Source organism: Henckelia pumila, chromosome 2 (genome assembly GCF_033568475.1).
Source record: "Henckelia pumila isolate YLH828 chromosome 2, ASM3356847v2, whole genome shotgun sequence".
Classification (NCBI taxonomy): domain Eukaryota; kingdom Viridiplantae; phylum Streptophyta; class Magnoliopsida; order Lamiales; family Gesneriaceae; genus Henckelia; species Henckelia pumila.
In genome coordinates, this window is record NC_133121.1 from 12,267,396 (window position 1) to 12,339,484 (window position 72,089).

Consider the following 72,089-nt stretch of genomic DNA (forward strand, 5'->3'; position numbering starts at 1 on the left):
ACCGCCCCTTGTTTCAGTCAAAATGAGTCCCCGGGACCCAAGGACATTGGCTTCCGCCAACAGCGAACTATTAAGGATCATACCATGAAGGCATTAGGAAAGCTCATCTGAGCAGAAAACAATATTGATGACCAAGAAATCGTTGTGACAGTAAAAGCCCAGGGCCTGAAATAAGTGCTTTAAATGGATCGCAACATCAAAAAGAAAGTATGAATTTATATTTTTTAAAATTATTTTATTGATTACAATTATAAGCATAAATTTATATTTATTGAAATTTTATATTATCAAAAAGACATCGTACTAATTATACGAAAATATTATAAATATTAATTAATCAATACAAACACACACACACACACACACATATTTATATACTAGTGGCACCGCACACGTATTGCGTGTGTAATGTTATATACAAATATTATGTTCTATTTGTATATAATATTAATTTATTTTTTCAAGTATTTGATTTGATTTGATTTTTTTTGTAATTTGATAATTTTGTGGATTTTTTTTTTACAAAAAAAAATAAAAGTGAGCATATCAAGAGACCACTAAGGTATTTTTGCTTTATATATATTATAAATATAACAACTGATAAATTATATATTCAAAAATAATATATTACCAAAAAATATAAATGTATAATAAAATGATATTTTTCTATTTATATATGTTATAATATTATCATTTGTATTAATAAATTTGCAATTCACCAATAAATCAGAATACCCATAACTAAAATATAATTCATTACTAGTATTTAGGAGCACGCGTTACGTGCCTATGTAATGCGTTTTTTTGTTTAAATAAAACCCATAAAAAAGTAGAAAACAATTTTGAAACTTTTTTTTAAAATAAATAAATTAATTTTATACACGTGACATTTTTGTAAATAATTAGTTATCAATGAACAAAATAAAAATAACATTTTGATAATTAAATATATACTAAAAGATAAAATAGAGGAGTTAGTCGTACCAACACCTCAAGTTTAATAAAATAGAACGGAATAGAACATATACAAAAATTTGTGTTGTTAGCTCTTGACTGTGTGCGTGAAAATGGAACAAACCAAAAATTTGTCACAAAATTCAAATTTTGGTCGCGCTGTTTTTCTCCCCACAGCCCAAATCTCTCATTTTCGCCCTGAGTCCGACGCCATCTCTCGCCGCTGCCGCCCTGATTCCGACGCCATGGTAAGTTATTTCTCACGTTTGAAACCAAACTAAGATCTGAAAACATTTAACCATTTCTCATTTCTATCACCCAGATCTACGCCACCCACTCCGAGTTCCACGGCTAACGACTCCTCCTTTTCGCCCCAAACAAGGTCAAGATCCACCGGTATTTTCGTTGAACCTCCGACTCCGACTCTCGTTAAGGTCAAGATCCACCTTCATAGGCAGCATCGACTCGTGCACTTATATGAAATAAGTTACAGTTTATCTATCTGGTTCCATCATGTTTCATGAATACTAGCAACATTGGCACACGCCTTGCGTGTGTAACAAAAAATATGTCAAACACGTTTATGTGTAACTTAATATATGTTCCCAAAATAAATTTTATGCAGCCTAATAAGATAACTAAAATACTTAAAACATATATATACACATTAGGTACCTTTTAGATAGGAGTACAACTAAATAAAATTTGAATATACAATCCTAATATATACATAATACATGTTCCACGCAATGCGTGTGACTAAATAATTGAAATAGATAAATAAAAGTCATAGTTAAAAAATTATTATGAGTCTATGAGATAAAATTAATATGCATAAATATTATAGATTGAAATATTTTGAACATTCAACATATTATTTATACAACTATTATGAAAAAAATTTAATAGAAAATTTCTCTAAAACCAATAAATAAACGTATTTTGATCGAACTCAAACGAAATCTAACCAACTGGCTGCATTATAAGTTTATAACTTGAATCATACGCACTTCTTAAGAATTACATGCCTCGTTTGCTATATATAATTTGCAATGCATCATAACATCGCCTGAATTTTATCCTAATTCCTAAGTCCAATGAGCCAAATGCACAATGTACCAGTTGCACTTATGAACAATGGCATGCAAATACTCTAAAAAAAAAAAAAACAATGGCATGCAAATCCTTCCGAATTTTTTAACCTCATAGTTTATTTAAGGTGTGCTAAGGACACCAAAAAAGTATATAGTAAATACCAATTTAAGTCATACTAATTTACATTGTAGAAATGGTAAGAATATATGCACAACTACCACAATAGTTCCATGCAAAAAAAATAAAATGTTCCCCCTCACGTATTCGGAAGTTTGAAAATCGGAATGAAATTTTCAACATGGTTTTGAGAGCTCTATCACTTAATCAACCATTATATGCCTGTCATATGTAGTCAGTCAAAAAAATTGAGCAAAAATGACATCTTGTATAAATAGTATGAAATATGATTAAGATGTAAAATGAAGTGTTATTGGACGTTGAAGCAAATTTAAGATCTCAAATTTTAAGTTTAGGTGAAGAAATCAGTTACTTGATTTATGAACTAAAACCAAATAATGGATTTGAAACAATTCAAATCGTAATCAAAATACTAATAACAATAATTAAAAACAATTAATGGATTTGGAACAATTGAAATCTTAGTCAAAATACTAAAAAAAAAATGAACGCATGTATGAAACTAAAAATTTGAGGTCGATTCAACACAAATGTATGTTGATTATACGCATCGAAACCATATAATGTTACAAAATCTCGGTTAGAACCTTTGATTTCACCCTATGATTGCAGATCGAGAACTTAAAACCGTGACAAAACCAAAAAAATAGACTCCGAAAATATTGGTTTAAGGAAGACAATTTTGGCTTAAGCACAAACTGTCACTGGTCAGCCTTCAAATTTCTAAATCTGGAGAACAATTCCACAAATTTAAATTTTTAGCATGGATATTTAATAATTAAAACAAAATAAATAAATCGTTATCGTTGACCAACCTGCAGGATGCTTTGACACAATTGAAGTAGAAACATAAGCTGGGAAAGACAGAGAGGAAAAAACTTAATGCATCCAAAGAAGATGATGCGAACATCATAAAATGTATGTCCCGGGGGTGGGTGTAATCCCGGGAAGTGGATGGTTTTAGATATATGGAGTGGACTTAGAAAATTTTAGACAGTGAGTGTGTGCTAGAAAGTGATTGTCCTCTCCCCTTGACCAGGCGTAGGAGCCTGGTATTTATACGTGCTGACCTGACTCTTTTATGATTATCCAGTATGGCCTAACTGACACTTTGCGATAGGACGGTTGTCACGTGTGATTAGACACCCCGTAATACTAGGAGGAACCCATACCGTGACAGCGTGATTCATAATGATTTGATTCGCAGTAGAAGTCTGCCACACGTAAAAGAGGTATGGGCTTCATTTTATATAAAATGACCTTGGGCCCACCGAGTATTATCGGCCCCTGGTTTCCGGATACTTATCCTTTCATCTGTGGGCCCCTGAGGGAGCTTCTAGGTCCCTGGTTTACAAGTCGATCCCGGGCCCATCACCCGGGAGGGAGTCCCCTGAGGGAGCTCCTGGGTTCCCGGTTTACAAGACAACCCCGGGCCCGTCACCCGGGAGGGAGTCCCCTGAGGGAGCTCCTGGGTTCCCGGTTTACAAGACAACCCCGGGCCCGTCACCCGGGATGATGCTGGGTTCCCATCTCGCAAGATGACCCCGGACCCATCGTCTGATCATACCAGGATAACACTACACCTCCGGCAAATAGTCGGGCTAGAACTTGTTTCGCTGTCCCGAGAGATTAGTATGGCCTTTCCGCGGTGGTCCTGTGCGACACACTGAGCTCCACGTCAGCCCTAGATGCTTTGTAGTACGCGTTGTCAGAGACTTTGTCAGAGGTCGTTTTAGCTTCCCCAGCACGCTTTGCACATCTCCTCCGTTTAATTCAAAATGGACGGCTCAGATTGCCCAGACCTTTTATTAATACTCCGATACTCTTGTTTTCGCTTCACCTCCTCATTGTCTCCTCTTTCTCGCACGATTGCCTCCGATCCTCTGCCCTTCACTCCAAATTCTGTCATTCGTCTTCCGCACGCTCTCACTCGCCTCGTAACTACGTAAGTATCCTTTCTTCCTTTATGTCTACGGGTACGTCTTCTACCTCCGGGGCAAATGCCAAAGGCTCGCCCAGAGACGAAGAGCCTAGCGGTGACTCGAGCGATGCTCGTTCCGCCTCGACTCTTCCTTCCCGACCTCGCTTTTTCAGAAAAACTTCTCGCACTAAACACCCCGTGGCCTCGTCCTCCAACGTGAGAGGAAAAGGAAAAAATAAAGTGCGTAACCCCCTCCCCCTTGCCTCTATTCCGCCAACCCTAGGATGGTTCACCCATCTTCCCAGTACCTTGTCGCAGGGGGGCGGCGGAGGAATTGCGTAACTCGGGAGAAATCCCCCTATCTTATACCCTGTTCCGCCCCTTATCAGGGAGCACACCCGATACCCCCCCCCCCCCCCCCGTCGGGTTGTTATACCTTTTTTCGGGATCAAGTCCGTAGCGGTCTTCGCTTTCCTATTCCTCCTTTTTATCTGGCGGTTGCCGATTTTTTCCGAGTTCCGGTTAATCAATTCCATCCGAACTCCTTCCGCATTATGGCATCCACCTACATTCTTTTTAAAATGCACAACTTAGCCATCACCCCCCTCATTTTTCACTACTTTTTCTCCTGTCGTTTTAACGAGGGGGCCTTTTCTTTGGCCGCCCGGCAGAATGTTCGCTTTCTGTCCGATATCCCTTCTTCCCTGAAGGGCTGGAGAGAGAGATACTTTTTTATCCGCCCTCCGGTCCCCTTCTCTTTTAGGACCGGATTTTTGTCCAGCCTTCCCCCTCAACCTGAACTCCCTGAAAACTATAGGGTTGAGGAGCCTTATGTTCGCAGCCTGGCTTTAGTGGGCAGCAAAAATTTCTCTTCCCCTGTCCTTTTCACGCCTGAGAATATTATAGCTTACGGGTTGAGTACCCGGGTGGAAGATCCCCTTAACCAGGTGATCGACGCTTATGGTGCTCCGGGAGCTCAACCTGGTAAGTTATGGTTCTCTTCCTGTCGTTTGTTTTGATTTGTTTATTGCATTCTATCCTTAATATATTGCTTTCTTATGGCAGACTCGCCGGACGTGATGAGAGAGGAATTTGCCCAGCGAGCTAGAGAAAGGCAGGCTGCCAAGGAGAGAACCAAGGCCTTAGCGAAAAGGCGGAAAAAAGCCAGGGAAGAGGAAAGGAGTCGTCCTGTCCCTTCCAGCCCTCCCCGCTTGTTGGCTACTGTATCAGCGCCCCCGCCCCCGGCTTCTCTCCCCCCTGCTTCTCTCTCACTCCTCCCTGATGGAGCTTTGGTGGACACTGTACCAGCCTCCTCACATACCTCCTCTCAACCCAACCCACCTCTATCGGTTGAGGATTTGGAGGATGAAGTTCCGCTTTCCCGGCAAAAGAGGAAGGCCCTCCGGGAACCCGACATGATCATTCTGAGCGACCCGGAGGACACTACTGCTCCTGTCTCTTCTTCTCCAACTCTCCCGGCAAATCCCGACAAGTCTCCAGCCTCGAACTGGGACATCCCCTCGGCTAGCATGGAGCATATGGGGTGCGCTTGGGGGAATCGAGTAAATTCCTCTACCTGGAACTCTCGATTTCCCCTGTTCCTGTCAGGGACCACCTCTTCGAAGGCTGCAGCGGTCCAAAGCCTGCTTTCGCCCGAGGAGAGAACATCTCTGTCAGTGCGGGGTGCTACCTCCAAGTTCTCCGAAGGCTTATCCCATGCCTACACGGTGAGTACAGGTTCAATGCCTTATTTCTTTCCTTGCTTCCTTTGCCTTATCCCATTTTTGTCCCGCAGGGCCTATGCATGCTAGCCAGTGCTCTGGAGGAAACAAACTCCGTCCTCCACCGGGAAAGAGAGAAAACTCATTCTTTCGAGGAGCGCATGGCCCAGCTTCGCCTTAATGCCGCACAGCTGCAGGGGATGCATGACGCAGAGGTTGGTGCTCTGCGCTCGGCCCTGGAGAGCTCCCGGGCAGAAACTTCCCAGGCTCATGATGAATGGCAAAGAAAACTGGCTGCCGCCCAAGAGATTCATCAAAAGGCGTCCCAGGCTCTTCAAAACCAACTGAGGGAAGCCCGAGAGGAGACTAGCAAGGCTTTGGCCTTAACGGAGGCTGCCCGGTGAGAGACGGAGATGCATCGGGCTGCGATTGAAAAATGCAGGCAGGGCTGGTAGCCGCTTGGACAGAGGCGGGCTTGTCTCGCCTACTAGCCGAGGATGCCGACTCCTCTTTGAAGAAGCAGCTGATGACCGAGTCTCAGTGGAAGCAGGCTTTTCTGGCCTCAAAGGATTTCAAGAAGATGGTGATAGACCAATCCTTTGACTTCTTTGCTCAGGGTTTCGACCTATGCTCTGTGCAATACGAAGAGGCTGGGTTAAGTCAAGAAGGAGTCCCGGACATCCACCAAGCTATTGCATCCCTGCCCTCTTCTTCTGCGACCGGGGAAGAGACACCTCCTGAAGAGAAGTAGAGCTAATGCCCGAGGCGTGTCCACCCCTTCTTGTTTTTTTTTTCTTGGTTTCTTTGTAAAAAACATTGGGTTAATGAATATTATGTTCATTTGATTTTCTTTGGCTTTTTGTCCCCTTGCATATTTTGATTTCCCATTTCCCTGTTGAATAGCATATTGTGTGGATCATCTAGATTCCTATGGCTTTGTGAATTACCATGGTCCTTCAAGATGACCCCGGACCCCATCATCTGAGCATACCAGGATAACACTACACCTCCGGCAAATAGTCGGGCTAGAACTTGTTTCGCTGTCCCGCGAGGCGTAGCACTATAAGATAATCCTGAGCTACCGATGATGAGCTGCTGGTTCCATACATGGCCTATTTTGTTACTACCGGCTTTAAGTACCAAGGTAGTGGAACGCCTGGGTTTATGGTGCCAGGGTAGTGGATCACCTGGGCTTTTAAGATGCCATGGGCTTTAAGTACCAGGGTAGTGGAATGCCTGGGTTTATGGTGCCAGGGTAGTGGATCACCTGGGCTTTAAGATGCCATGGGTTTGCCATGGGCTTTAAGTACCAGGGTAGTGGAACGTCTGGGTTTATGGTGCCAGGGTAGTGGATCACCTGGGCTTTTAAGATGCCATGGGTTTTCCATGGGCTTTAAGTACCAGGGTAGTGGAACGCCTGGGTTTATGATGCCAGAGTAGTGGATCACCTGGGCTTTAAGATGTCATGGGTTTGCCATGGGCTTTAAGTACCAGGGTAGTGGAACGCCTGAGTTTATGGTGCCAGGGTAGTGGATCACCTGGGCTTTAAGATGCCATGGGTTTGCCATGGGCTTTAAGTACCAGGGTAGTGGAACGCCTGGGTTTATGGTGCCAGGGTAGTGGATCACCTGGGCTTTAAGATGTCATGGGTTTGCCATGGGCTTTAAGTACATTTAAACAAAACACACGTTTATTCACATAACAGCACGGAATACATTTTACAAGAAGTTTGCTTATTCAATAGTAATACAACTTGAGATGCAACGTGCTCCAGGGCCGCTTCAGGGTCTTACCTTGACTATCTTCCAAGTACCAAGCCCCCCTTCCCACCTTCCGAGTAATCTTGTAAGGACCTTCCCACTTTGCTTCTAACTTCTTTACATCCCCTGCAGGGTTAACCTTCTTCAATACAAGGTCTCCTATCTGGAATTCTCGAGGCTTGACTCCCTTGTTGAAAGCTTTCATCACTCTTCCCCTGTAAGCCTCCATCCTTACGGCCGCCCTTCCTCGCTTCTCCTCTATCAAGTCCAACTCCTGCGCTCGGCTACCGATTCCTTCCCCTTGGTAAGCTTGTATTCGGGGAGAAGATTGTCCAATCTCCACGGGTAACACTGCTTCGGACCCATACACCAGACCGAAATGTGTTTCTCAAGTAGTTGTTTTTGGCGTGGTACGATAAGCCCACAACACCCCCGCAATTTCCTCCACCCAATTTTTACCCATGCCATAGAGCCTGGCTTGCAAAGACCGCACTATCGTTCGATTGGTTACCTCCGTCTGTCCATTACTCTGAGGATAGGCTACCGAGGTAAAGGCCTGCTGAATCTTCATCTCTGCACACCAATCCTTCATCTTCCGTCCCTGAAACTGCCTTCCATTATCAGAAACTAATTTTCGAGGAACACCAAACCGGCACACAATATTCTTCCAAATGAAGTTTAACACAACCTCTTCTGTAATTCTTGCAAGGGGCTCTGCCTCTACCCACTTAGAGAAATAATCTACCGCCACCAAAAGGAACTTCTTCTGCCTGGACCCTGGAGGAAAAGGTCCCACAATATCCAAGCCCCACTGGTCGAATGGGCAGGATGCCCATACGGCTTGCAACTCCGCTGTCGGTTTATGAGAAAAATTTCCAAATCTTTGGCATCCTTCGCAAGCATTGACTATTTGACGGGCATCCTGCTGTAGAGTAGGCCACCAATACCCGGCTAATAGAGTACGCCGGGCTAGGCTCCATATTCCTCCGTGATCCCCACAGCATCCCTCATGTATTTCTTGGAGCACATATTTCACCTCCTTTTCCTCCAGGCATCTTAGTAGTGGGCCCTGAAAGGATCTTCGATACAGACTCCCATTCAAAAGGGTGAAACGGGGTATCTGTCTTCTGACCTTTTGGGCCACTGCCCCATCTGAGGGAAGAGTACCTGTCTGTAAATAGTTAATGAGAGGGGTCATCCAAGATTCCTCCTTTCCTTCTTGCTTCTCGTCCTCTATTGCCAATACCGACCCGACTTGTTGTATCACCTCCCGGCTGTCGCCACTGCTCCAGGAAGTGGCCATTTTGGCCAGCGCATCTGACTCAGTATTATGTTCCCGGGGAATCTGCTCTATGCTCCAACTGGAGAAAACACCTCCCTGTTTCTTGACCAGTTCCATGTACTCTCGCAACCTTTCTTCCTTAACACTGAACATTCCCTGTAATTGCTGCACTACCAGCTGGGAATCAGAGTAAATAATCACATGCTCCGCTCCTGCCTCTCGAGCCAACTTTAAACCCGTTGCGACTGCCTCGTACTCCGCCTCATTATTCGACTTGAAAGTGTGCAACCTCATGGCTATCCGGGTTTTTTCCTGCGTGGGAGAGATCAGGACCACACCCACCCCACTTCCTTTCGAGCTGCTAGCTCCGTCCACGAACACCCTCCATACCTCCTCCTGGCCGAACGTGAGAATCTCTGTCAAGAAGTCGGACAGAGCCTGTGCTTTGATGGTAACCCGGGGTTGATATTCGATGTCATACTCCCCTAGCTCTACTGCCCACTTGACCAGTCTGCCCGAAGTATCTGGGTGAGTCATCACCCGACCCAGCAAACTGTTAGTTAAGACCGTGATTGGATGGGATAGGAAGTATGGTCTAAGCTTCCGGGCTGTAAGGATGAGCGCAAGAGCCATCTTTTCTATATCACCATACCTAATTTTTGGTCCTTTCAAGGCATGACTTACATAATAGACAGGTTTCTGGTCCCTGGCTTCCTCTCTGATCAGTACGGAACTTACAGCATGCTCAGTTGTAGAGAGATATACCCACAATCTTTCTCCAGGTTTTGGTTTGACCAGAATCGGCAGATTAGCCAGATGCTCCTTCAATTCCTGAAAAGCTTTCTCGCATTCCTGAGTCCATCCGAATTTTTGGGTCTTCCTCAACACCTGGAAGAAAGGATAACTCCTATGAGCCGAACGGGCGATGAATCGGGACAGGGCGGTGATTCTTCCTGTCAACCGCTGTACCTCCCGGATAGAGGTTGGTGAGGGCATTTCTTTCAATATTTTCACCTTTTCAGGATTAACTTCTATCCCTCTCTCCGTTACCACAAAACCTAAAAACTTCCCGCTCTTGACTCCGAAAACACACTTGGCCGGGTTAAGTTTTATCCCGTACTTTCGAAGAGTGTTAAAGGTTTCTTCTAAGTCGGGAATGAAATCCCGCCCAGCTCGGGACTTTACCAGGATATCATCTACATATACCTCCACATTCCTGCCGAGCTGGCCTTGGAAGACCTTGTCCATCATCCTTTGATAGGTGGCCCCTGCATTTATTAACCCAAACGGCATAACCACATAACAAAAAGTCCCTCCGGAAGTGATAAAACTAACCTTGTCTTGATCTTCCTGTGCCAGGGGGATTTGGTGGTATCCCTGGTATGCGTCCATAAAGCTAAGCAACTCAAAGCCTGATGTAGAGTCCACCAGCTGGTCCACCCGAGGGAGAGGGTAACAATCTTTAGGGCAAGCTTCGTTCAGGTTTTGGAAATCAATGCACATCCTCCACTTCCCGGTAGTTTTGGGTACCAGTACCACGTTGGACAGCCAAGTAGGGAACTGTACCTCCCGGATATGCCCTGCCTCTTTCAACTCCCGAACCTGGTCAGCGATGACTTTGTCCTTATCCGCCCCAAAATGTCGCTTCTTCTGTTTGATAACCCGAGCTCCCGGGAGGATATTAAGCTTGTGTTCGGCCACCTGAGGTGGGATTCCAGTTAACTCCTGGGAAGACCAGGCGAATACATCTGTATTCTTGGCCAGGCATGCTTTCAATTGATTCATAAAGCCGACCTCCAAATCCCTAGCCACCTTGACAATTTTTCCTGGTTGTTCTGGGAATAATTGCACTACCTCATGCTCCTCCTTAACCTCCCCTATTGTGCACACCTCCTTTTTGCCAGGATCACCTCCTCCTTATTCACCATGAGCTTTCTTATTGTCCACTCGTACCGTATCAGCATAACATCTTCGAGAGAAGGGTTGGTCTCCTTTTACTTCCCCTATCTGGTTTCCCACCGGGAATTTAATCTTTTGATGATATGCAGAAGCCACAGCCATGAAGGCGTTCAAAGCTGGTCTCCCCAAGATTACATTATAGGAAGATGGAGCTTCTACTATTGAAAAGAGAGTCATGATAGTTCTTCTCAATTCACCGGCTCCCAGGGTAATGGGCAACCAAACCTCTCCCCGAGGCTGTACTGTGTGCCCCGCGAACCCGTAGAGAGAGGTTTTCACCAAATTGACCTCACATCCCAGCAGGTCCATTTGTTCAAAAGCTTCTTGGAAAATGACATTTACCGAGCTTCCCGAATCAACGAAAACCCGCCTTATGTCATAGTTAGCCACCCTGGCTTGGATGAGCAAGGCATCATTATGAGGGGTGACCACGTCCTTCAAATCCTCTGGCCCGAAGGAAATGACCGGGCAAGAGGTTACTTTCCGGGTCTCTAAACCCAATACTTCTCTCTTACTCCAGGATTTCCGAGCCCTATTCGAATCCCCATCAGTGGACCCCCCTGATATCATGTTGATGACTCCTCGGGAGGGTCCATCTCGTGTCCTATCCTCCAATCGCTGAGGTGGAACCCCCCGGGCTTTTTCTGAGATAGCCTCATCAGGCCTGTGCGCCGCAAATCCTGGTGCCCTATAAGGTCCTCGCTGTCTTTTATCCATCCTCCTTTCCTCTCCTGACATCGGCCTTTTTGCATCCGGGGCGCGTCTTCTGCACTCGCTGGTATCATGAGTGTTGACCTCGTGAATGGAGCAATATTTTCCCGCTCCTTTTTGGGAGGTCTGCCGAACTCCCTCCTCGCACACATGGACCCCTCGATCTCTAGTTACTTTCGGCGGGGCATGAGCCATCAACCTCCCCAGATAATCAGTTTTCCCTCCTCCCGGGTTATTCCTACTTCCTCTCTCTATGTTCCCTTCTCGCTTGTCTTTATCCCGCTTTTGCTTCTGGGCCTCCTCCATATTAATGTACTTTTCAGCCCGGGCTAAGAGGTCTTCAAAGTTTCGAGGGGTTTTCTTTACCAGCGACCGGAAGAATTCTCCCTCCCTGAGACCTTGAGTAAAGGCTGTGATCCGGGTTTTCGGTGCGCACGCTGGAATCTCTAAAGTTATTTTGTTGAACTTCTTGATATATGCTCTTAGAGATTCCTCTCCCACCTGCTTTACCTCAAAAATACTGAGAGTAGTCTTTCTGTACCGTTTACTGCTGCTGAAATGCTGCAGAAAGATTTCCCGAAACTTTTTAAAGACATCAATGCTTCCGTCCTCCAAGTTTTCAAACCACCGTTGGGCAGAATCTTCCAATGTGGTTAAGAAAACTTTACACTTGATTTGATCATTATAACAATGTAACATGGCCACATTTTCGAACCGGGCCATGTGCTCCTCTGGATCACCACTACCATCGTACCCTTTGATCTTCGCTGATTTGAATTGTAATGGCAAGGGCTCTTTAATAATCTCTGGCGAGAAAGGGCATCCCGAGCTTTTGACTCGCGAAGATTCCCGCGAGTCAGTGTTTTCCAATTTTAGAATTTTTTGTTTCAGCAGTTCCAACTCCCCCACCATGGTGACATGGGCAGACTCAGCATGTGATTCTGCCTCCTGTTCCGCCTGTATGCCCTCTCGTCCTCCTCCTCTCTTCTCCTTCTCTTTTCCTTCTTCCCGCACCTTGTCTACTGTTTTTTCCTGCTCCTTCCCTAGTTCCCCCTGGTTCCTCTCCTGCTCCTGCTCCTGCTCCTGTTGCTTCTCCGGATCGCCTTCCCCCTTCTCCTGTCGTAGAGCTAGGATCCTTTGTAATGCAGCCTCTACCATGGCATTCACTTGATCCTGCAGATTTGCCATCGCTCGCTGGGAGCTTTCGGGATCCTCAATAATCGTCATATCCACGTCTTAAATCTCAGAGTTTCCCACAGACGGCGCCAATGATGCGAACATCATAAAATGTATGCCCCGGGGGTGGGTGTAATCCCGGGAAGTGGATGGTTTTAGATATACGGAGTGGACTTAAAAAATTTTAGAGAGTGAGTGTGTGCTAGAAAGTGATTGTCCTCTCCCCTTGACCAGGCGTAGGAGCCTGGTATTTATACGTGCTGACCTGACTCTTTTATGATTATCCAGTATGGCCTAACTGACACTTTGCGATAGGACGGTTGTCACGTGTGATTAGACACCCCGTAATACTAGGAGGAACCCATACCGTGACAGCGTGATTCATAATGATTTGATTCGAAGTAGAAGTCTGCCACACGTAAAAGAGGTATGGGCTTCATTTTATATAAAATGACCTTGGGCCCACCGAGTATTATCGGCCCCTGGTTTCCGGATACTTATCCTTTCATCTGTGGGCCCCTGAGGGAGCTTCTAAGTCCCTGGTTTACAAGTCGACCCCGGGCCCATCACCCGGGAGGGAGTCCCCTGAGGGAGCTCCTGGGTTCCCGGTTTACAAGACAACCTCGGGCCCGTCACCCGGGATGATGCTGGGTTCCCATCTCGCAAGATGACCCCGGACCCATCGTCTGATCATACCAGGATAACAGACGACAAATTGGATATACCTATGAAATGTGAGAGGTGGCACATGTGAATGTGAAAATTATTAATTGAAGCAAAATGGAGGAGAAGGGCACGGAAAACTTCCCCACGATAAAGAACGTGCTCGAACTGGGATTTTTGTGTAGGTTATTTACTTTATCATGTTTTTTCTTTTTTTGTTTTTTTAATTGATAAATTTGAGAGTCAAATATGTAATTTGATTTTTATTGACATACCAACCTACCAAACAGTTTGTAAAAGGCCCTCCCCTATTTAATAGAATGGTAAAAGATGAAGAGTTGTTTGGTTGGCATGTCCTCAGTTTGATTGTTTTTGTGTGTTTTTTTTTCTGAGTTCATTTTAATTAAACTTGTTTTAAGTTGAAGTGATCGTGCCAGAAGTGATACTCATTATCGATTCATTTTCGAGTTATTTGCACCAAATACACCTGTAAAATATTAAAAATGCACGCTTTTTTCATGTGAAATTTTAATAGGCATCTTCAAATTTGACCTTTTATAAAATTAGCACACGTGCCCCTTTATATGAGCGATTGTTGCACACGCGCCCTTCATGCGATTGGACAAAAATTTTGATTTTTTTGCAACAATACCCCTGTGAAATATTAAAATTGCATATTTGATCCCTTGAGAGCGTAATTTTTAAATTTTTTCAATCCTTAAGATCCAATTATAAAATATTTATCAAACATTTATATTTTATGAATTTTTATTTTATTTTATTTTATTTTAAATTTATTATTATTAATTAATTTGTTTCTAAAAAAAATTATTACTTTATCTTGATATCATTATTTTATTAAACTTACTTCGTGCTTTCAACTTTTTCATTAAATATGCATTCATAAACAATGATTTAAATACGTAAAAGTACTAAAATATTAAACTAATTAAAATGATAAATTCAAACATATTACTTTTTCGATTTAGGACTATATAGTATTGAACCAAAATCTAAAATTTTGAAAAAATGTATTGCACAATTTGCAATAAATAATAAAAAAATAAAATTATTATATAATGATAAAATTTACTATTAATTCTATATTTAATTGAATAAATAATATTTTTAATTAAATAACTATGAAAAATATTAGTTATTTTATCTTAATATTAGTTATACAAAAAATATATTTTAATAGTAAATTTTATCATTATATAACCACTTTATTTTTTTATTATTTACTGCAAATTTTGCAATACATATTTTCGAAAAATTTAGATTTTGGTTCAAACATATATAGTCTTAAATTGAAAAAGTAATATGCATGAATTATCATGTTTGTTCAATATTTTTGTACGTTTAGGTATTTAAATCCTTCTTTATGAATGCATGTTTAATGTAGAAATTGGAAAAAATGAAGTAATTTAATAAAATAATGATATCAAGATAAAATAATAATATTTTTTTAGAAACAATTCGTTGGCCTGCAGGGAGTCGTTTCTTAACTTCAATCCGCTTGCTTAGATCCCGCTTCGATAGTGAATCACCTACTCTTTAACCGAGACTCGAAAGGTTGAAACCGTTAGGACATAACGATCCCGTCCAAGCCACAATTCTAATGGCGTGCGGCCCATCAACCTACTAGCAATGGGGGAGAATGCAAGAATGAATCTCAAAAAGGTCTGCTCCCATAGGGAAGTTTCAAATGCCGACTGGAAACTAAGTTATTCCGATCACACAAGCCATTTTTAAAGATTCCTCTCAGAAGGAAAAAAGGATAAAGGATTATTTTGATTGCATAATTAATAATAATAAATTTAAAATAAAAATAAAAATTTATAAAATGTAAATGTTTGATAAATATTTTATAATTGGATGGGTTTAATAGATTTAAAAATTATAATCTCAAAAGGTCAAATATGTAATTTTAATATTTTACTGGGGTATTTGGTGCCAAAAAAATTCAAAATATTGACCCGGTCGCATGAGGAGCGCGTGCGCAACAATCGATCATATGAAGGGGCACGTGTGCTAATTTTATAAAAGTTAAAGATTGAAGATTTTTATTAAAATTTTATCAAATAAAAGTGTAAATTTTCAATATTTTATTTCATAGTGATATTTGCTGCAATAATTCCTTTTTCGAGAAACAAATCACATTGTGACCCGACCCGTTTTACCCAACCCGGTTAGACAACGGTCTGATTCCAACATTGCGAGTAGCTAATTCAAAATCCCCCATTTCCCCTTTCACAATCCAGTTTTCGACTCCCTAAATTCCTCAATTACCCGATTGTTCGTCGCAAATGGCTCCTCATCGCCCGAAACCCCCCAAACAACCACCCAAAACTCCCCGAAAGCAATGGTCAATCGACGATTTTGAAATTGGGAAGCCCCTGGGCAAAGGCAAATTCGGCCGAGTCTACCTTGCACGTGAAATCAAGGTAGGTGATCGCATTCTTAGTTTTATGGAGTATTTTTGCGAGTTTTTTTATACTTGGGATTAATTGTTTTCTCTTTGGTGTGTTAGAGTAAGTATATAGTGGCGTTGAAGGTGATATTTAAGGTGCAAATCGAGAAGTACAGATTGTTCCATCAGCTGAGAAGAGAAATGGAGATCCAAATAAGCCTCCGCCACCCAAATGTCCTGAGACTTTACGGATGGTTCCATGATGAAGACCGGATTTTCTTGATCCTGGAGTATGCTCATGGGGGTGAGCTGTACAAAGAACTACGTAAATCACACCACCTTACCGAGAGACAAGCGGCCACTGTAATCAGAATCCCTTCTCATTTTATGTTTGTGCGTGTGCTTCTATAATTTTAATGGAGAAGATTTAAAATTCAACATTTGATTGTTCCAGGAATGTGATATAACAGGGGGAAATTTTCAAATTGATAGCACGAGTGAATGATATGGTTCTTGAAACATCTAAAACTTATTGTGCATTTAAAGTGAGAAGGAGCTATCGATTTCTAATGTTATGGAATAATTTAGTCAAAATATTATTTAAAAACTTTGAATTTGAAGTCCTTAGAAATCTTGGGAGGATTTTACTATACACGGAAACCATCTCTTAGATACGATTTGTTTTTGAAAGGTTTGAATGGCACAACTCACAACGAAATGTTTGGTTTATGCATTTATGTGTTGTGTATACTCTATTTTCCATTTACGAAGAATCTAGATTTTACTGATATCCTTTTATCTTGTGAATTTGTTGAGGTCTCTCTAAAAACGAACAACATATGTAATGAATAGCATGATACATAAGAAATTCGGATACAGCTAGCGTTTATCAAGCATTTCTGAACTTGGGTCCGTCAGTAGCTCTTTAATTTCCGGCAATGTACTATTTACCATCTACTACATGAGTTTTTTTTAACATTAAAATTGTATTCTGACACTTGATATTTTATTTGAAAATTAGTACATAGCAAGTCTCACACAAGCTTTGGCGTACTGTCATGAAAAGCATGTGATTCACAGGGATATCAAACCGGAAAATTTGTTGCTTGATCATGAGGTAATGCCCTTTGTCAACTTGTAATCTCCGAGCTTTGTTTCCCAGAGCAACTACCACCACTTAGTTGGACGAAATCTGGTGCAGTGTATAAATGCTGAAATGGGTGCAATACTAATAATTTAAATTACATAGTTTATCGACCATGTCATGAATGTCAAATTTATGAACAAGAAGCCAGTGCAAATCAGTTGTAAGGCAAAATAAAGAAGTGTCCTTGTGGGACCGTGAACTATTTTCCGAATTTCCTCCTTTAATCTTCGCCACAAAGTGTGAGAAATTTTGGAATCTTCCAATATTCGTTAACTTTGTGCGTCACTCATAGGGTCGGCTCAAGATTGCAGACTTTGGTTGGTCTGTACAATCCAGAAGCAAAAGACACACCATGTGTGGAACTCTGGACTATTTAGCACCAGAAATGGTGGAGAACAAGGCCCATGACTATTCAGTGGATAACTGGACATTAGGTGTTCTTTGCTATGAATTTTTATATGGTGTGCCTCCATTTGAGGCTGAAAGTCAGTCAGACACATTTCGAAGGTATGAAATAAGCTCTTTTTTTTATTTACCTAGTATTTTCACATTTCTTCCATTGGATCAGAAGCTTATAATGATTTCCTTGGACATATGTAGGATTATGAAAGTTGACCTTAGCTTTCCTTCCACCCCTGAAGTGTCTGAAGAAGCCAAAAATCTCATTAGCCAGGTAAATTAATGGCATTGATTTACTGTTACTTTCATGAACAGACAATATGGAAAGATTTCTCCATCCTGATTGCTATGAGGGCTTAAAAACTTGTGCAGCTTCTCGTAAAGGACTCGTCAAAACGGCTCCCTCTTCAAAAGATCATGGAACACCCTTGGATAGTTAAGAACGCTGACACCATGGGCATCTGCCCAAACTAACGCAGAACGTCCTTTTCTATCTTTAAAATCTGGAGTTTAGGAATCTAACTCATAGAATCCTAGGTTGAAAGGCATGAACTTCGCAAGAAATGCAACATTCTTTCCATACCAAATTTGCAGCATCGTGTTTGTGTAGTAGATGCAAAGATGGTTTGTGGAGGTAGATTAAATGTCATTCCATGTGATCAATTTGTAGTCACACTGTACGCATTGTAGTCTGTAGATTATTTTTGACAAATTGTGTAATCGCTAATGCTTATGTTCATTTTTCTCGTATCACTACATATTGTAGGATTATTAGAAATGCAACCAAAGTCTCATAGGAAGATCACGAGCTTATGAGTTTATAAGATGAAAAAATATCTTCATTTACAACATTGTTGATACACAAGATTTTGTAAGGTTTTTGCTTGTGGTATGCACACAACCCACACACACAACACATGAAATCATGACTACTCTTTTTAATTTTTTGTTTTGTTTTTGTTTTGTTTTATCGTTAAAATAAGTAATACGACATAAAATAAGTTTAAAAAATATAGTCCGACATCAAATGAGTAAATTTGTCAAGAAAATAATTTATATAATTCTTTATTTAATTTTTTGCAAATAAAAATGTAATTTATTTATATATTTATATTCATTTTTTCCATTTTACTAAAGATTATTACATATTAATTAATGTAATTATCTCAAAGGTTCATATTTGTCAACCCTTTTTATTGAATTCTTATCTTCAAATAAAATTAATTTGATACTTCTTTCAATATATATAAGTCAACATCTTGATTCGAGATTAATTACGATTAGGTTGCTATGTAGTAGGCGTACACACAAATATATACATATATATTATGTTTGTTTTTTGGTTGAAAATATATATATATTATCGTATTGTCTTACTTATTTTATCATGTAGATGTATTTTAATTAACCAAATTTTAATTAATTAATAATTTTGAGATAAAATTACAATTATATATTAATTTAATTCACTATTAATCTTACTTTATTATTATAGTAGAGAGCTTTTAATTAATTAAATTTGTATTTTTAAAATTTTAGATAAGATAATTGTAACTCTTAAACTTTTGAATATCTAATTAATCATATAAATTTTAAAAATAAGATGAAAATCAATTAACATAATAATTTTTTATGTATATACACGCATCGCGTGCGATATACGCTAATATTTAGTATTAAACATGAAATATATAGAAATTTTGCCAATATTTTCTTTTAAAATCAGCTTGATCAAATTATAAACTCGTGAAACAAATTTAAATAATTATATAAAAAATATAAAATGAGCTAACACACTACTTGAAAATATATTTATTTCATGTATAATTCTTTCCCATATTTTTTTTTCGAAAAAAAAAAATATTGAAATAGGAAGAGATGTATCTTTTAATCCCCTCATTTTGGAAGTATAAACAAACTCCTCACAATTTCACGACAATGGCCGCCACGGACGCCTCCGCCGTCTCCTCCTCTTCCTCCGCCGCCGCCGATAAACCAACTAAAACGCGTGCTGGCAAGCACAACAAGCAAGACGAGCTGAAACGCCACCGTTCGGTCTTCGATGTTTCGCAGGATTTCTTCGATTCCTGCCTCCTACTCAAGCGTCCTTCCTCTTCTCTACCGGATTCCGATTTCTCCCATCTCTCCCTCCGATCCTTGGAAGACGTAGAATTGGAATTAGAATCGAGAGAGAAACTTATTGGCAATGATCTTGCTGGTGTTCCTAACAGTAGTAACGTGGATAGCAGTAGTGATTTCAAATCTATGCAGAGATGGTCTTGCAATACGTGTAAGGCGGAGTTCGAGTCTCTCCAAGACCAAAGATTTCACTTTAAATCCGACCTACATCGTTTCAATGTATGTCATTGATTTTACTATTATATTCAGAAGAATTATTATCTTGGTACGCATAGTTAAACTTTTATTTACATAGTTTTACACACGATACGTGTTATGTTTCTTTTAAGAACAATGATAATAATCGAAGCACTGGTCTGTGTGTCGTTGAAGTACCGTCATCACCTCATGTAATCACTTTTTTCCCCTTTTTTAAAAAAATTTAATTTTGAGAATAAAAGCTTCATAGCATCATGTTTGAGAATTTAAAGATTGTCACCTTATACAACATCTTAGTTTGATAGTAAGAAAATAATTTTGCAGATGAATGAGGTCTCACATTAGTAGGTATTGCTATCAGTTTGCAAAGGACGGAACTTTAGTCTTCTACAATTGCATTGATCCAATTGTGATTTGGAAATTAGTTAAAGGAAATTCCAATAGGTCCTATTTTTTCTCGTGCTCTTATCGGGGAAAGAAGGCATGGAGCTGATTTCTTTAACCCTTTTACGTTTTCTTCTGTCTGGGCTTCAGAAATTCTTTATACGAAATGGAATTGACCTTGTGATTGCTACACGGGTGGACTGGATAAATTTATATGATTCGTTGGAATTGCCCACGTGATAATTTATTTATTTTGCCCTGTTCAAGTGCCTGTGAATAGTAATGTACTTATTTAACCTCATTGGTCCCCAGTATTCCATTCTAGTTTCAATCCTTGATTTACTTGTTTGCTATCTGATCTCAGATAAAGCTAAGTATTTCTGGCAAAAATAGCATCAGTGAGGAAGATTTTGATGAAACAACCTCTGATTCTCTATGCAAAGACTATGACATATCAAGTATCTCAGGATCAGAAGATGAAGATGAGAGGGAGAATGGTGTTGTCATTGATAGACAGAGTGGAAACAGTGGAGTTTTGAAGAGTAAAATATTTATGCAGTTCAAAACAGGGGAGAGAATTTCGGTTTGGAGATGTTTAGTTCTCGTTGAGTCTGAAAATATTTCATTTGAAAATGACCAAAAGCTTGACATGGATGGTGGTGGGGGAGTGTTGCATCTGTCTCATAAGCAAGTGATTGAAAAGCTGAAATACATAGTCCATGAACCTAGAGATAACACCTGTTTGCGGATTGTTTTACTTGCGAGGGGTGGACATTTTGCTGGCTGTGTTTTCGATGGCAACTTTCTCGTGGCTCATAAAACATTCCACAGGTTAGTGCCATCCCATCATATTGTTTGTTTAGAACTGGTACCATTTTCTATATCCTGTCTTGTTAAGTCAAATTATGGTCATTTTCCAACTTTGTTAACTAAGAGAACGAATGCTGTAATTTTTTTTGATGATATTACTTACACCTCATGTTATATTATGTGATTATGTCTATATTTTTGAAAGCTATTCACTTTATAATTGACTAGCAAATTTCGTACATCATTCCTGAAAAATAATTCTGTGTTTTTCATGATTAAGTTCATTTCCAGTCTTGTGTAAACTTCGGCGAACTAAGAGAAGTTGATTAAATGAAAATAGTTTCTTCTAGTTTGTTGGTTAACACATTGATATTTTTGGAGCTTTTTTTTGTTAATTTGTTGAAAATGATTTATAAATATTATTTGACCTGAATGTTTTGGAATTTGGGCTAATAGACATTGCCCACTTTTGCATATTGTAAGTTGCTTCACATCCTGCGAAGTTAATATATTTCTTTATGGTCATGAATTGTAGAATTTTCTAAATTTGTGCTTTTGTGCATGAACCTGCAGATATGTTGTCAGGGCCAAGGCTGGTAAAAAGCAGTCATCAAAAGATGCAGGTGGTCGTGGTATTCATTCTGCTGGAGCTTCACTTCGTCGGTATAATGAATTTGCTCTTAAGAAGGTATGAGGTGTTGATCGTTGACTAGAGTTGAGAAATTTTACTACTTTTAATACTATTTTATGGCATCTGCATCCCTCACATTCCAAAGTAAGAGAGAATTTTGTAAATTCATTGACTTTAGTGTGATTAATTTCTATTTGCTGTTCGTGTTCTACATCCTCGTCCATAGCTTGTTGGCAGGGGCGTAGCTAGAGACTTTGAATCTGGTGGGCAAAAAAAATGAAAATAAAAATTATGAAACGTATCACATACATCAATTAGTCTAATAAGATTTTGAAAGAAAATAAAGAAAAACTTTTTTTAAAAAAAAACTTGGGAAAGTTTCATATTCAAGAAATTAAAAAAATTGAAAAAAACTCATAAAAGAATATTTTTTACCTCTCACAAAATTGTGTACCTCATATGTATTTATATGTATTGATAAATCTCAACCCTTGAATACATCGTTGGGGTGGTGCCTGTAAAGGTAGGATGCAATTATCTCCCACAAACTCATCTTATTATAAATTTTTTTCATACCAATAAACCATTATAAGTTATTAAAAGTATAATTTAATTTAACAAAGAACTAATGTCTGAATTTTAAAGTGATTGTTAATTTAACTTAATTTGTCATTATATTCATTTAGGTAAATAAATTCATGTAATATTATTTATATCCCACTAGATTTTAGATAAAAGTGTTATGAGCACAATTTAATGACTGTTTATCCTTACTAACATTTGTTTGTGGAAAAACCTTCTAGGACGGATGAAGAATAATTGTCAAATAGTATTTAATATTTGGTTCATCTTCAAATTCAACTCTAGAAAGCAAAATTAAAATGAGAGGCTGGTTGTTTGAAATTGGGCAAAATGCCTGCCGGGCAATTGCACACCTTTGCCCATAGTTGGATGATGTTCTTTAGCTGCCCAAGTTTAGTTTAGCATCTATCAGGTGGAAACACTTACAAACTGCATTCTGGTATTTGACTTGGTGATAATTTTTTTCCACATAATTCTAGGAAGTCTTTTATCTACGCCACTTTGTTTAAAATGTTGTTAGCACTTAGCATGCTTATTTAAACTCAACTCGATTCCTCGAGAAATGGGTCTTATTGAGTTGTATTCAACCTCGTAATACTTCCTCCTGGGAGTAAATATGTATATATCTCCAACTGCATTTTGGAGCCGTTCCCATACATATACTGTTGGGATATTGCTGTAATTCTTTTTTGCTATAACCAGGATGTTCAAGAGTTGCTTACTTCGTGGAAGCCTTATTTTGCTGTTGCATCCTGTATTTTTATTCATGCTCCTTCAAATAATCGTCAACTTGTTTTCGATGGAGAAAAACCTTTATTTGTATGTCGGCATCATGCCATTAGAAGTATTCCATTGACTGTTAGGAGGCCTACCTTTAAGGAAGCTAGGCGAATATATGGCTTGCTGACGCAAATTGCTTATGAGATAAATGAAGAAACAGCTCCCAGTACACTAGAGGATCCATTATCTGGTGTAAGCATTGAAAATGATAGCTGTGTTGAATCCAGCAATACGGAGTTGAGAGAAAAATTTGAGGGTACTGATATCTCTGAGGGATTGGCTGTTTTCAAGGAAATGGATGGTTTGTCTGTATCGTTGGAAACCAAAAATGAGGATGCTAATATAGATGGTTTGTCTATGTCTCTGGAAACCAAAAATGAGAATACTGATATTGCCACATCTACTCCTTTACATGAAGCAGCGAAGTCAGGAAATTCTGAAAAAGTTTTAGAACTTTTAGAACATGGTCTGGATCCTTGCATCAGAGATGAGAGGGGTCACACACCATATACGCTTGCCAATGAGAAAGAGGTGAGGAATACTTTTAGACGGTTCATGGCATTAAACCTTGAGAAGTGGGATTGGCAGGCTGCTCAGGTGCCCAGTGCGTTGACAAAAGAGATGGAAGAAGCTCAAGCTGCTAAGCAGGTAAAATGGCGTTGCTTCACAAATTCATTTCAACTTTTCGGTTAAGCCGCATTATTTGACTTGATTTTATGATTGCATCAGTTTTGTTTGATAGTTACTTGCTGATAACTGATGTTGTATTTTATATACTTTGTCTACAATTTGTGGATCATTCTAGCTTAGGAGTGCTACCAGATCGAGTCAAGCTGAATATGTACATTTTTTTCAGTCTTAACTCGAACCTTAATCTAAACCAGCCAAGCTTGAGAATGGTTTGATTTTTGGAAAAACTATAGTTCGGTGTTTAAGCTCGGATAGATCCAATATTTGAGATCAAGATTAAGTCTTTCTAAAACAGATTAATTTCATTGAAGCTCTGTCGAGCTCAACTTTGAAAACATGAGCAGGCTTTTGCTGCTCTAGTCCAGCCACATATGTAAGAGTGAAGCAACAAGAAAGGGGAGAATGGAACTCTGCCAAGGATCAACGAGATATTTCTTTCATTTCTCAATTTTGAAAGGGGAAGACAAAGTCCTAAATGTGGCGATGAAAGAGAAAGAAACTACATAGATTTTCTATGAAGATACAAAAAATTTTAAAAATAATATAAAATGTAAATATTTTAGAAAATATTATTTCGTAAAAAAACATAAAAATGGTCCGTCTTTAAGAAATTAAACTTGAAATATTCCTTGTGTTTGAAGTTTGAACCACGTGTTACTCAAGTCTATTCAACTGATTAACACTCAGTGACTTAGATTTTCAACATGTGGATTCAGCTGCCTGCTGAAGTCTTCACCCTTTTGTCTGGTTTGCTTTACATGTCGCCTTTAACCTCTGTCCATAGATGGCTTTCATCATTGGAAACTCAGACTCCCACTCACCGTGAGAGTGAAATTCCCATCAGTTTGGGTGCTAAAACACATGACATCAATAATAATAAAAATTTATGATAAAACACACTTAGAATATCGATCATGTCATCCAGATGCCATCATGCTGTACCTGTTTTCGCATTACATTGCTTGTAAAGGCTTTATTTGACATTTGATCAGGCCGAGAAAGATGCTAAGAAAAAAGCCAAAGCGAAAGAGTCGAAAAAGCTACGAAAAGCAAGAGAGAAGAAAGCTCAGGTTTATTTCATTTATGTTCTAATAATTTGTTACATTTTTCAACAATTCACGAGCTATACAATATTTTGGTGATAGAACAACTAGAATCCATAGTTGTGTAAGTACAGCCCCTTGTGTTACATTTAGATAAATGTCTTTTTGCATTTGTTTCTTTGTTAGAGCCACTTTCATGGGTGAATCCTTGGCCCAGGTAGTGGAGGTAGGATTTTGTCATTCAGAATTGTTCATTTTTTTTCGTAATTCAAATACCTAAGTCAATTACATCTAGTTGGTTCCAATCCCTATTTTGCTGTTGTTGAGTTATTTTTGCTGTGTGGACGCATTTTCTGATCTTGCTAGACTGGTGCTGATGTTAATCAGTGACTAGTGTCCAACATGACGCACTTTGGTGACGCATACCATTTACTGGGAATGTAATAGAGCAATACTGATAGCGTGTAGTTTTCTTAATTTGATTGAGCTGGTTGAAGGCAGTTATAAATCTTGTTCTTTCTTGTAAGATCCGAGTGGATTTTCTTGCTATAAAAATGCCATAAGTTAATATGTCGTTTATTCGTCTCAGATAAGTATTTCCCATCATTGAGAATCAAAAAATTTTACTTCATTTGTAATTTAACTGTCCCCTGACAATAATGAACAGGCCGAAGCTGCTCAATCCCAGAACGCCCCAGTTACATCGAAGACTCTCATTGGTCAATCCAGTGGTTGTGTGACAGTATCCAAAGAGGTTCTGCCCTTTGTCTCCGTCCTCTCATCATGCTAGCACAATGGTTTGGCTTTGGATTATCCTGCAAATCCTGGTCTCTGTTCTCATCTTAGTTTGCATCTTCGCAGGAAGAACACAAAAGAATTCAAGCTGCTGAAAGAGAAAAGAGAGCTGCTGCTGCTGAGAGAAGATCAGCAGCGATGACAGCAGCAGAAGTGCAGAAAACTCCCGGCACGGGGCCAACGGCTTCTCCAACTGAAACCAAAATTTTATGCTCGTGCTGCAACGGTTCGCTGGCTGGTAAAGTACCCTTCCATCGGTATCATTATAAGTACTGCAGCACATCATGCATGCATGTACACAGAGAGATTCTTGAGGACGGGTGACTTTAATTGACTGCATTAATTTTGAGTTATTTTTGTAAACTATCTATATTACTTTGGAGTTATATTTTGAAGTTGGGTATATTTTTTTTATAATGCATATCATTTAACTTTTAAAACTCGAGAGGTAGGAATAACTCAAAGCTGCTTATAGTTATTATTATTATTATAAAATTATGATACCGGTCAATTTTTTTAGAGTTGAAACGCTAATTTCTTCCCATCAAATCACTCAAATTCAACTGTTGAATAGCTCTTTATTATATTTGAATTTTGAGAAAAGTTTCAGGCGGCTGTGATTTATCTAAATAGAAGAGGTGTCCAAATTGTTAACATTACCTAAAAATCTATTATAAATATTTCCAAAAGTCAAAAAAGACCATTCATAAAAGACCATTCTACGATTTAATCCAAAAGTCCTTGTACATTGCAAAATTTTAAAATTAAGCCTAAAAATCTCTTATAAATATTTCCAAAAGTGGGATTGGTCTATACTACATTGGGAGAAGTACATCCCATTTTTTTTAGATGTTCGCGCGAACATCGTGAAAAAACCAAAAAAATATTGATGAAATTCACATGTTTTTTTCTCAGTGAGATGTTCACGAGAACATCTGGTGTTTTTTAGAGTGATATTCGCACGAGTATCTTAAAAAAAAAACATTAAAAGAGTGTATCTCACCCCGAATAGCCTAAAATATCTCCAAAAATGAAGAAAGACCGTTCTACAATTTATAATGCCTAAAAGCCCGAGTCCATTTCCCCTTTTCCCTTCCCTTCTGGGCCCTTGCTAGAATAGTGTTCGACTTGAGACCTTGAGCTGTCATGTCATATTGGTCGGATGACATTGGGTGAGCATTTGCTTTCTGGTTGCATGTTTCATTCTCTTTTACCAATATTTTTTTGCCTATTTATTTGGTTTCCACCATATTTTTTTAGTTTGAAAATTTATTCAATGCATTGGCATTGCTCCTCGAGAGTAGTGGTTTTGTTGAGATGTTATTGTACCATTATCAACAAATAACATTTGTTTTGCTGCGTAAAAAAACCAAGATGGAGTTTTATCAAAACTATTTTTTATTTATTTTTCAAATAAAGTTTATTATTACTTTTCCTTAATTATTATAAATACTAGCAATTGTGTCACGTAATTTTCACGTACTCGACAATTCAATTATTTGGAAAAAAACGTAAAAAAAAATTATACTAGAGAAAAACATGTGAGTTTTTAAAAAGTAAAGAGAATTTGTAAAAATATATTTGGATAATTTAATAAAAACAAATAATGGAATTTGAAAAATAAGGTAAAGAGAAAATAAGATAATGATGTTAGAGAAAAATGAGGATACATTAGTCATTTGAGATATAAATTAAAAAAGATATGTATTAAATTTAGGGTAAAATAGAAAAAAATTTGATGTGATTTGACACACAAAAAACGGTTACTATAACATCCACATCTATTATAATATATATATATATATATATATATACTAGCGACAAAAGCACACAGTTGCATGTGTGATATAATCTATAATATTTTATGATTTTTTTAATGAAATAATGTATTATTTAATAGTTGAAAATTAATTATTGATAAGATAATATAAATTTAATATGCTAATATAATCAAATTGATATTTAAGATATATACGTGTGAAATTAATCATAGAAACAAACATGATACAGATTGGTTGAAAAAAGGTGAAAGAGGTTAGTGAGAGTGAGAAAAAGAAGTTGAGAAAAGTGTGGACAAAAAAAAGTAGAATTGAAAGATGATTTTTGGTGTGTCGTTACATATCAAAAAACAGTCACCGCCTTCAACTTAATCATATCAATTGTCCTAGACGGGAAATGCTAGAATCTATAGGGTAAAATTCATATGACATATCTAAATCGTTCGCTGGACACGAGGCTCACACATATGTTCAATATATGATTGATGTTACAGCAGATGAAAATCACCCGATATAGCATAGCATTTACCATTGCAGACAATCAATGAGCGATGTGATACTGTGTGACGTGAACAACACCACCATTAGATCACTCATGTGAACCTCACATCGGCGATCCAACGGACAGTTAAAGATAGTGAACGGGTAAAATATAACAATTTTTTTTCAATGTTTATTTTTGAATTGGTTTTTGTAAAAGTTAATATTCTTAAGATAGATTGAACTAAACCTCTGTAAAATTGAATTAAGCTTTTATTTTATTTTATTTTATTTGTTTTTTGAGAAAGGATTAAGCTTTTCTACTTTGATATAGAAACGGTCAATAATCTCAATTTTAAATATGAATTTTTCAGTTGACCGAAAGAAGTGCAGTCAAACATGGGATGATCAAGCATTCAAGCTCCTCTATACTATATCCTATCAAACCTGTTTTCCAAACTATAAAAATGATTTTATTCAATTTATAATCAATTTTTCACTTCTAAATCATATGGAAACTAATGTAGTGGCATGAAACATCACAGATTCGATCTCACGTTAAACAAAAAATTTCTCATCAATAATAATAAGAATGGTATGAAAAAACTTGATCCGAAATCGGACAATCGGTTTTTCACGTAATAAAAATAAAAAATAAAACATATAGAAACCATGTCAAACAAAGTGCAAGATGATCATGGTTTCATTATTTCATCCAAGAAGACAGTAGCAAAAGCATCCATCTTCAACTTGGGCAATGACAAACAAATCTCCAATCCGCCATCGGATTGCCCGGATTTGCTGAGCGACATGGATGACCCTCCGTCGATGGACACGGCTTCGTGTTTCTTCGGGTTTCCCCACCCGAAATCCATTTCGTAGAGATTAAATTTAGGGGATCCCGACACCGAAAACAGCCTCTTTCCGAACAGAGCTAAGTAGTCCGTGAACCAAGTGGCTGCGTCACTCAAGACTTCATCTCTCTTGTTCACTTTCTCACTGATAAGATCTCCGATCAACTTCGCGGCCGTAAAGAACCCATCGGCGTCTTTCAGCCGCCGGTGCGTCGACGCTGTCTTGGCCAACGCGAGGCAGTTTCCGAAGTAGTCGGAGGACACGGGCGGATTCAGCCGAGCCCGGGCGTCGACCGCGAAGGCGAAGTATTCGGGCTCGTCCGGATCGACTTCTTCCCCTGCTTCCGCCGCTGATTTGACTAAACAAGTCCACACGTACGCGGCCGTTACAGTGAACGAGGATACGTGGGGGGAATCTGGATTCTTGGAGAGCACGAGATTCTTCAGTTTTTGGATGTCGTTTTTGTGTAGAACATAGGTCGCCCGCACTAAGTTTGTGGGGAATGTTAATGGAACAGCTTCAATCTTGATACCTTTCAGCTTGTTCCAGAAAATATTCTTCAGCCCGAGTGGATCTTTAATCACAGACCTGTCGTAAAATGGAAAAGGAACACTTTGATCCCATAATTCGTCGTCCCCACCGAGTCTGCAAACTGAACTCCAAGCTTTCATGAAACCCACTATCGAACTCGCATCTCCTATGGAATGATGATTGCAGAACCCAATGCAGATACCAGAGCCCGGAAACAGGGTTATCTGCACGGAGAAAAGAGGTACTATTTTGAAGCCTGATTCGGAATCGATTCTTGGTTCTGGTAAATCGGGAACAAAAGGGTAGAATTCATCGGCGATCCTGGATTGGTTTCCAGTCAGGTAATCGAAATCAGAAGCTTCGTTGGCCTCGGCTATGGTGACAGGAACAGAGTCGCCGGGAACATAACGGAACTCCGGCATGTCTGAATTCAGAGGATACAGAAGGTTTCCCGCGAGGGGACGATAATTCTTGAGAGTTTTTGAGAGTGATTTTGTGAGATTGGGAACTATGGTCTCTAGGAAATGAGATTTGGAGCAGGGGAACTGGTAGAAGAGGAGACGCCGGATGGAGTGGAAGTTCAGCCATGGCATGTCGAAGAATGTCACGGAAAGGCGTTGCTCCGCCGCCGAATCCGCCGTGGCGGTCGGCGCAACGTGGCAGAGCTCGTGGATGGTGGCGGCTTTGGGGATGGTTGAACTTGAAGCCATGGATTCTTGGAGTGTGAGCTTTGGCAACGATCTTCCCCCTATATATTAATATAATAGCATAGCTCTACATTTAAATTTAGTAACTAAATAAATCTCATATTAAGCTAAGGATATTTGGGAAAATAGAATCGATATTAGTCATTAATAACTTTTTCATTTATTATTTTGTTTTAATTCAAGAATATCTAGTATTAATGAAATACTGATATATAATAAGTTGTTGTTTTAAATAATTTATTTATTATTAAAAATATAAGAACACAATAATATCTATATATTTTTTTGAAGAAAACATTTCCATTAACTAAATTAAATTTTATTTCTATTAAACTTAAAAATAAAAGTTTATACTAATATTTATTGATGTTTAATTTGTCATTAAAATTTCTTGAATTAAAAAATTTTGAAAAAAAAAAATTCATACATCAAATTTAAGCTGTATTACAATAGTAGTAATTAAATTTCCACTTCAATAATGTCACTACCCATTTTATGTTTAATAACATCTATATAATTAGGAACACAATATGATAAAAACAAAATTATAAATTATAAAGTAAAACTATAATTTGGCAATGCGCTGCCAAATTTAAGAGTTCAATTATTATAGTTTTTAAATAAGATAAAATATTTAAAACACCAATATCTAATTTAATAGTTTTATTATATTTGAATTTTCTATAAATACAATAAAAATCTTGTATTAAAGGAAACAAAGTGAAAGAGATATTAGTAGTTAATATGAGATATTTAGAGTGCATTTGGATTAAGAAGCTAGAAAAAAAATTATTTTTTTTAAAAAAAATTGCTTTTATTGTTACAAATGTGTTTGGATAAATCTGCAGTATTTTTAAAAACACTTATTTAATTCAAAATAAGTATTTTTTAAAAGCACATATTTATTGTTTTTCAAATATTTTTTTTATAACTCAACTAAAAAAAGTGCTTTCAATCTATTTATCCAAACACAAAATTACTATAGTTTTTACTTTAAAAAGTACTTTTAAAAGCCAACTTAAAACAATACTTTTCAAAACAAAATGCTCTGTGTAATGTAATAGTGAAAATTTATCAATATGTGTGGGGTTCATGAAAATATAATGAACCACACATGTATAGATAAATCTACACCTTTAGGATCTAATTACCAGATTGCACTTATGTTTTCCTATATATAAAGAATCTGCCCCTTAGACAATATCTGTTGTTTTACTAAAATTGTTTTTTTTGTGATATAGATATTACAATTTTGTTTTATTTTTTAATTTAAATTTCGACATTTCGAATTACAATTTAGTCAATCGATGATTTTTACGATTATTATATAACTTTTATTTGAATATAAATCAAATTAATTACAAAAATATTATACAAACATGCAACTCATGCATCCATACACTAGTACTCTAAAAATATATGGACTTCATATAACCTAATTAAAATTTGACAATTTGTTATAAGATGAGGGTACTATCCTTAAGCATCCATCAATAATGATATATTCCATAAATATTGATGTCGATATAAATTGTAATAATTTTTTATGGAAAGTTATAGATTCCACACATTTAAATATTTTACAGCCTGCTTCCATTTTTTTTTTTAAATGTAATTTAATTGTTCAACTTGGACAAAATCATAGTTGGCTGGATTTTAGCTAGTGTATCTTACACAAGTTATTCAATATTCACGATAGAAATTTAAGATCGTTCGGGGCTAATTGCATTAATTTTTTTGTGAAAAGTCTAAAAGACATAAAATTTCTAATAAAATATTAATAAATTAATGCATCCTTCAGTTTTTTAAAATGTAGCATATTGTACCCATATGTTATACAAATTCGGGCATATTTATACATTTTGATAGGGGTTTTTATGCTAATTTTTTTAAAACATAAGGTCTAACATGCTATTAATTTTACATAGGGTGTTTTTTGCTTTTTTGATTATTTACAGGGGGTGTTGATGCAATTAGACCTTTTTCGAGAGCCAAAACTTTAGAAAATTTGAAGATATTGGGTTGACTGTATACAGTACTTCTGTGGAATATCGAAATTGTTGAAAAGCTTATGACTATTAATTATTTGTATTTTCACATTTTGATCCTGAAAACATGTACAAATATGAGAGGTGTGTGTTCAAAATTTGAAAACAAAAGAAAGTATGTGCATATGATTTGAAAAACAAGGAGTTAATAGATCATTTTTTCATAAAAAGACTTTAGCAGTCTCAGAATTTTAAAGGAGTAGTGTTTGCAGATAACCCGAAGATAATTGATGATATAAAAGTAAGATATGCATTTAAGTTCAGTGCGATACATTTAAAACATAGATAATTTAATTTTTTTTTAGAAATTTTCTTTTGAAAGATAAGATAACATATAAGGCATTGTTTTAAACATTGATAATTTAATTTGTTTACATTCCAAATAAAAGATAACAAATAAAGCATTATTTAGAAGTTGGATGAGAAAGAAGAACTAGAAGCAAAGGAGACATCGAAATAAACCAAAGCGAAGCAAAAATAATTGTATTTTATTTTATTTATTTGTTTATTGTGTTACATTTACTGCATTATAATTAATTGTCGTCCTTCTCAGTTCTCACGCACCATTTGGTGGTATGTATGTTAATTTTTGAAATAAAGATGAGACTTACACGGACTAGAATACGGAGAAAAAAACTCTTATGAGATGGTTTCACGAGTAATTTTTATGAGACATATATTTTATTTGACTCGATTAATTATCATAATTTATCAAATGTTTACTAAAAATTTTACCAAAAAATATCATACTCTACCAAGTGTTTACAAAAAATTTTACCAATCATAATAAATATATGAGTCAGTTATAAATATTATTAAGGAATCTTGACAATTAGATATATGACATTTCTTCCCATTTTCGTTTGATTTTTGACCTTCTTTACCTAAATCTTTGATAAATAACCTTCAATTAGAATTTTAATCCTAATTTTTCCAAATTTGCCCTCTAAAACACAATTGCCTAACCCAAAATCATTCTTTTTATTTTAAATCTCCTTCCCACCCCCTAGTCCACTAACCTTGCTTTCATATCTTCCAACTATTATCTCTTTATCTTTTGTATTAAAAATATTTAATTATTCTCCTTGTCATAAAAACGCTAAATCATGTTCATCTTTTCTTCTATTTGTTTTCGATGCGTCGACACCTCGCTTCTCTATCTCTAGTATGTATTGTTTTCGACAATCTATTTTTCCAACCAAAATTTTATTATTTTATTCATTAATCGCATGAAGAGGAAACATATAATACAAAAATAAGAGACAAACATTCTTAATTTTTTTTAGAACTAAACGTTCATAATTAATGAACATGCATGGATTTAAAATTTTGGATACAAGAGACAATTTAAAGTAAATTAAAAGGGAGATAATTAAAATCAATTTTATAATTCTCTTTAAATGAGTAATTTTTAACACATGCATACAAGGATAGACTCAATTTTAAAGTTGGTAAAGACATAGTAAAAGTAATATTTTTAGTTTTAGATGTTGCTGGTTATATTTAGGATTTTTGTATTCTATTTTTTTTTTTTTTCAGTTGGGAAAGATATATATTATAATTGAGTTTCAAAATCGACATCTCATTCCAACAAATTTTGATATAGATTATGATTTAATGAGATTATTAGTGAATACTAAATATTATAATGTTGTACGTATTAGAATATTCCTTTTTATTTGAAATGCATAATCCATGCTAAAAACTTATGAAGACAGCTAATATGAAACTTATTTTTCATGATTAGGTTGCTTTTGCGGTGTGTATAATTTTCAAAATAATTAGATAAATTGGCAATCAAATCATCACTGGGAAAAAAATGAGAAGGAAAATAGACATCACGTTTGTAAATTAAAGAAAAAATGTATATATATCGTATTATTGGTGATTGTTTTTTTTTTTTTAATTATTGGTGATTGGTTGGGGAGGTTGTAGAGTTAGAAAAAATTCGAAATTGATTTTTACGAATATTGAAATTTGTTGACAATTTATGATTTAGATGAATTTCCATATATGGTTAAAGAAAGTTGTTTTTGTTAGAATCGAAATACGTGTAGAGGGGGGTGAATACACAATTTAAATATTTTAGAGCTACAATAGCTCGTTCTTGAAATATTCAAACATAAACTGAGCACTGATGAATTATATCGAGTTTGATTTTCAAACCAAGTGGAATACAATCGAAATAATCTTTCGTAAAAATCGAATAAATATTTTGAAAATTGTTTGAAAGAATGCAAGTTGAAATAATAAAAACAATTTGGTTGAAGCATTTTATCAAATACTTTGTATTCAATATTTTGGTGTATGTGTAGACAATTAAATTTGTCAACCTTCAAATATGACAAGTATGAAATAATTAAATATCAATAAAATAATTAGCTATTTTTGGAAAGATTAAATTTCTAAAGAATAAATAGTTAATTATTGATATTTTAATATATTTCGTGATCAAATCAAGATTTTTAAATCAAGATTGCATCTTGCACAAATTGGAAGAGAATACTAATATTTTTAGTATTTGAGATCAAATATTGCACCAAATAGAAGAAAATACTAATATTTTTAGTATTTAAAATCAAATCTTGTGATTAATGGAAGATAATCACCAAATAAATCAGGAGGAGCCAATCAAACTGCGACACCTCATCAAATAAAAATGGTAGGAATCTGCACCCTTCAGCTATAAATAGGGGGCAGATGACCAAGAAGAAAACACAACAAAGAAGACTGAAGCAAAGAAGTAGAAGAATTCAAGATTTTTCTCTCAAGTCACATTCAAGAAGTTCAAGTCGCAATTCAAGGAGTTCTTCTTCAAAATCATCAAATTCGAGAAGATCAAGGCGTGATTCAAGGGACTAATTGCGTTCTTCTTCAAATATACTTAAATTCATTCAAATTCAAGAAGATCGTGTTCTTTATCAAATTCAAGAAGTCCGTGTTCTTCGTCAAACAAATCAAAGTTCAAGAAGATCGTGTTCTTCATCAAATTCAAAAAGTTCGTGTTCTTCAACAAATAAATCAAATTCAAGAAGATTGTGTTCTTAATCAAATTCAAGAAGCTCGCATTCTTCATCAAATAAATCAAATTCAAGAAGATTGTGTTCTTCATCAAATTCAAGAAGTTCGTGTTCTTCATCAAATAAATCAAATTCAAGAAGATTGTGTTCTTCATCAAATTCAAGAAGCTCGCATTCTTCATCAAATAAATCAAATTTAAGAAGATTGTGTTCTTCATCAAATTCAAAAAGTTCATGTTCTTCAACAAATAAATCAAATTCAAGAAGATCGTGTTCTTCATCAAATTCAAGATAACAAATTTCAAGGCGCGATTCAAGGAGTTCATCGCGTTCTTTCCAAATTTTGAAGTTTAATTCGATATCAAGGTGTTAACCCATCGAATTAACTTTATCAAGACATCAAATCAAATCTCAAGACATCAAATCGTCTTCCAAGAAGATCAAATACCCAAGAAATTCACATTTCACAAGAAATTGTCATTGAAGAGAAAAATCAAGGGATTATTTAGAGATTGCATCCACAAATATTTATTTAATTTCCCAAATTCACTTTGTATCCATTTTTTATTTCTTAATTTCAAGAAATAAAGAATTTGAGCTACAGTATGAAAAACACATAAAATGCTTCAACAATGCATACTAAAAACAGTATCAATAAGAAAGTAAATGCGATAAATAAATAGACACGAATTTGTTTATGAATGTTCGGAGCTCAATCTCCTACGTCACCCCTTCTTGCACCTCGGAAGGATCCACTAGGAGACTTTGATTTATACAACCCATTTGTACAAACCCAATCTGATTTATGACTTATCCAATGCCTAAACAAGAACTCTTAGAACTCTCGATTGTAGACCTCAACCTCACAATTCGCATAATGTTTAACGTCTCTTATGCCAAGACTACAAACACAATCTCTAATGTCTTTGTTCTAAGACTTTCACTCAACTAATCTTTCAAAGCACATCTCTCGTATGTGTGTGAGTGAGCTCTCTTCAACTCATATACAAAGATATTGAACGTGGAAGAGTGTTCTATAAAGTGGGTTTGGTGTGGAGGATTTAACGTTGAAAACTCATCTTTCTTCTTGTTCCTCACACCTTGGGCTTGCTCTCTTTCTAGCTTCTTTTGCTTCTATAATCTGCCCATGATTTTAATCCCCATTATTTGCTCTTGTTTAATTTGTCTTCAAAGTGTTGTACTTATATCTCCAATAATGATATGAACAATATATTCAAGAATATGACCGTTTGTGATGTTTCTGGACACTTTCTGAAGTTGCAACGATTATATTTGAGTTGGAACTTGAGCTGGATTTACTGTTCATCGGACTGGTTTGACCGATTTGATTTGGTCAAACTCATCTGGTATGGTGGAACTTGATCTGGTTTGGTTGAACTTGATATGTTCTGGTCAAACTTGATCTAGTCTCTTAGTTGATATGCATCATTCCAATTGATTTGGTTTGTTTATGATTCAATTTGATATGTTAACTTGCTTATAACTCTTTATTTACTGATTTCTGGGCAAAGTGATAAACATGAAAGTTGTAGCACTTTCTCTTTGCTTTTCACAGAATTAAAAATCACTCAATTTCGAGTTCGAGAGAGAGAGATATGCTCAAAATAATAAGCTATGTTAGAAATTCTGTTCTGCAGAATTTTAGTGCAGAACTCGAAACTTCATCTCGATTTATCAGCTTATTAAACTCCGATTCAAGCTTTGACTTATGAAGATTATTTGTAGATAATTCTATTAATTTTGTAACGCATACTGAATCGTCCCGTTTGGATAAGCGAGCTATAAGTTATAGCCAAAATACCAGATCTGATCATGTTTGATCTGGTTACTATAGCATTGATCTGATTTGCATCCAGCTCGATGTTGCTGTAGCGCAAATTTTCTTTATTTGTTGAAATTAAGAAATAGAAAATGGATACAAAGTGAATTTGAGAAATTAAATAAATATTAGTGGATGCAATCTCTAAATAATCCCTTGATTTTCCTCTTCAATGCAATTTCTTGATAGATTTGAATTTCTTGAGTATTTGATATTCTTGGAAAAATATTTGATGTCTTGATATTTGATTTTATGTCTTGATAAAGTTAATTCGGTGGGTTAACACCTTGCATTTGTTATCTTAAATTTGATAAAGAACACGATCTTCTTGAATTTGATTTATTTGATGAAGAACACGAATTTTTTGAATTTGATGAAGAACACGATTTTCTTAAATTTGATTTATTTGATGAAGAACACGAACTTCTTGAATTTGATGAAGAACACGATCTTCTTGAATTTGATTTATTTGATAAAGAACACGAACTTCTTGAATTTGATGAAGAACACGATCTTCTTGAATTTGAATCAATTTAAATATATTTAAAGAAGAACGTAATTAATCCCTTGAATCACGCCTTGGTCTTCTCGAATTCGATGATTTTGAAGATGAACGTCTTGAATTGCGCCTTGAACTTCTTGAACATGACTTGAGAGAAAAACTCTTGAATTATTCTACTTCTTTGCTTCAGTTTTCTGTGTTGTGTTTTTTTCTTGGCCATCTTCCCCTATTTATATATAGCTAATGGATGCAGATTCTTATCATTTCGATTTGATTAGGTGTCACAATTTGATTGTCTTCTCATGATTGATTTGGTGATTATCTTCCAGTTATCACAAAATTTTATTTTAAATACTAAAAATATTAGTATTTTCTTTCATTTGATTCAAGATTTGATCTCAAATACTAAAAATATTAGTATTCTCTTCCAATTTGTGCAAGATGCAATCTTAATTTAAAAATATTGATTTGATCACAAAATATATTAAAATATCAATTAATAACTATTTATTTTTGTAGGAATTTAATTTTCCAATAAATAGTCAATTATTTTTTATTGATATTTAATTATTTTGTATTTGCCATATTTGAAGGTCGACAAATTTAATTGTCTACAGTTGCGACCAATTTCTCGCCTAGATAACATCCGAACTACCTGATCTAGTATGAAATATAACTTGTAGATATTTGAGTAAGCTTTCCAATCGTTTTGGTATCAAGTCATTTGGATCACCGAGCCATGCGATATGATCAATTTAATAAACTGCACCATCTTGAGTAACTTTGAGTTTCAGCTCAAACCTTTCAAATTTGATCTACCATCTACAACATGTTATCAACACAATAACAATTTTTGTTATCATCAAAATTAAGATTGTTTGTGCTTCACAACCCAACAGTTTTAAAAAGAGTAAAATAGTACAAATAAATCAATTAAAAAGAGGAGGTTATATTTCAAATTTGGAGTCAAATGGAGGTTAATTCTTTTAAAGGATTTATTTAAATAAATAACCTTCGTTTGACCATGATTCGGAAATATAACCTCTTCAATTTTTTCCTTTGTTTTGTTTTTTGCATTTTCTTTGTATTTGAAGGTTATTTTGCAAAGTTTTTTTGAAAAAAGGTCATAAATCAAAAAAATTGGTTGACCAAGGTCATTTTTCAAACTCTCCCATTCTTTAAATATTTCCTGATGGGATTTTTAATCACTTTTAATTGGTGTGATTGTTTATCCATCTATTTAATTTAACTCAAACTATCATAATTACTCGTTTTACCTATCATTTATAAAAGCGTATTTATAATTTACATTAACATTTATCCATATTAAAATATTTACATTTATAATTTTTGAAGTATGAAAAGAAATATTCACATGAATTTTTTATATATAAAAATTAGAAGAAAATAAAACAATAACACAATTAAATCAAAAAGTTTTAAATAATTATTATTAAATAAAAATGTATGATCTTATATTTGTGATAATGTATATTATATAATAAAAAATATTAAGCACTTAAAAAAATTATATATGTATTTATTTTGAATTAAAATCATTATTTTTAAAAAAATTAAGGAACATTAACAAATATTTTAATCACAAATTATTTTTTAAAAAATTAAATATATATAATATAAAAATGTAAAAATAATATTTTCCAACTATAATTATCAAAGGTATAAATTTGGAAATCATAATTTAATTTTAATATCATTTCTAGTGTTTGGGAGAGCTTATAAGCTTTTGAAAATAACTTATAAGCTGTTTCAGAGCTTATAAGCTCTTTAAATTTGTTTGGCAAATTTTTTGTCAAACAACTTAAAAACTGTCAAAATAAGCTGTTTGACAGCTTAAAAGCTTTCCAAAATGCCTCTGTCCATTTTTTTATACATAATTTATCAATTTTTTTCTAATTAAAATTAAAAATAGTTTTATTTTTTAAATATATGTTTAATATTTATAAAAAATTTAAAACTATTTTTAAATGTATGTTACTATTTAAATTATTTTTATATTTTTATAGTATGTTACCCTTTTTGGTAATTTCAAAAATAAAAAGATCTTATAATACCAAACACATCAACATCTTTAAGTTGTTTAAAATAAGTTCATCCAAACATATTAACAACTTAGAGGGTGTTTGGGAGAGCTTTTAAGCTCTTAAAAATAGCTTTTAAGCTGTTTTAGAGCTTAAAAGCTCTCCGAATCTGTTTGGTAAATTTTTTTAGAAACAGCTTATAAGCTGTCAAAATAAGTTGTTTTACAGCTTATAAGCTGTTTTTAAAAAAAGTAAGGAGGGAGGTACTTTTTTTAAAAAGATCTTATTTTAACATTTTATCTCTCTAAAATATCCTTAAATATTTTAATAAATCTCCACCATATTCTTTACCAATTAAATATTAAATATTATTTTTTTAAAAAAAATTCAAATCACATAAATTTTTCTAAAATAAAATATTATAAAAATTTTATTTTTTAAAATATATGTTTATTCTAAAACTATTTTCATATATGTATAACTCGAAATATTATTTTCATATAATTATACCCTTTTTGGTAATTTCGACGATAAAAAGATCTTATAATACAAAATATATCAACATCTTTAAGTTATTTAAAATAAGTTTATCCAAACACTTTAACAGCTTATTTTTAAAATAAGTTCTAACAGCTTATAAGCTCGTAAAACAGCTTTTAATCTCTAAGAGCTTATAAGCTCTTTTTAATAAGTTTAGCCAAACATCCTCTTATTTTAAAATAAGACCTGACAACTTATAAGCTTTCAAAACAACTAATAAGCTCCTAGAGCTTATAAGCTATTTTTAATAAGTTTAGCCAAACTTCTTCCTAAATTCCTAATCATAATCAATCAAATTAAACATATAATTATTTATCAATCATTATTCTAAATCTTATTTAATTACTTTAATAATCACGATATAATTTATCTACACAATCCAATCCTTTAAAATAAACGCAACCTAAAAATATTTATGTTTATATCAAATATATTACTTTTCATTATGAATTTGGTTTGTATTAGTTTGTGATCTGTATCACAAATATAAATAATTGAGATTGTCTCGAAAAACTTACTACTAAATAAAATATTTTTAAAAAATTACTATCTAATGCCTAAAGAAAGACTGACTGACTGTTAAAAGTGCATCATGCGAAGAAAAAACATGGTGAGTATATTATTCTTATATTGACACAATAATATGGAACAAGAATTAAAACAGTTAATAAAAATTTAAATCACAACCCGAATTCATATTATTATTATTATTATTATTATTATTATTATATATGTATATACACACATTAAAACTCATACCACGTTAAAACAGAGACAATATATCTCAGTGATGATTGAAACAAATTACGTATGAAAAATGTCATCGACGTAATTATAAGATATTTTTTATATTTTTGAAATTACAAAATTATTAAATTCTTCTCATTTATTTATAACTTCAAAACTAATATATAATCAATCACTCGTGTAACTCTTATTAGACACATAACATTATTTTTTTTTAAAAAATGAAAACATACATAAACCAAATAAAAGTCGAATATGATCATGGTGTCATGATTTCATGAAAGAAAGTAGCAAAAGCATCCATTTTCACCTTAGGCAATGACAAACCAATCTCCAAACCTCCTTCGTGATCCCTCGATCTGCTGAGCGACATGGACGGCCCTCCGTCGATGGACACGGCCTCCTGCTTCTTCGGGTTTCCCCACCCGAAATCCATGTCGTAGAAATTAAATTTAGGGGATCCCGCCACCGAAAACAGCCTCTTTCCAAACAGAGGAATGTAATCAGTGAACCAAGTGTCCACGTCCCTCAAGATTTCGTCTCTGTTGTTCACCTTGTTACTGATAACATCTCCGATCAACTTCACGGCCGTAAAGAACCCATCGGCTTCTTTCAGCCGCCGGTGCGCCGCCGCCGTCTTGGCTAACGCGAGGCAGTTGCCGAAGTAGTCGGAGGACACCGGCGGATTCAGCCGAGCCCGGACGTCAACCGCGAAGGCAAAGTGTTCCGGCTCGTCCGGATCGACTTCTTCCCCTGCTTCCGCCGCTGATTTGACTAAACACGTCCACACACACGCCGCCGTTACGGTGAACGACGATACGTGGGGGGAATCTGGATTCTTGAACAGCGCGAGATTTTTCAGTTTTTGGATGTCATTCTTTTGTAGAACATAGGTTGCCCGAATTAAGTTTGTGGGGAAGGTTAACGGGGCAGCTTCCATCTTCATATTTTCCAGCTGATCCCAGAAAATACCCTTGAGCCCGAGTGGATCTTTAATCACAGACCTGTCGTAAAATGGAAAAGGAACACTTTGAGCCCATAATTCCTCGTCCCCACCGAGTCTGCAAACTGTGCTCCAGGCTTTCATGAACCTCACTATCGAACTCGCATCTCCTATGGAGTGATGATTGCTGAACCCAATGCAGATACCAGAGCCCGGAAACAGGGTTATCTGCACCGCGATAAGAGGTATTATTTTGAAGCCTGATTCGGAATCGATTCCTGGTTCTGGTAAATCGGGAACAAAAGGGTAGAATTCATCAGCGATCTTGGACTGGTTTCCGGTCAGGTGATTGAAATCTGAAGCTTCATTCGACTCGGCTATGGTGACAGGAACCGAGTCGCCGGGAACATGACGGAACTCCGGCATGCCTGAATTCAGAGGATACAGAAGGTTTCCCGCGAGGGGAAGATAATTCTTGAGAGTTTTTGAGAGTGATTTTGTGAGATTGGGAACTATGGTTTCTAGGAAATGAGATTTGGAGCAGGGGAACTGGTAGAAGAGGAGACGCCGGATGGAGTGGAAGTTCAGCCATGGCATGTCGAAGAATGTCACGGAAAGGCGTTGCTCCGCCGCCGAGTCAGCGGTGGCGGGTGGGCGAACGCGGCAGAGCTCGTGAATGGTGGCAGCTTTGGGGACGGTCGAAGTCGATGCCATGAATTCTTGGACAGTTTATCTTATGGCAAAAATTATTCCGATTCCCTTGCATAAATATATGGGTCCATAAGATGTTATTGCAAGCATAGTACAATTATAGCACTTGCAAATAATTGTACACTTTTAATTTCAATACTTTGGTCTATGAGGAAGACTCTATTCTTTCGGACGGGATCCGACGATTCAATTTGATCTCCAAATCAAATAATATGATCCGCTGATTAAATTGGATCGTTGATGTGGGCAATATAGATTCTCCCGATCATGTCACGTAGGCCGGGGTTAATAGCATTCGGCCCTCTTGTGAAATTTTTATATAGCACAAAACCCCCTATAAAAATATAATTAGCTATTAAATCCTTCACTTTTCAAAAAATAAGCTAAAAACTCCTCGCGTCAGAAGTCGTGAAAACACGCGCCTCAAATGCAATTGATCATGTTTTTTTGATTTTTTTATTAACTTAAATGACATAAATACCCTCAAATCCTAAATATAATATTTTTTTGATGGATTTGTCTATATCTAGTAATTGAACATGGTATTTTTTACTTGAATAATTTTAAAATTTTTAATTTTATAAAATAGAAAAACGCCACTATTTAAAATAATATATCTGCCAATTTCTAATCAAATATGTTATTTTTATTATTTCATAAATTTGTAAAAATATGCAATAAAAATAATAAATAATAATATTATTAGTGATAATAAACTAAATAAAAATAGTAATATTCAAACGAATAATAAGAATTATAATATGAAATTTAGTAATAATAATGTAAAATAGTAAAATACTGAGTAAATGATAATTGGTAAGAAAATAGCATTGACTTGAAATTTGAATTAAAAATTTAAAAATTCAATTGGCATATTAAATATATTTTAATATGACTGATTTTTGTTATTGAGATTTTCATTATTTTAAATTATTAAATTTTTATATATCATAAATTTTATTAATTTATTTATTTTATAAAAATTTAAGAAAAATTGCAAATTTAGTCCTGTATGTCTGTCACTTTGCGATTTTGGTCCTCTATGTTTTCACATTTCAGTTTTAGTCCTGCATGTTCAGATTTTTGGCAATTTTGGTCCTTTTTATTCAAAAATGCTTGCGTGGCACTGTACACGTCAGCTCCACATCATCACTGAATTGGTGTCACATCAGCGAAACATTGGAAAAAGGACTAAAATTGCCAAAAAATAAAGATAGCGGACTAAAACTGAAATGTGAAAACATAGAGGACCAAAATCGCAAAGTGAAAAATATACAGGACCAAATTTGCAATTTTCCCAAAAATTTACGATGAGAATGTTTTAAGGTTGCGTTTGGATGAAAGAATTTTAAATCCATCGATTTCGATTTTATTTATGGTTAACAATGGATCAAATTTTAAATCCATACAATATTTATTTACACATTAGGTATGTAAACTAGAATGAATTTCAAATGACTTCATTGTTGGGTGGACTTGAAATCCATCCTAAATTAACATGAAAAATTATATAAACATTAAAATAGTGAATTTGAAATTTATGGTGTAATTTTTCTAAACAACAATAATACATTTAAATATATTTGAAATATTTCCATCTAAACCCAACCTAAGCTTAATTTATAAATTTTTTTTAGATTTTAACAATATAAAATCAAATTACACTCGAATACCCTGATCCTAATATAAGAAGGAACATGAATGATCAATTCATGTTAACTCTAATATTAATTTATTTAAAATTATAAAATATATAAAAAATGAAATGTTCCTCAATTATATTTTTTATGTTGATAAATCTGTTTAACTTGGCTTAATTTGATTTTTAACCCTTATATTGTATTAAATTTTTTAACAAAGTAAAAAAAAAAGAAGAAAGAACTTTAATTTATTTTCTATATCTCTCATTTAAGTTTTTTAGAATCGATCATATATTGTTGTTATCATTTGTGTAAAGAAAAATAGTATACAAATTTTAATTTATTTTATCAACTTCACAATATATTTTAATATTAATAAATCGATTTTACTTTGCTTGATTTAATTTTATTTCGTATCCCTATTTTGTATAATATTTCAACCAGTAGTCTTTTCCCATTTTATTTAAAGAAAATTATGACCAATTGCATTTGTTGAAATATTATGTTCTTTGTCACTTCGTTGAATTACCCAAACTGATTCGGCTGATCATCCTGTGAGCCAGCATTGGATTGTTGAAGATTGAAGATCCCATTTTCGCAGCAGCTTCACGATCAAAAGTAAATGGGTCAAGGATGATTGGAAAATAATAGTTTATTGGGTTTTAATATTTTAAGGGCAAAAAAGTCTTTATCAAATTAAATATAATTATAAAATCTGAAAAATTAAGATGGGGCACGTGAGTCACTGATTTAAGAACAGAGGGTGTATTTAGCTTATTGATTTTTCATAGGGGGTTTTAAGCTCTTTCGATGTTTTACAGGGGGTCAAAATGCAATTATCCCCACGTAGGCCTTATCTACATTTATCCTATTTTTCTTTTTTACTAGCAAAAACAGAAAGACAATTAACAACTTCTTTTACCCATTTAAATATACTGAATTGTTTTTTTTGTTTGTTTTTGTTTGTTTTTTTTAGAAGCACTTCTTCTTTGTGATACTATTATTAATAGGAGGAAATAAATCATAACAAAATAAAAATTCAAATACAAAGTGGATGTGAATAAAATTGCTCCAACTTAATTATGTTTCTACACAAGAATTATTCTACTCAATACTATATTATTAAGCATTAGAACTCATATTTAATTTTTTTTTTTAATATTCCCAAGCATATCAATCTCTTTCCATCATGCTACTTCTCAGTAATACTATTACTTGTTTGAACATAACAAAACATAAACTTTGAGCAAAAAGAATCTCACACACACATATAACAGAAGATTCTTAAAATGTATTCGTATCTATAATATCCATATTTTAAGAGAAAACACAAGTTTTAGATGGCTTAGAATAAATATAACAAAAGTAAAGTAAAACCATAATTATCGAAATCCTATTTTTCACTTGGGGCCCATTATTGTGTAGTCAACTAATAGCAACGAATTAAATTCCATGTGCAATTTGCTTTGCATGATGGCCCCCGCCCACTCTCCCCACGTCCACACAATTTCTCTCATCATTCATCGACACTGTATTGTACATTCTTCGCCGGCGAATTCTTCTCCATGTTGGAATTTCGATCCCGTAACATTTTTCCTTTACTTCCCCTATGCTTTTTCTTCCTCCATTTTTCTTCCATTTTCGTCCCCACTTTCACTTACACTCTACCCGATCAGTACTTCATCAACTGCGGTTCCAGTTCCAGTGTAGATGTCTACGGCAAGACCTTCGTCGGCGACGAGAATCGCGGCCGATTTTCCTTGTCGTCCGGAAACAACGGCCCTGTCCAAGATCCTAGATTTTCCGGTGTTGGACTGTACCGGAGTGCGAGAGTTTTCAGGAAGCGATCTTGGTATGAGTTCGATGCAGAACAAGACGGCACTTTTGTGGTACGCTTTCATTTCCTGCCATTTCCCTCCTTGGGAAATGTCTCCGACGCTCGTTTCAGTGTTGTGGCATCTGGGTTTTCGCTTTTGTCCCAATTTACTGTCGAAAAGTCGAATTCGTCTCCATATGTTGAGGAGTTTTTTATTAAGATGGCTGCCGGGAAATTCAAGGTTTATTTTGTGCCGGAGGGATATAATTCTTTCGCTTTTGTAAATGCGATCGAATTTTTCATTGCTCCACCTGGATTTCTCCCTGATTCTGCCACTCGTGTCACTCGAGAAGGAAGTAGGGGAGATGATTACAAAAATCTTTTATCTCTCCCTTCGCGTGTGATTCATAGGATTAACGTCGGAGGGAAAAATATAATGCCCAACAATGACACCTTGTTGAGGAGTTGGATTCCTGATGATCCTTATTTGTTTAACAATGAAACAGCGAAAGATAGTGTACCTTATGGTTTTAGGCCTCAATACCAGAGCCCGGGGTCGACCGAATTCGATGCCCCTGAGTTTGTGTACAGGACTGCGAAGCAAATGAACATTGATAACAGTAGGTCTAATCTTTTCAATATGACTTGGCGCTTTCCTGTGAAAGGAGGAGCTAAGCATCTTTTGAGAGTGCACTTCTGTGATATCGTTAGCGTTACCTCGAATGAAGGTCTGAAATTCTACCTTTATGTGTATAGTCAGTTCAGTGTGAGGATATGGCCATTTGATGTCATTCCTCAGCTAGCATCTCCTTTCTACAGAGATTATCTGGTTGATTCGGATGATTCGGGCTTTATCAATGTGAGTGTCGGCCCCGACGACACTTCCAGAGTTGCAAATGCTTTCCTTAATGGGGTAGAGATAATGCAGTTGATTGAAGACACCAGTTCAGTTTCTGATGAAGGGGGTGGTGGTGGTACACATTTGTTTATCATCATAGGGTCGGTGGTGGGAAGTGCAATATTTGTAGTCATTGTGATCTTGCTGATCGTCTTTCTTTGTTTCAAAAGAAGGAAGTTGAAGGCGGTCGAGACATTTGATCGGCCATTAGTACCTCTTTACGGAGGTAGTTCTTACAGTAGAACTACAGATAAAACTGTCCTCGGATCGCCCTTTGCTGATCTAAACCTCGGTTTGAAGTTACATTTATCTGAAATTCAGTCTGCCACGAAAAATTTCGACCCCAAGTTGATCATTGGTGAAGGTGGATTTGGAAAAGTGTACAAGGGCATGTTGAGGAATGGTACAAGAGTTGCTGTCAAAAGAAGTGAGCCAGAGAGCGGTCAAGGCGTTCCTGAATTCGAAACAGAGATAATGGTTTTGTCGAGTATTCGCCACAACCATCTCGTTTCACTAGTTGGGTATTGCGACGAAAGGGATGAGATGATTCTTGTTTATGAGTTTATGGAGAAGGGAACTTTAAGGGAACATCTGTATAGCGAAGAATCTAGGGAAAAGTCCACTCCGAGATCTACATTGTCATGGGAGCAAAGGGTTCGCATCTGTGTTGGTGCAGCAAAAGGCATTCATTATCTACACACTGGTTCAAGTGGGGTGATAATACACCGGGATATCAAATCAACCAACATTTTACTGGATGAATACTACGTTGCTAAAGTTGCAGATTTCGGGCTTTCGAGATCCGGCCCTCCGGATCAAACTCACGTTAGCACTGAAGTAAAAGGCAGCTTCGGATATCTGGATCCTGAATACTTTAAATTCTTACAACTAACACAAAAATCCGATGTGTACTCTTTCGGGGTTGTACTTCTTGAGGTATTATGTGCAAGGCCGGTTGTCTCGGCCAGAGACCCGGTTAGCTTGGTCGAGTGGGGAATGTCTTGGATAAGAAAAGAGCAGCTGGAACAGATCGTGGACCCTCTTCTTGAAGGCAAGATCAATCCCGGTTCGTTGAGAAAATTCGGGGAAACCGTGGAGAAATGCTTGCAAGAATATGGAGCAGATAGGCCTAACATGGTTGATGTTCTGTGGGACTTGGAGTATTGTTTGCAGCTGCATCAGACGGTTACGCCGCAGGTACCATACGACGATAGCATGACAGACGTCGGAGTACCGATGCCGGTTATCCAACGGTTGCCTTCTCACAGCCTCCCCAGTGATGATGATGATGAATCCCACATGAGCTTTACTAATACAAGTCAAGTTAATGCTGGAGAGGTGTTCTCCCTGTTGAAAATTGATGAAGCTAGATGACTTTTTGTTTTTTGCTTGCTGTAATGTAATGGATTTGTGAATTATAGAGTGTTATTATTATGTGTATTTAGATAGTGCGTATCACATTTAAAACTTGTAAGTTTAATTTAGTTCATGACTGAGTTAAGTTGAAAATCATGTTTGGATAAAAAAAATGATAGAACTTAAAATTAATTAGAGTATGATAATTGATACCAAAGACACGAGTCACATAATGTTATAAAAATAATGTAAATAATTTTTTTTTATGACGTGGAAACCTGAAGCCGCAAATTATTCTAGTTTAGTCTGGTAATTCGCATTGAGCAAGGTCCGTGCGATATGCTCACCCGAAAAAGTGTGATATGGGCGAACGAACTTTTGACCATTTATCAAGAGCTTACCTATTCCACTTAGGGGTGATATACTCACATTTGTAAAAAGTTGTTAAGAGTCTTTTGTTTGAATCTTAAATTTATTTAGATAAATGTGGATTACGTTTTGATATTTATTTTTCAATAATTACTATTTTGAATTAATTATATTGAAGAATTTAATTTATAATATTTTATTTTGATTAAAATTCTAAATTATACATAAATTTTATAATCTATATTTCCTTAATTTTGATACCTATTTTTCATCAAACATTCATGCAATATCGACAAAAAGTTATTACTCCCATGATTTTTTTTCTTTCTATTCACATTTTCATAGATAGAATGGATTAAATATATATGATTCTATTTTATAATTTCAGTGAGAAATATTTTTTATTGTCAAACATATATTCACTTTATATATATCATTTTTTAGCTTTTCAAAGCATGGTGTAGCAAATGTCAATTCAATTAATCGGAAGAATACCCAATTTAAAGGCAAAATAGAAAGCCTTCAATAATAAAAAAAAACTTTGTCATTTTAATCACATTTTTATAGGTATAATAATAAAATAAATATATATTCTCTTTTAATATTTGTAGTGAAAATATATTTTTATTATTCAACATCTAATCATTTTTAATGTTAAAATTTTTATATTTTTAATTCTAAGAATTAAGTTTTGAAAAAATGTTATATATCTAATGTATTTTTATTATCAAATATCTATTATTTTGAAGTATCATTGTTTTCCAAATAATTTTATTATAATTATGTTGTAAGCACATGTTATTTTCTATTAGAATTTTATTTATTTATTTAAAAAAAAAACACTACTTTGATACTTATGTGTTTTGATTCTATTAATTTAAATTCATAAGAAATACGCCAAATCAAATCATTGAAGTTGAATTTGTATATTTAAATATGAGGCGAATTCATACATTATATTTTTAATAATAAAAAAATTATATGAAAATAGTTTATTCATTGATCGCACATATATTACAATAGCATATGAGGTTCAAGTTTACAAATGCAATACGATATTTGGAACCAATTAAAATGTTGTGTTTAATGAGTCCAAAAAAATATTATAGTGTTTTTTTTCTAATATAGCTTGCTTATATTAGTATATTGAATTATGAAACTTATTTTTAATATCATTTATGGTGATGTTCACTACACATATTGTAAGGCCCAAAAATATTAAGTTCTGAATTACAGGATTTAAGATTTAAATTCCGAATAAGAGAGAAAATATGAATTTAAGAATGTATGAAAATTAGAGATTTCAATTTCGGGTCAGAAATATTTAATTTGAGGATTTTCGGATTTTAAGATTTTAATATCCGAAATTCTTAAATTAAAAGATTAAAAATATTTGCAATTGATATTTATGGAATTTAAGATGTGAATTCCAAGATTATAAATATCAAGAATTGAATTTGAGGATGAAATCCAAGCAAGGACCCCTTTGCAAATATTAAGTAGTTCAAGGACTAAAATGCGATAAGGTCCAAAATGATTTAATTTTAATTCGAGAATATTTAATTTGAGAATATTTAGAGTTTAGACTTGACTTTTAATATTCTTAAATTATTTAGGATTGAAATTGAATTAAAAGATTGGCCGAGGACCAAATTGCAATTATTGAAGAATTCAGGGACTAAACTGCAAATAGGTCAATATATATCTTATTACACCTTTGTTTCAGCAGAATTCACGTGAATCATCAGGGGAGAAAATCAGAAAACTTTTCCAAACCACTTTTATCCCTTTAAACTTCAATATCTTTTGATCCGCCCGGTAGAATTTCCGATTGATCGTATATTTGCGATCACAGCTCTGAGTGCTACGTTTTGACGTAAGTTTTATGAAGTTCTACCATGTTTGAATTTTAAGTTGTTGTTATCATTTATATTTGGTTGTATAAATATGTTCTAGCATATACGACGATAGCACATCTAAGATGGATTGAGAAAAGATCGTCGTTTGAACATGCTTATGAATTTTGAAAGATTTATCAAAAATCTGAAATTTGGGATTTGTTATGTACGTTTATAAGATGCTCAAATGGTGATGATTATTAGTTTAGATGGTTGAATTAATAATGATAATGCATTTGGAAAGACTGAAATCGTACCGTTACGCCGCTGGTTCAAGATTTTGACTTGTTATGCATTCTAAATGTCTAGAGCTCATATTCAAGTTGATTGTGGAGGAATTGAATATGAGTTTATGTTTAGAATGAAGATATAATGATATTTGAATCAAAAGATTTATCGAACTCGAATAGTGACGACGTCGGTTTGAATTCCGATTGTATTAGCAAGATTTGAACTGTATAAGCTGTAAAAAAAACATCGATTAAGATTGAAAATTGATGTTTAGTTATGTTATCATCTATTTCAGATTTGAAGTACCGATTATCGTAGTTGAATCGACGAGTTCGAGTTCGAATGACTTGAAGTGTTTGCAGTTGAAAAAAAAACACCTTCAAGGAGCACATATTGAAATGAGCAGCATTGTATGACTGATTTGGCTAGCTTTGAGATACTCAGCATTGACAACAGATTCAAGATGTTTGATCGCGATGAAAGGTATGATTCGACATTATCCTCGCCAGGCAGAACAACTCGAGAACGTGGTGGTTTTCGAGTTTTCCTAAAATCACATACTTATTTGTCTAAGTGTGTTAAGTGATGTATTTCTTATTATTGCCTTGCATGATGTTTGAATTGTGTGTTCAAGATGTGTTAGCTTATTTAATGCATACAGATTATGTTGCATTCATATTGAACCCTACCTTGAATAGCACAGAGGGCAGAATGGCCTAGAGTGCATATGACGTTTGGAGAACTGTAGTGAGTGGCATGGAATGTAGATTTACTTCCAGAGTCAAATGACTCATGGCACGGAATATAGATTTATATCCAGAGCTAGATGACTCACTATAGTTGCACCAAAGTCAGGGGAATTAAGATATTTAACGCCACCTCGATTGGGAGAGTCGGTGGTTAGTTAAAGATTTTATCCCCCGGGATCCCAAGAACTAAGCTTATTGGTATCAGATTTGATAGCCTTTTCCTTGGCACATGCATTGCATTTATGCATTAACCTAGAGTTTTCTATGATTTAGATTATGCAGTTATAAATGCTAGCATGTTGTGATACACTATTCTAGATTTGAATGTATGCTATTGCTTTAGATGAATCATTATGTGTTAAGAGTTTAAGTGTCGATGATGATTCTATGATCTACATGTTATTACATGTTTTATGATTTTAGATTAGTATGACATATAGATTTCATATGCTTTCATGATGTATATGCATGTCTTTCATACTGAGATTTATTCTCACCGGAGTTATCCGGCTGTTGCTTTGTTTGTATGTGTGCATTGCATCAGGTTGGGGCATGATCAAGCTAGAGTTGGCTTGGATAGCTTGAGAAGAGAGATAGCATGTGGTGATTCGGGTTTTAAGAAGCTGATATGTATTGTATATAAACATGTTAGAAGATAAGGAATCTTGTACTTGTGTCTGTAAATCCTAGTTTATATTCATGAGTTGATGTATTTAGATGCTAGGATTTATTTATTAATGCATGTTTATTGTTTTAGCAGCATGTTAAATATTGAAGGGCACCAAGAAAGCAGCAAATTCAGAAGTTGAACAGCTGCAGTTTTGGAGTAGGGTATGCCCGCTCGATCGGTAGAATGTAACCGATCGAGCGAGGCCCATTTTGTCCAAAACAGAGAAGCCAATTTTTTTGCCCACTCGATCGGTAGAGTTTAACCGATTGAGCGAGGCCATATGTTTGCAGACCCGAGGGTTTATACTTTGTGCTCGATCGGTAAGGTTCACCCGATCGAGCGAGGGGCCTTCTTTTAAAAAAATAATAATAATTTTTTTAGCTCTTGGTTTGAACAATATTTTATTACATGATTAATTGTTAATGAATCATTTATTGCCCTAAGATGAGATTACATGATTACTTGTTACTGAATCATTTATTGTCCTAAGATGAGATTAGCAACCCGGGTCCCCACAACAGGTGGTATCAAAGCATAAAGTCTTGGAGCGTAAAGTTTTGGACTAAGATAGAAGTTGAGCGGGGTAGATTGAGTCGCATGCATTTATAGTATTGCATGATTATGCTTTACTTGATTTACAGAATTGTATGCGACTATGATTGCTTGATTGAACTCTACTTGCTTTATTGAGATAAGAATTACATGCTTATATGCTGATATGTATGCCTGAGTTATTGAATTCATTAGAATAAGTGAATTCGTTTAAGCATGTATTATGTGAAAAGCATGAGAATTTGCAAGTATGTGTTCTATTCAAAAGCATGAGATTATATGTATGTTATACTTAAATTGTATGTTATAATCTCTGCCATATCGATTGCTTCTGTTATCAAAGAAGACAGCTTATGCAGATAGCATGAGAACCTCAGGCAGAACAGAACTGCAGATAGAACATAATAGTGTTGAGGTAAGTTTTTGAATCGATTGTACTGAGGAGTATGTTAGTTGAACAACTCCAAAGCTATGAATCATCAACTCAGAAAGATACAAAATATGCTATGTCTAGAAAGGAGTTGATTTGAAGAGCTGGATCAGTTGTTCAAGAGAAGCATATTCAGATGAACATAGAACCAGCCTCATTTTATATCAACTCCAGGACTTAGCAAGAAGTTGGTGAAGTTTCCAGAAGAAGTACTGAAATTGTTTGGCAGGTAAGTAAACAGAATTGTTTCTTTCCGTATATGCTAAAGATGATAGAACAGTAGAGACGCATAAGTTGATTTCAAGCCAGTAAGAGAAGAACGAAATCATGAACCGGTAGTACGAGGCAGAGTTGAATTTTTATTCACGCCTCGATAATTGTGGAAACACTATGATCATCACCTTCATTATAACTTTCATAGCAATATAGCTATGAAGCAAGCGATAGTGACAATAACAGCAAAGATTGATTTAGTCTAAACGCCAGCAGATGACAACATGTAAGCATAACTCCCCTAGCTGAAACAGATCAAGAGAAAATTTGAATGACAGATAATGTCATAAGCAATAAGCAAGTACAGAAAATGAGGCTCAAGTTGTATCAGATAAGAATATTACATGTAAGTGAGTTAATTCTAGTTAAACGTTTATATATCGATTGCATAGCTCATAGATAAGTGATTTGTTATGCTATAATTCGTATCTGATGAGCCTTTATTCAATATATTTGCCGAGATTTTTGCCTTTGAGTAGAAGAAATGCATTTGATGATTAGACAGAGAAGATGAAATGCAGACTTGAGGAAATAAGATTGAATATGCATTATAGATATTAATGCAAGAACTGAGTATCAAATAAGAATTGATTGATTCTGTGCAGTGATTAAGTTAGATCAGCAATAGCAATGAGTAGAGATCTATTTGATATGAGTTGCAGAAATAAATTTCTATTATGTCGGTACTGTTTATAACACGATGACCGTGGGTCGATATATTGAACTAGTACAGCATTAACCTAGAATTGACAGCTATATCAATGGTTAGAATGTACAGAAATAGTTCAATGACATATTTCGACCTTTCTACGACATGAATGCAGTTCTATATAGAGTGGTGTCTAGTACGAAAGTATTATGGCAACTCATATAGAAGAGCATTACTTGAAATGAGGAACTTCAGAAACAGCTAGCAGATTGAGTAGAAAAGAGTTATGTAGTACCGAAATGATGATTAATTCTATGACAATAAGTTAATTCGAAAAGATTATATTCGACTATTGTCAGCTAAGAATTAATAAATGAACTCATGTCAATAGAGAATAATAAAAATCAGTTACAGTTGAGCTTTATCTTCAATTTTGCTGAAGCTATTACATCATAGAAATCATGATTCTTGAATTTCTTGATATCGATTCTGAGGTTTTTGTATTCGACCTCGATCGAGTTTGATAGACTCTTATTTTTTTTACTAGAGTCTGATTTGTTTCATTCTTCTTGATTTTTATGATGCAAGTGATATGGTATCACTTAGCAGATTTTATCATTCAGAATATGTAATTTTGGATGATCTTGATTTGAGCAAGTTCCTTTGAGCTGAGATTTGAGAATTTTGATTATTTGATGTATTTATTCAGTGTATCTTGAAGTATTTGGCTCGTAACTGATAGAAATTCAGATTCAGAAAACTAGCAAGATTTCTGGGTTTTAGCTAATTGTTGGATTTATTGGGTACAGATCTGTACTTGTTGAATGTTTATGCTTGGCAGATACTTAAACGATCAGAATTGTTGTGATCCAAGCTAAACTCAAATTAGTTTGGACAGATAAAAGCAACATGGATCTTAAGATCAAGCAATAGAATCTGGAATGAGAATGCTAGATTAAGATAAGAGATAAGACAGCAGAGCAGAACAGATGAATGTTACAGTGAATATCGTTTGATTATGCTAGATATTCTAGATATGGAATATCAGATTCTGAAAGAGGCATATGACAATATATGTAATATTGATTCAGTTGTCTAAACATGTATGACTTACATGTAGTCATTACTTGGAAATAAGTTTTGGTGAAAGAATTGAAAACAGATACGACAGAATTGACAGTACCAATACTAAAATTCCAGTAAAAGAAGCAGAAAAGAAGAACTCAAGTGGTTTCTGTAACAGATTAGTTACATAAGAGTTGAAATCAGATCATTTTTTTGAACGACTTTGGTTCAAATCTACTCGAATCATCATGATTTTGCGATTTAGAGTGTAGTAGATTTTGACAGATTCATGAATATGTTGTATTAGATATGATACAAACATAAAAGATACTTGTCATGCATTTAGCAAGATGATCAGATTACAGGAATTATGGAAATCTATTGTCAAGATAGAGACTTTAGATTTGTTTTCTAGATTGTGGCATTGATTGTCAGATGTTCTAAGTGTTTGGTTGTATGAGATTTCATTATACCATCCTCTGATTAGTGGATTATCAGATGTGATTATCCAGATTTCCGAGGATATTCTCAGAACGATAGTACTAGATTCGGTACTAATTGATTGATTATTTGCCACTTGATTACTATGATTCCTGTGACAGCTATTTGATTGATATACAGACAATATTTTTATGATTGATTGATCAGAAACACAAAATTGTCTTTATATTGAAATAATCTTACAGAAATATCAGCTATCAGACCAGATATGAGTAAAGAAACGATAGAGAATGTGAAGATTGCTTCGAACAGAATAAGAATAGAGCAGCATTAACAGAGCTAGTAGATGAGTAACAGATAGAGAATTGAAGCCTGAACAGAATGATCAAAAAAGAAATTCTTTTCCGAACATCATTAGGTTCAGAAAGAGATTTCAGAATTGATTTCTGTGAGTATTTGATCTAGCTTATGGATTACTACTCGAATTGTCAGATAGATGAATTGTTATCCATATGCATTGGCTGAAAAATATCAGCTAGAATATGTATGTGCATTCAATTCAAATACAACAGAAGTAGATAAGATGTTAAGCAAGACAGATTAACTGATGCAGAATTAGATCACGAGAAAGAGCAACTTAGATATAAGTTGACTTAGTGATTATATGTTTTGGCAGAAGTAATCAGAAAGAAGATTAAGATACGATAGAAGAGAAGATATCAGAATAGATATCGAAAGTTCAGAGAATTGAAGTCAGTATTACTTCAGTCAGCTATACAGCTTACGAGAATCAGCAGTAAGATCGAATGCGATTTCGAGGACGAAATCATTCCTTAGAGGGGAGGAATTGTAAGGCCCGAAAATATTAAGTTCTGAATTACAGGATTTAAGATTTAAATTCCGAATAATAGAGAAAATATGAATTTAAGAATGTATGGAAATTAGAGATTTCAATTTCGGGTCAGAAATATTTAATTTGAGGATTTTCGGATTTTAAGATTTTAATATCCGAAATTCTTAAATTAAAAGATTAAAAATATTTGCAATTGATATTTATGGAATTTAAGATGTGAATTCCAAGATTATAAATATCAAGAATTGAATTTGAGGATGAAATCCAAGCAAGGACCCCTTTGCAAATATTAAGTAGTTCAAGGACTAAAATGCGATAAGGTCCAAAATGATTTAATTTTAATCCGAAAATATTTAATTTAAGAATATTTAGAGTTTAGACTTGACTTTTAATATTCTTAAATTATTTAGGATTGAAATTGAATTAAAAGATTGGCCGAGGACCAAATTGCAATTATTGAAGAATTCAGGGACTAAACTGCAAATAGGTCAATATATATCTTATTACACCTTTGTTTCAGCAGAATTCACGTGAATCATCAGGGGAGAAAATCAGAAAACTTTTCCAAACCACTTTTATCCCTTTAAACTTCAATATCTTTTGATCCGCCCGGTAGAATTTCCGATTGATCGTATATTTGCGATCACAGCTCTGAGTGCTACGTTTTGACGTAAGTTTTATGAAGTTCTACCATGTTTGAATTTTAAGTTGTTGTTATCATTTATATTTGGTTGTATAAATATGTTCTAGCATATACGACGATAGCACATCTAAGACGGATTGAGAAAAGATCGTCGTTTGAACATGTTTATGAATTTTGAAAGATTTATCAAAAATCTGAAATTTGGGATTTGTTATGTACGTTTATAAGCTGCTCAAATGGTGATGATTATTAGTTTAGATGGTTGAATTAATAATGATAATGCATTTGGAAAGACTGAAATCGTACCGTTACGCCGCTGGTTCAAGATTTTGACTTGTTATGCATTCTAAATGTCTAGAGCTCATATTCAAGTTGATTGTGGAGGAATTGAATATGAGTTTATGTTTAGAATGAAGATATAATGATATTTGAATCAAAAGATTTATCGAACTCGAATAGTGACGACGTCGGTTTGAATTCCGATTGTATTAGCAAGATTTGAACTGTATAAGCTGTAAAAAAAACATCGATTAAGATTGAAAATTGATGTTTAGTTATGTTATCATCTATTTCAGATTTGAAGTACCGATTATCGTAGTTGAATCGACGAGTTCGAGTTCGAATGACTTGAAGTGTTTGCAGTTGAAAAAAAAACACCTTCAAGGAGCACATATTGAAATGAGCAGCATTGTATGACTGATTTGGCTAGCTTTGAGATACTCAGCATTGACAACAGATTCAAGATGTTTGAATCGCGATGAAAGGTATGATTCGACATTATCCTCGCCAGGCAGAACAACTCGAGAACGTGGTGGTTTTCGAGTTTTCCTAAAATCACATACTTATTTGTCTAAGTGTGTTAAGTGATGTATTTCTTATTATTTCCTTGCATGATGTTTGAATTGTGTGTTCAAGATGTGTTAGCTTATTTAATGCATACAGATTATGTTGCATTCATCTTGAACCCTACCTTGAATAGCACAGAGGGCAGAATGGCCTAGAGTGCATATGACGTTTGGAGAACTGTAGTGAGTGGCATGGAATGCAGATTTACTTCCAGAGTCAAATGACTCATGGCACGGAATATAGATTTATATCCAGAGCTAGATGACTCACTATAGTTGCACCAAAGTCAGGGAAATTAAGATATTTAACGCCACCTCGATTGGGAGAGTCGGTGGTTAGTTAAAGATTTTATCCCCCGGGATCCCAAGAACTAAGCTTATTGGTATCAGATTTGATAGCCTTTTCCTTGGCACATGCATTGCATTTATGCATTAACCTAGAGTTTTCTATGGTTTATATTATGCAGTTATAAATGCTAGCATGTTGTGATACACTATTCTAGATTTGAATGTGTGCTATTGCTTTAGATGAATCATTATGTGTTAAGAGTTTAAGCGTCGATGATGATTCTATGATCTACATGTTATTACATGTTTTATGATTTTAGATTAGTATGACATATAGATTTCATATGCTTTCATGATGTATATGCATGTCTTTCATACTGAGATTTATTCTCACCGGAGTTATCCGGCTGTTGCTTTGTTTGTATGTGTGCATTGCATCAGGTTGGGGCATGATCAAGCTAGAGTTGGCTTGGATAGCTTGAGAAGAGAGATAGCATGTGGTGATTCGGGTTTTAAGAAGCTGATATGTATTGTATATAAACATGTTAGAAGATAAGGAATCTTGTACTTGTGTCTGTAAATCCTAGTTTATATTCATGAGTTGATGTATTTAGATGCTAGGATTTATTTATTAATGCATGTTTATTGTTTTAGCAGCATGTTAAATATTGAAGGGCACCAAGAAAGCAGCAAATTCAGAAGTTGAACAGCTGCAGTTTTGGAGTAGGGTATGCCCGCTCGATCGGTAGAATGTAACCGATCGAGCGAGGCCCATTTTGTCCAAAACAGAGAAGCCAATTTTTCTGCCCACTCGATCGGTAGAGTTTAACCGATTGAGCGAGGCCATATGTTTGCAGACCCGAGGGTTTATACTTTGTGCTCGATCGGTAAGGTTCACCCGATCGAGCGAGGGGCCTTCTTTTATAAAAAAATAATAATTTTTTTAGCTCTTGGTTTGAACAATATTTTATTACATGATTAATTGTTAATGAATCATTTATTGCCCTAAGATGAGATTACATGATTACTTGTTACTGAATCATTTATTGCCCTAAGATGAGATTAGCAACCCGGGTCCCCACACATATATTACCTTAAACACAAATTTTGTAAAAGTGTAAATGTTGCTAATTTTTTTTAAATTATTTGATATTTTAATTGTGATAGTGAAAAATTATATGCATTTTTTGTTGTTGTTATATTTGTTACAATTTACATGTAGCTCATTAATATTTCAATATGATCCATTCATACTAAATATTATTGTATTTTTATTAATATTTTATTATTATATTATCATAATCACAAGAGTTTTTCTCCTCTTAATTTATCTCACACTTCTACATTTTTAAGACAAAAATCATCAGTACCAATAATACTCACAAATATTAAAAATGAAAAATGAATCACTTGGGACATAATCACAAGAGTTTTTCCTTTTAGTTTACCTCATACTTCTATATTTTTCAAGACAAAAAATCATCACCATTAATACTCATAATTAATAAAAATAAAAACTATTCACTTAAAAACAACAATAGTTTGTTATAAGAAAAAAATAGATGGTAAAAATTCTTTATATATTTATAATTTTTTTCTCATTATTGTTTTATTTAAAATGAATTTAAGAATATGATGAAAACTAATAAAATGTTGTATTGAATGGGTAAAAAATAAATAAATACATTAATACACAAATTAAATGAATAAGAACATATTGATTTCCACAAATTCAATATCTTAAATTTGGTCCTGAAATTTACACTATTTTTTCACCCAATGTCCATGCAATTAATACAAATCATTAATAATTTTTTAGAAACTTAATAAATACACAATGCAAAAACTATGTTAATTATTCATACTTTTATAATAAAAATAAAATATATATATATATATTCTGAAAAGTCAATGTTGTGCAACATCAAATTTCCGATATATAATATATTGTTGTTGTAATACTAATTTCAGTTGTTGAGTATAGTTATCATGATAATTGTAATTCTATAATAATATATGGTATGATCGATGGACGAGTATTCAATGAAATTCAATAAAACACCGTCAAAATTGATACGGTTAATTTTTGGTAATTCACACAACACAATAATGAAATGCAAAAATTAAAGAACACAAATATTTACGTGGTTCGGCCAAAAAAGTACCTACGTCAAAGGGCGGAGTAAATCTTATAAAGACTGAAACTGAGAATTATAAGTCGAGCTTACAACTCAAGAACTATACACAAATCTCACTGAAATCAAAGTTTAAGACGTCTTTGATCTTCCTCAGTATCTGCGTATAACCTCTCTTGAACTCACTCTTCTATTGGCAAAACCGATATGTACCCAGCTAACTGATGTATATATATAGACGAATTATGTAACTCTGTAACTGACCGTGTAACCGTCTAACAACATCTCTAACAAACCAACAAACTGGATGAACTTGTACAGACGGCTGAATGGACGCTGGCCAGTTGACCACCCTGTTGTGCAGATATACAGTTGAACACACTCGACTGATTTCATTCTCAACTGATTCTAGCTCTATAGCTTCAAATACTGCTTTATTTCAGTCGAGCTTCCATCTCGACCAGTTGAGACTGTCCATAGCTGATCCCATCAGTTGTCTTAGCGTTCAGTTGAGCTTGTGACTTCAGTTACACTCAGCATTCAGTTGCCACTTTCAGTACAGGTTCCTCACTTCAGTTTTGATCCCCTGAACTGAGACCAATCAACTTTAATTTGCAAACACTAGTTTCAACAATATATTCTTTCTTTTTTTAAGAATAATATTCTTTCTTATTATTACTATTATTTTTGTCATTACACTAATATAAGATATTAAAAATAAATTGGATTACAACCGGTCAAACATGTGATTTTGACTCTTCATAAGTTTTTTTAAAATAATTTTTATTAAACAAGTTTTGCAAGCTTTTATATATATATATATATATATATATATATATATATATGTTTTATAAATTTCTAAATGGTGTAGTCGGATTAATTAATCAATTTTTGGTCATGTGTTCAAGTTAGTTGATGGTGATGGTTTACTTATGGATGACCTAGCTTCTGAGAAGCTCTAGTACGTTAAGTTGCTGACGTTGCACTGCTTGATTTGATTGGCTATATGAGCCATAAAATAAGGATACTGTTAGTAGAGAAATGATAAGATTGATCTCGAAGAAATATGAGACAACACTAGCAGTAAGACACGCTCCTCTCTGGATTTATGAACTTAACAACCCGACTCATCTGCGCTACCACGAGTATAAAAAAATAAAGTTGCGCCTTGGCTAAGCACTATAGCTTTTGGCCTAATGGTAAACGCTTGATCCTGACATATTAAATAAAAATAAAAATAAATAAATGCTAAAGTTATTAATATCCATAAAATAAAAATTATAAGAGATGAGTTGAAATTTGATATGTATTATTTACAATAATATAACATTAAATACCAATATTGAATGGTGTGCGGGATAATATATACTAGCAATTGTGGCACACACGATGCATGTGTACACAAAATATAGAATCTCTCTCATTCCGGCACGAGATCGGTTCATTCATGTCTCCCTCCTTCTAGAAGCCTACCAGGAGCCGCTCATTGTCCGTGCAAACCTCTTGGCATCGGCGATCACTCTCCGTCTCCTCAGCCCCGGGCGTCACATGCCCACCATCTTCCGCTTGGTTCGTCCCAGAACCATACCGTACTAAGAGAGGTCGGCTCTGATATCATTTGTAACGACCCACTGTATCAAGATGAGTCTTTTCAGCGTGCCTCACTCACACGCACCCTGAGAAACTTTCCAGGGGGTCACCCATCCTATAATTGCCCCAAGTCAAGCACACTTAATTTTGAAATTCTTATTTGATGAGCTCCCGAAAAGAAAATGCACCTTCTTGATATGAGTAATACATATGAAATCTTTTAAGCCTTCCTCAACTATGTAGTCTCATACCTACATACTCTCAGAATCCCTCTCATTTTGGCACGGGATCGGTTCATTCATGTCTCCCTCCGCCTAGAAGCCTACCAGGAGCCGCTCATTGTCCGTGCAACCTCTTGGCACTGGCGATCATTCCCCGCCTCCTCAATCCCGGGCGTCACATAAACCCAACCCCGGGCGTCACATAAACCCTCTCCCTTTATTAATGTATAGATAACGTGTGTAACTATGAGCGAACACGGTGCGATTTGGCTCAATTTTTACAATTAATTTAAACCGAGAAGCCATATATAACTCGTTTTGAAAGATTTTTAACGGGTTTTGAGATAAAATTTCTTATGCGGTTTCCTATTTTTTTCAGTTAGATGGTTTTTACCGTAATAAGAGATTAGCAAATAGAAGACATGACATTAAATCCAATTTTTCTAGCAAATGATCAGTTAACATACATAACTAATAATTATTAACCATTGTTGCACATGCAATGTGTGTCTACAAAATACAAAAATAAATTCAACATAATTTTATAAAACTCCAAAAATATAAATCTATTGTGATCTTGGAATTATTTTTGTTTTAGATGATATCGTGGCAAGAAACAAGTTGAAAAATTATTGCCCAAAAAAAAAGAATAACTGTAATAATAATAAGAATAACTGTAATAATAATAATAATAATAATAATAATAATAATAATAATAATAATAATAATAATAATAATAATAATAATAATAATAATAATAATAATAATAAGGGAAATTTCGGAATATTGAAAATGGCTTCACCAAAAAGTTTGTTATATTAGGAGGTCTTTCTTTATTGATAGTATAAATGAAATATTTTGATTTTTAAAAAAACAATACGATTATAAATTTAGTCAAGAAATAAAGGAATATTAATAGAGTTAAAATCTTGAACACAATTTTCAAAAGACGAGATAAGTTGTGAATTTATTTTCCAGAAGCTCTGAAATACTCGTGACAACTTGCAACAAAATTAGGAATAAGGTGGAAGTAGGTTTTGGACCAAATATAAAAATTGTTTGAAAAATATTATTATTATTATTATTATTATTATGTTGAATATTGAATGTTGAATGTTGAATAATGAGTTGTAAAATGTGGAAAATTAGTGTGTGATGATGTAGATGATGATGTATTTATTTTTGGACTAATCTCAAATGTGGATCTATAAATAGGTCTTCATTTGTGATGAAAAATACAATTGAATTGAGAGAAAAATATTATAAAGTGTAGAGTTTGATATATTTTAAGTTTTTGGAGTATTTACTTTTTACCGTAAATTTTTACTTTTTCACAACACGTTATCAGCACGATCGCTCGAAGGTTTTCTATATTTTTCGACGCTCCAAAATACAAGAAGAAGTCAAAAATATTCAACAAGTAAGAATTTTTATTTTACTAATTATATATTTTTATTGTGTATATATTAATATATAATATCATGTATGAAAAAATAAGTTTTTTTTTATCAAAACTTGTTATAAATCCTGGGAGAATGTTAAGACGACATCCCACACTCCCGGTAAGGGATACGACAAGTATAAAAGCCTCTAAGGTTTTTAAACAATAACGTGATATATATTTATTATGTATATATATTAACTATATTAATATATAATTTCATGTTATTATATAAAAGGTTGTCTATGACACTGACCTTATAATAACGTGATATGATATATATATTATTGTGTATTTATATACTAACCATATTTGTATAATCTCATGTTATTATATAAAAGGTTGTCTACGACACCGATATTATAATAATGTGATATAATATACTATACCTGACTTTATACTAACTATATTGGTATAATTTCACAACATTATATAAAAAGTTGTCTACGACACTGACCTTATAATAATGTGATATGATATACATAATTATTTAATTATGATTATCATTATATGCATTGCATCATTATCACAAATTTTTATTCAACACATACTCGATTTTTTTCTTTACCCCCAACGGTCACAAACGGCTAAATTTTTGCCCTATAAATATGTTCACTCAAACTCATTTTCAATCACACCAAATTCACTCTTTCTCTCAAAATATTTTCTTCTCGGTTTTTTTTCGAAAAAGAAGAAGATGGAGTTTTTGACCTTTCTAAGGCTATTTTTCATAACGACTATGATCATCATGCTCACGAGTTTTGTACTCACCGGCGATTTTCCACCACAGATTTTTTATCTATTTATATACGCACTTGTAATTTTCGTCCTTCCATTATTTTGTATTATCATACTAATAGAAATTAACTAATAAAATGCATTGTTATTTTTCTAGTACCACCATATCAAATTTGGCAAAGATTGAATTCGTTGCGCTCGATATCACTGGAAAGAATTATATGCCATGGACTCTCGATGTAGAGATACATATTGAGTCATTGGGTCTAAGTGATACCATCAAAAAAATTAATATATCAACCTCACAAGATAAAGCAAAGGCAATGATTTTCTTACGCCGACATCTTGATGAAGGGTTGAAATATGAGTATCTCACAGAAAAAGACCCAATGATTTTATGGAAAGGGTTGAAAGAAAGATTTGAGCATATAAGGGAATTGATACTTCTGACCGCCCGTGATGAATGGAATTCGTTGAGAATCCAAGACTTTAAAAAAGTCAGTGATTATAATTCTGCGATGTATCGAATAGTCTCGCAATTAAAATTCTGTGGATTTGAAGTCACAGATATGGAAAATGCTTGAGAAAACGTTTTTCACTTTTCACGCATCAAATATAACTCTACAGCAACAGTATAGAGTGCGTGGTTTTACGAGATATTCTGAACTTATTGCATGTCTTCTTGTGGCAGAAAAAAACAACGAATTGTTAATAAGAAATCATCAATCCCGACCCACTGGATCAACGGCATTTCCTGAAGCAACTGTCGTAATGAAAAATGAAAACCAAAATCAAAGACATAGACCAGAATTTGGCCGTGGATGAGGTCGAGGAAGTGGGCGTGGACGTGGACGTAAAAATTATCGTGGTCGTAGTCGTGGCCGTGGATATGAAAATAATCGAGATAGTTATTTCAATAACTCATCTCAAAAGAACGTCACGAACCACCCACCAAAAAGGCAGCATGAAAATACGAGTGAAAATGAAAATCACTCAAAAAGATCTGAGAGTGTTTGTTATAGATGTGGCACTCCAGGACATTGGTCACATATTTGTCGAACCCCTGAGCACCTATGTAAACTCTATAAAGAATCGACAAAGGGGAAAGGAAAAGAGACCAATTTTGTTGAAAATAGTGACCATTTAATTGGTTCAACTAGTTTCAATACTGCAGATTTTTTGAATGATTTCGAAGACATTGATTAAAAGATTGGTGGGATTAGATTGTAACAAATTTGTATTTTTATGCATTCTTGTATTATAAAGCATGTTATATTTTGCATTTGTATTGTACTTAATTTTTCTTTATTGCATTTTTGTGAAGTTTGATATGAAAAATGCTATGAGCAAACATGGAAATAATATCATGGAAATTTGCATACCGGATAGTGGTACAACGCACACTATTCTGCGAGATGAAAGATATTTCTTTGAAATAAAACCAACAAAAATAATGGTGAATACAATATCAGGTCCTGTAGACTTGATTGAAGGTTGTGGTAAAGCACAATTTTTGTTACCAAATGGTACAAAATTTCTGATAAATGATGCTTTATATTCACCACAATCGAAAAGAAATTTGTTGAGTTTTAATGACATATATTCTCATGGATATGATACTGAGACGATAACTGATGGAAATCAGAAATATATGTGTCTTACCACATATAAATCAGGAAAAAAATATGTGGTTGAAAAATTATCAATGCTCCCTACTGGATTGCATTATACACATATAAGGCCAATCGAATCAAATATGGTGGTTAATAGTTCTTCAATATTAATCAATTGGCATGATCGATTGGGACATATTGGTTCAATAATGATGCGAAGAATTATTGAAAATACGCATGGTCATCCATTGAAAGACGAGAAGATCTTTCAGAATAATAAGTTTCAATGTAAAGCATGTTCTCTTGGAAAACTTATTATAAGACCATCGCCAGCTAAAATCCAAACTGAATCACCCATATTTCTTGAACGCATTCAGGGTGATATTTGTGGGCCAATTCATCCACCATGTGGACCATTTCGATATTTTATGGTATTAATCGATGCCTCTAGCAGATGGTCACATGTATGCTTATTGTCAACTCGGAATGTAACATTTGCAAGATTAATAGCTCAAATAATAAAATTGAGGAATCAATTTTCCGATTATACAATCAAGAAAATAAGACTTGATAATGCTGGAGAATTTACTTCCCAAACTTTCAATGACTATTGTATGTCAATGAGAATTACTGTTGAACATCCTGTTGCTCATGTTCATACACAGAATGGATTAGCTGAATCATTGATTAAACGTCTACAACTGATTGCTAAACCAATGATTATGAGAACAAAACTCCCTATTTCTATATGGGGACATGCAATTTTACATGCTGCGACATTAATTCGCATCAGACCAAGTGCATATCATAAATTCTCCCCATTGCAGCTTGCATTTGGTAAAGAACCAAATATTTCTCATCTGAGAATTTTTGGATGTATGGTGTATGTGCCTATTGCACAACCTCAACGATCAAAAATGGGTCCTCAAAGAAAAATCGGTATTTATATCGGTTATGATAGCCCATCAATCATTCGATATCTTGAGCCTCAGACAGGCGATGTGTTTACAGCACGTTTTGCTGATTGTCATTTTAATGAAGAAATCTTCCCAATGTTAGGGGGAGAAAAGAAACACATCGAAAAAGAAATCACATGGTATGTACCATCATTGTTACATTTGGATCCAAGGACCAAACAATGTGAGAAAGATGTACAGCAAATTGTGCACTTGCAAAGAATTGCAAATCAAATGCCAGATGCATTTGCAGACACAAAAGGGGTAACAAAATCATATATACATGCTGTAAAGCCCCTGCTCGAATTGAAATTCCAAAGAAACAAATTGAAGACACTCATGATGTCATAAAACGCTTGAAGCGTGGAAGGCCAGTCGGTTCCAAGGATAAAAATCCTTGAAAAAAAAAGGCATAGAGAAACACGATGATCATAAAATAGAAAATGGTGTTCCAAAAGAAATATATGATGATGAAAATGTTCTGTCAGAACCACAAACTGACGAGAATCGTGAAATCTCTATCAATTATATTAATACTGGAAAAATATGGAACCGAAAAGATATAGAAGATATTGATGAGATATTTTTTTATAATGTGGCATGTAACATCATAAATGAAAACGAGGATCATGAACCAAAAACCTTTGGTGAATGTAAAACTCGTCATGATTGGGCAAAATGAAAAGATGTCATCCAGGTTGAATTGGATTCGCTAAATAAACGTAATATTTTTGGACCTATAGTCCCCACACCTGAAGGTGTAAAACCTGTTGGATACAAATGAGTTTTTATTCGAAAGCGAAATGAGAAAAATGAAATAGTAAGATATAAAGCTAGACTTGTTGCACAAGGTTTTTCTCAAAGGCCTGGAATTGATTATGAAGAAACGTATTCTCCTGTTATGGATGCAATTACGTTTCGATATTTGATTAGTTTGGCAGTGTCTGAAAATTTGGAAATGTGTCTGATGGATGTTGTTACGGCTTACTTATACGGATCACTTGATAGTGATATATACATGAAGATCCCTGAAGGATTTAAGATGCCTGAGGCACAAAGTTCAAAACCCAGAGTTTTTTATTCTGTAAAATTGCAAAGATCATTATATGGGTTGAAGCAATCCGGCCGAATGTGGTATAATCGGCTAAGTGAGCACTTGATGAAAAAGGGATATGTAAATGATCCAATATGCCCTTGTGTTTTCATCAAGAAAACAACATCCGGATGTGTAATTATTGCTGTATATGTTGATGATTTAAACATCATTGGAACTAATAAAGAAATTCAAGAGGTTATGATGTACTTGAAGGAAGAATTCGAAATGAAGGATCTTGGAAAAACCAAGTACTGTCTGGGTTTGCAAATAGAACAAAAAGAATGTGGAATTTTTGTTCACCAGACAAATTATACAGAAAAGATCCTTAAACGTTTTAATATGGATAAATCAAATCCATTAAGTACTCCAATGGTTGTAAGATCATTAAACATAGAAAAGGATCCATTTCGTACATGTGAAAATGATGAAGTTATTCTTGGTCCAAAAGTACCATATCTAAGTGCCATTGGTGCCCTTATGTATCTTGCAAATTGCACTAGACCAGATATATCTTTTGCTGTAAATTTATTGGCAAGATTCAGTTCATATCCAACAAAGTGGCACTGGAACAGAATTAAACATATATTTCGTTATCTACGAGGAACGACAGATTTGGGACTTTTGTACTCAAAAGACACCAATCAATTTATCATTGGTTATGCCGATGCTGGATATTTATCTGATCCACATAAGGCACGTTCCCAAATCGGATATGTATTTACTCGTGGAGGCACCGCAATTTCTTGGCGTTCACAGAAACAAACACTCGTAACAACTTCATCAAATCACGCTGAGATTATTGCGCTACATGAAGCAAGCCGTGAATGTGTTTGGCTAAAATCAATGACACAACATATCCAAACTTCTTGTGGATTATCAGTAGACAAGAAGCCTGTGACATTGTATGAAGACAATGCTGCATGTATTGCTCAAATGAAAGAAGGATACATCAAAAGTGACAGAACAAAACATATAACCCCAAAGTTCTTTGCCTACACTCAAGAGCTTGAGAAGAATAAAGATATTGATATCTGTTATATTCAATCAAGTGAGAACTCATCAGATCTCTTCACAAAGGCACTTTCCACGAAGATATTCAGAAAACATATATACAACATTGGGATGCGCAATCTGCGGAATATGTGAAGAATCACTCATGTTAACATGAGGGGGAGTTTACGTGGCTGCACTCTTTTTCCCTTACTATGGTTTTTATCCCACTGGGTTTTTTCTAGTAAGGTTTTTAACGAGGCAGTATAAAACACGTAATGAAGACAGTCATCATATCACGATCATCATCACAAGGGGGAGTGTTGAAAAATATTATTATTATTAATATTATGTTGAATATTGAATGTTGAATGTTGAATATTGAGTTGTAAAATGTAGAAAATTAGTGTGTGATGATGTAGATGATGATGTATTTATTTTTGGACTAATCTCAAATGTGGATCTATAAATAGGTCTTCATTTGTGATGAAAAATACAATTGAGTTGAAAGAAAAATATTATAAAGTGTAGAGTTTGATATATTTTAAGTTTTTTGAGTATTTACTTTTTATCGTAAATTTTTACTTTTTCACAACAAAAATAACGAATATGAAATTGTATGATTAATTAAAAAAATCCTCAAATTATGTGGTTTTGGTCCGTGCGGTTTTTCCTTCAAATTGCTACCAAAATATTTTGTTTCTGATGGGGTTTTAATTTTTTTTTTGAATCACGATTCATTATAAATAAAGTTAGATATATCGATGCGTTTTGATTCAGTTCGTTTGGTTATGACAATTTTGAAGAAATTAAAAATTCTCGAGCCTATTACACGATTTATGTTAGCTTCACTTTACTAACCAAAATAAAAGAAAAGCCCAAATAAAAATATAAATCTCGTTAGTGTTATATTTAAACCTAAAAAAACAAACATATATGTGCCCCTATGAGGTGTTCAAGTTGATGAAGTAGGTGAACTTTTGACCAGCTTGGACTAGTCTGTCGCAAAGGGTTTGCCCAGTGTGGTTTATCTGACTAGCGTAGTTTGCAGAATATTGCGTTAGTCCGGGGGTTTACTCAGAGCGCGGCTGCGGGTTCTGACGTCATAAAAAAAATAGAGTTAAATGTAGAAGAAGAAAAAAGCAACCTTTCAAAAACAAAAAAAAAACTAAAATATTGTCATTTCATACTTGGTCTGGGGATGCTTCAACTTTTTAAGCTATTTTTTTTAATCATGCTAATTATATGTGTTGAAGTATGTTTTTATCAGATTGAATAAGAATGGATAAGAGATTAGATCGAATAGTGCAAATCAGATGAGTTCAGTGATCAGATGAATTCATGGTCCAGATCGAATATTGAGATCAGATCGAAGTGATGGTCAGATGAGTCTTCGAATGAGTTCATGCAGATCGATTGCTCGAGTACTGTGACTTTATTAAAATTCAGATGGAGTTTCCGTAAAGCTGGAAGCTTGAAGGCAGATCAAAGCAGATCGAAGTACAAGAGCAGATCATACTGATGAATGAAGGCTTATCGGATTGGACCATGTTGACTTTAAATTGGGCCGTAAGTTAGTGTTGACCTAAAGCCCAAGATGAAAGTCGGTTTAAAACTCCAAAGCTGGAAGCTTGAAGGCAGATCAAAGCAGATTGAAGTACAAGAGCAGATCAGACTGATGAATGAAGGTTTATCGAGTTGGACCATGTTGACTTTATAATTGGGCCGTAAGTTAGTGTCGAGCTAAAGCCCAAGATGAAAGTCGATTTATAAGCAGATGGAAGCTGACCGAAACGAACAAAACATAAAATCAAATTCTTCAGAATATATTGAGAGAGAAGAAGGAGAGATTTCGGAGGAGAAAACTAAGATGGTGTTTGGCTAAGCTTATTAAAAACAGTTTATAAGCTGTAGCAGCTTATAAGCTGTCAGGTCTTATTTTAAAAATAAGTTGTTAAAGTGTTTGGGTGAACTTATTTTAAACAACTTAAATATGTTGATTTGTTTGGTATTATAAGATCTTTTTATTGTCAAAATTATCAAAAGAATATAATATTACGAAAGTAATGTAAAATAGTAATATACATACAAAAATATTTTAAAATTTATTATAAATGTTAAACATATATTAAAACATTAAATTATTTTTAATTTTAATTTAGAAAAAAATTTGATAAATTATGTACAAAAAATGGGCAGAGGGCAGGGTGGAAATTTAATAAAATATATAAGGATAATATGGAAAAGTAAAATATCAAAATAAGATCTTTTTTAAAAAAGTAGGGGTCACCTTACTTTTTTAAAAATAGCTTATAAGCTGTCAAACAACTTATTTTGACAGCTTATATAAGCTGTTTGACAAAAAATTTGTCAAACAGATTTACAGAGCTTATAAGCTCTTAAACAGCTTATAAGCTGTTTTCAAGAGCTTATAAGCTCACCCAAACACCATCTAAGTGAAGATTGTGACGGGAAGAATTCAAGGATTCAATGCTTGAATTGAGTTTGTATCTAGCTTGAGAGTTTGTCTTAGTCCATCTCTGTAATAAGCTCTATTTTTTAGCTTGAATTGTTCTGTTGGTGATTAATAAAAGTATTGTGTTGCTCTCCCGTGGACCTAAGCAAATTTTTTGTTGAACCACGTAAACACTTGTGTCGTTTATTTGATTTTGCGTGAGCGTTGAGATGGATTTGCGTGCGTTGGATTTTATCTGGGGTTGTGTTCTTGTTTGGTTGTGTGATCGTTTGTCTTGTAATTCTCAAATATCAAAACTCTTTCGGATTGATTCCTAACAATATGTTCAATAATTTTTATAACACAAAAAACCTAATAGAAATTAAAATTTTAAATTTAATAAAAAAAATCACGATATAATTTATATAAATATCGATGTACACTATTTTTGTTGTACTGTTTTTTTACTTACATATTATTTTTTTTAATAAAATATGACAAAAAAATTGAATTTCAATACTTAAGACTTAACCGTCTTTACACTCTCTCAATAATAATTAAACTTTGGAAATAGCCCTTTCATTAGGTGAGATGTCCTTGTTATTTAAGTTTTTTTTTAAAAAAAAAAAAAAATTAAGAGCCAAACGTGTCGTCAGAGGCCAAACTCTATCCTGTCGAGCCAAAAATATACTCTCTCTCTCTTGAAAGCTGACATAATATTCCTTTCAATGATCATATCTTGTAATAATAAAATTATATATGAAGTAATTAAGAAAATTAAGCAAATGGTACAAATTATCGAATAGATCTTTCGTGAGACGATATGGATTTATATCTGTGAGATCTAAAGTCTAAGTCCCCTCGATCACCCTTCCTTAAACATAAATGGTCGAAAGAGACGAGTCAATCCTGCTCATATTTATAGTAAAAAGTAATATTTTTTCGGTTGATGAGATCCTAGCATATGGGTAATACCCAAATCATACATCCAATGGTTCCTATTTTTACACATAGACGTAATTAATGATATATTGTTGACGTGGCAAATCATGG

At 34.6% G+C, this 72,089-nt stretch overlaps 6 protein-coding genes across 8 annotated transcripts; 3 read left to right on the forward strand and 3 right to left on the reverse strand.

The window, feature by feature from the left end:
• Positions 1–10,788: 10,788 nt before the first annotated feature.
• Positions 10,789–12,729, reverse strand: LOC140877225 (uncharacterized). The gene has a single exon (XM_073280755.1). The coding sequence runs from the start codon at positions 12,727–12,729 to the stop codon at positions 10,789–10,791; it is 1,941 nt and encodes a 646-aa protein (XP_073136856.1).
• Positions 12,730–15,649: 2,920 nt separating this feature from the next.
• Positions 15,650–21,202, forward strand: LOC140880187 (serine/threonine-protein kinase Aurora-3). 2 transcript variants are annotated; one of them, XR_012149609.1, is made up of 7 exons: positions 15,650–15,827; positions 15,914–16,156; positions 16,815–16,910; positions 17,233–17,447; positions 17,541–17,613; positions 17,712–17,973; positions 21,193–21,202. XR_012149609.1 is itself a non-coding variant. In XM_073284396.1 (6 exons), exons 1-6 carry the CDS (start codon positions 15,690–15,692, stop codon positions 17,811–17,813), a joined length of 867 nt encoding a protein of 288 aa, XP_073140497.1. In that variant the 5' UTR covers positions 15,650–15,689; the 3' UTR covers positions 17,814–18,124. The 2 variants fall into 2 exon arrangements, 1 of the variants encoding a protein (XP_073140497.1); XM_073284396.1 differs by lacking the exon at positions 21,193–21,202 and having other exon boundaries at positions 17,712–18,124.
• On the forward strand, positions 19,257–25,831 carry LOC140880186 (uncharacterized). 2 transcript variants are annotated; one of them, XM_073284394.1, is made up of 7 exons: positions 19,257–19,697; positions 20,425–20,891; positions 21,444–21,558; positions 22,786–23,511; positions 24,546–24,623; positions 25,264–25,350; positions 25,458–25,831. In XM_073284394.1, the coding sequence occupies exons 1-7, from the start codon at positions 19,278–19,280 to the stop codon at positions 25,713–25,715; spliced, it is 2,151 nt and encodes a 716-aa protein (XP_073140495.1). In that variant the 5' UTR covers positions 19,257–19,277; the 3' UTR covers positions 25,716–25,831. The 2 variants fall into 2 exon arrangements, with proteins under 2 accessions (XP_073140495.1, XP_073140496.1); XM_073284395.1 differs by lacking the exons at positions 24,546–24,623; positions 25,264–25,350; positions 25,458–25,831 and adding an exon at positions 23,898–24,353.
• Positions 25,832–28,219: 2,388 nt separating this feature from the next.
• On the reverse strand, positions 28,220–29,856 carry LOC140884387 (malonyl-coenzyme:anthocyanin 5-O-glucoside-6'''-O-malonyltransferase-like). Its single transcript, XM_073291127.1, has one exon. It carries the CDS (start codon positions 29,743–29,745, stop codon positions 28,345–28,347), a length of 1,401 nt encoding a protein of 466 aa, XP_073147228.1. The 5' UTR covers positions 29,746–29,856; the 3' UTR covers positions 28,220–28,344.
• A 10,786-nt stretch (positions 29,857–40,642) lies between these two features.
• On the reverse strand, positions 40,643–42,381 carry LOC140884307 (malonyl-coenzyme:anthocyanin 5-O-glucoside-6'''-O-malonyltransferase-like). The gene has a single exon (XM_073291025.1). It carries the CDS (start codon positions 42,136–42,138, stop codon positions 40,741–40,743), a length of 1,398 nt encoding a protein of 465 aa, XP_073147126.1. The 5' UTR covers positions 42,139–42,381; the 3' UTR covers positions 40,643–40,740.
• A 2,878-nt stretch (positions 42,382–45,259) lies between these two features.
• Positions 45,260–47,929, forward strand: LOC140881072 (probable receptor-like protein kinase At5g24010). The gene has a single exon (XM_073286075.1). The coding sequence runs from the start codon at positions 45,341–45,343 to the stop codon at positions 47,861–47,863; it is 2,523 nt and encodes an 840-aa protein (XP_073142176.1). The 5' UTR covers positions 45,260–45,340; the 3' UTR covers positions 47,864–47,929.
• Positions 47,930–72,089: the final 24,160 nt, after the last annotated feature.

Excerpts from the sequence above, each read along its gene's own strand:
- LOC140884387 (XM_073291127.1), bottom strand. The coding sequence starts at position 29,745 with ATGGCTTCAAGTTCAACCATCCCCAAAGCCGCCACCATCCACGAGCTC.
- LOC140884307 (XM_073291025.1), bottom strand. The coding sequence starts at position 42,138 with ATGGCATCGACTTCGACCGTCCCCAAAGCTGCCACCATTCACGAGCTC.
- LOC140877225 (XM_073280755.1), bottom strand. The coding sequence starts at position 12,729 with ATGGCAAATCTGCAGGATCAAGTGAATGCCATGGTAGAGGCTGCATTA.
- LOC140881072 (XM_073286075.1), top strand. The coding sequence starts at position 45,341 with ATGTTGGAATTTCGATCCCGTAACATTTTTCCTTTACTTCCCCTATGC.
- LOC140880187 (XM_073284396.1), top strand. The coding sequence starts at position 15,690 with ATGGCTCCTCATCGCCCGAAACCCCCCAAACAACCACCCAAAACTCCC. Across the intron at positions 15,828-15,913 it reads ACCTTGCACGTGAAATCAAG|AGTAAGTATATAGTGGCGTT; the intron begins GTAGGTGATCGC and ends TTGGTGTGTTAG. Across the intron at positions 16,157-16,814 it reads CCGAGAGACAAGCGGCCACT|TACATAGCAAGTCTCACACA; the intron begins GTAATCAGAATC and ends TTTGAAAATTAG.
- LOC140880186 (XM_073284394.1), top strand. The coding sequence starts at position 19,278 with ATGGCCGCCACGGACGCCTCCGCCGTCTCCTCCTCTTCCTCCGCCGCC. Across the intron at positions 20,892-21,443 it reads GCTCATAAAACATTCCACAG|ATATGTTGTCAGGGCCAAGG; the intron begins GTTAGTGCCATC and ends ATGAACCTGCAG. Across the intron at positions 25,351-25,457 it reads GTGTGACAGTATCCAAAGAG|GAAGAACACAAAAGAATTCA; the intron begins GTTCTGCCCTTT and ends GCATCTTCGCAG.